Source organism: Poecile atricapillus, chromosome 1 (assembly GCF_030490865.1).
Source record: "Poecile atricapillus isolate bPoeAtr1 chromosome 1, bPoeAtr1.hap1, whole genome shotgun sequence".
In the NCBI taxonomy this organism is placed as follows: domain Eukaryota; kingdom Metazoa; phylum Chordata; class Aves; order Passeriformes; family Paridae; genus Poecile; species Poecile atricapillus.
Genome location: NC_081249.1, coordinates 172,836,860 through 172,908,531, shown reverse-complemented (window position 1 = coordinate 172,908,531; position 71,672 = coordinate 172,836,860). Strand labels below are relative to the sequence as shown.

General features: G+C 44.2%; 1 protein-coding gene across 6 annotated transcripts; it reads right to left on the bottom strand.

Annotated features, from left to right (window-relative positions):
- Positions 1-16,908: 16,908 nt before the first annotated feature.
- On the bottom strand, positions 16,909-61,430 carry INF2 (inverted formin 2). 6 transcript variants are annotated; one of them, XM_058853590.1, is made up of 23 exons: positions 61,373-61,430; positions 41,776-42,184; positions 39,783-39,898; positions 39,088-39,247; positions 38,314-38,347; positions 36,936-37,077; positions 36,694-36,835; positions 35,222-36,199; positions 33,927-34,072; positions 33,779-33,840; positions 33,095-33,197; positions 32,926-33,011; positions 32,331-32,431; positions 30,971-31,041; positions 30,750-30,857; positions 29,798-29,868; positions 29,050-29,170; positions 28,316-28,480; positions 27,521-27,623; positions 26,586-26,744; positions 24,859-25,572; positions 23,315-23,374; positions 16,909-20,406 (listed from the first exon to the last, which is right to left on the bottom strand). In XM_058853590.1, the coding sequence occupies exons 2-22, from the start codon at positions 42,167-42,169 to the stop codon at positions 23,316-23,318; spliced, it is 4,035 nt and encodes a 1,344-aa protein (XP_058709573.1). In that variant the 5' UTR covers positions 42,170-42,184; positions 61,373-61,430; the 3' UTR covers positions 16,909-20,406; position 23,315. The 6 variants fall into 6 exon arrangements, with proteins under 6 accessions (XP_058709573.1, XP_058709564.1, XP_058709583.1 ...); XM_058853581.1 differs by lacking the exon at positions 61,373-61,430 and adding an exon at positions 60,647-60,750; XM_058853600.1 differs by lacking the exon at positions 61,373-61,430 and adding an exon at positions 49,103-49,178.
- Positions 61,431-71,672: the final 10,242 nt, after the last annotated feature.

Here is a 71,672-nt window from a genome sequence, read left to right as displayed (position 1 = left end):
CTGTACATATTTATAGTTGCAGCCTACATTTCATTTTTAGGGCCTTCCTTTCTTTTACCCACAGAAAAATCTGTCTAGTCCTCAGCTGTTTCCATATCCCAGTATCACATCACAGAAATGGAGGAAAATCTGGGATACTTCTTCCATCAGGGCACAGTGGGATAATAACCCAGTAATAACCCCTTTCCCACAGGGCTTAATGTCCAGTTGTAACCTGAGTCACAGTGCCTTTAAGAAGAGAGTGTTTAGGAAGAAAGATGGGAAATGTGTCACACTCACATTACCTACTTGCACAGATTTTCCATGCTGTATTTTTAAATCATATGTTGACAAAAATAAGCGTTTCTCTATTTCCAACAGTTTCTTCAAATTGACACCTGCCTCAGCCTGCATGGCACCAATGTGGATTCTGAAAGGTCCATAAAAGGGATAGTACATTGAAGTCTTTTGTTTGCATTAACTTAAAAGGTTATTATAAACATTATCATCTCTGCAAATGAACAATTGTCCAGCCCAGACCCTGTTTTTGCAGGTAGTTCTTTTCTGTATAAATTCTTTTTCATGTGCACAAATCCTCATGTAAGAAAGACTCTGTGCTTTCGCCCTCACTACCTCCCTGGATGGACTGTGGAAGAAACTCACTGTCCTAGTATTCAAAAAACTCCAAACAATTTCCAGCCTATTTTTATTCATAGGCAACACAAACTCATCTCCCCTGTGCCAAAACTGTCCTTATTTAGCTGGTTCTTTCCTCCTTGCCTTTTCTCCCCAACCTATAGTCCAAAATTTTATCTCCTCTCTGTGTTACTTCAGCTTGTGTGGAGATCCAAACACAACCACTGCCAAACCAACCTCTTCTGTAGTTCTGAACTGCTCTCTGGGCCAGACAAAATTTACTGAATTGGCAAAACCTGGCTTGGTGCTTCATGGTGCATCCAGATGTGAGCAGCATTAGGAGAGTCCCTTGCAGGATTTGCACCATGCACAGCTCTCCGCAGGCTGATTAGCAAATCAATTTTGTAAGTTTGAGAGTTTTACTAAAGTAGAGGGCAATTGCTTTATACAAAGAGTGCGTTTATATCATCAGCCAGCAAGATCTAGTTTCAGTCAAGAAAAATATTTCTATTATGACACAATCCAAAAAGAAATTAATGGTTGAAAACAACATTCAGTTTAGCTTCTGCAAAGGTAACTCACAAAAGCCATAGCGTTTTTCTGTTTAATTATGGAATTAAAATACTTTCAAAATTATTGCTTTTTATTTATGTAGCTATTTAGCAGCTACATAATAAATTTCAATCCATATCTACACATATAAAAATTACTCCTTCTTTGAGTTACAAGGAAATCTAAATCACTACAAGGTTCCTATGAATCCTCTGAATTCATAACAAGATTAAAAATATTAATCCTGGTGTTACAAATGTGGATTCTGATTGGTGCAATTGAACACATCTCCTGTATTTCCTTTGAGCTAAAGAGAAAGAGCTGGCAATAGACTAATGAGGCTTTCAGGCACATGGCAGAAAGTCAAAAGTCTACCAAAACAGGTTTTTAATTTCTACCCACATATATTAGGAACACATGCTGATAATCAAGTCTGGGAGTCCTGAGGTCCCACAATTGCCAGTAAATCACCCCATCATTCCCTCCTTACATAAGCTCTGCACCTCCAGATGGGCTTTCACCTAAAAATCACAGAATGTGCTGAATCCACCAGGATCATCCAGTCCAACTCCTGGCCCTGCACAGAACCCCAGATTCACACTGTGTGCCCCAAAAATATTGTCCAAACACTTCTTGAACTGACTGAGAAACTTCAGGAAAGATATGTCTTTATTGCAATATGTGGAAGAAGAATCTGGTCCTTGAAAATGAGGGAAATTCACTATCTACACAGTTTTCTTCTGAAGTAGAACTGGATCCACAAAAGGAAAATCACACTGAGCCCCACCTAAAAGTCTTAACCAGGTGGAATTATAAATCTCAACACTGTTTGTTGTTGAAGGAAACCACTCTCTCTCCACAGCAAAGAAATCCTGTGACCTTATTACACTGCCATAAAATGACTCAGCTCCTTGTTGGCTTTAAAGAGGTTAGTAATTCATACATGAAAAAAACAAACAATAATGTCCTACCCTGCTGCCTTGGAAACAACATCAAGATCTCTGGGAAGCTGCAGGAGATCTCTGTGGTTTTTTTCAACCTCCTAAAATTGAAGAGAAAAAATGGTTATCTTATACAGGCTGTCAAAGAGTATGAAAATTTTTCAGCTGGACAACATCAGGACTGAAAAATTAACACTTCCGTTTTGTTCTTATAAGTGTAAGGATAAATTTAGTCTTGTTTATTCTTTTTCTCATGTTGGCATCCACAGGGAGTTAAAAGAAAGGAAAAGACTCATTTTAAGTGCTCAGGCTGACATCCCATGGGCTGCCACAGTGCACAGGCTGACCTGAGATTTTGTCTTCATACCACAAAAATAAATTTCATTTGACAGATGCATTTGGGATATGTGTCAACACAAGAGAGCAGTTGAAGAGGAGAAGGAAAACTGCCAGCAGACATGTCAAGGGAACTTGAGGAAGGAAACCTAGTGTTACCTCTCCAAATATTACTGTATATGGATGTGATCTCATCTGCATAGAGATCTGTGGAAAAGTTTCCATGGTATTTCCAGCACAGATGCTCATCTTCTGGGTACCTATAGTGGGGTATTACTGAGGTGAAAGCCCCTCAGCTTCTGGGGAATTAATATTTGTGAATAATGCATGCAGGATTAATTTCTCAGTTTTTTTGTACCTCCAAAATATGGTGAAGCAGAGTAATGTTGTTTTGGTTTGCTTTTGTTTCTGTTAGTTTGAGCAAGGCACTAATTTTAAAACCTCCAGCATCTCCAGTGTGACGTCCCTAGAAGATACAGAAAAAAGTTCCTTCTTTCAGTTTTCAAGTCTTGCATTGTTTTCTATTATCTTTAGAATACAACAAGTAAAGAAATCATTTTACTTACATAGTTCAGAAAGTTTCCAACTTTAAGAATCAATTGGCAGAAAACTGGGAGTCGGTGATTGGTAAGAATTGCTAAAGAATAAGGAGAGACATTTTCAATAAATTAAATTATCTGAAATAGGATTTTCTTTAGGTTTACAGTGATGGTAACAAAATTTTCATCCAAGATTATGTCAAGCCATTGTTATGGATTTGGAAAAATACCAGTACAGAAATAAATCAGCTGAATGGAAATGTAATGAGTAGCTTTCTATTGTGATCTCTTCATTACAAGTAGATGGAAAACTAGTTTTTCCATTAAGTTTGGAGTATAGATGCATCAACCCTGCAGCTGCCTTATGAAGGAGAACCACATACAAGAAAGTGTATAAACTTGTGAAAGTCTATAGCCCTCACTCCCAGCACATTTTATTCTAGTTAAGAAAAGCAAAGCTCTTTGTGTCTCCATATCATTGTTAGTGAGAGCGATAATCAAAAGATGCACATTTTAGCAGGGGAATCTGGGGCAAGAATAAAGTTTTTGGCAGAATTAGAACAGAAACATTGACCCTCATAATGGGATGGAGGGGGAACAGGGATGTCAGGGTGGGACTGCAGAGAGCTGCTGATTGCTCCCCAATAAAAGTAGCCATAGCATTGACATCAGACATCCAGGTATAGCTCTGTTTTGTGTATAAACATAAAAGTTTGCAGTTTAAGTGTTTAACAGGAGATCAATGACCCTCTAAAACCATTAAACTGAAGCTGGAAGAGCACCTTCAATTAAGAGTCAACTTTAAAACTAGGGCTAATTTTGGGTGGAGATTTCTCCTGCAATATTGGTGAACATCATCTGGGATGACCTTTTCTGGCAGCCAAATCAGATTCTGGTATAGCACAATGTCCTGCTTCACCACAGAGCTAAGCTGGACTGCATCAGTGCACACTACAGGAAAAACTGGAATTGATTCATTGTTACGGACAAAAATCTCTGCTGCACACAAAAATGTAACCTGTATTCATACAGGATCTGGCACTTACATCTCCATCTCAGGAGAGACCTTACTGCTGTCTACAAATCCCCGAAACTTTGTAGTCAGGGGGAGTCTGGCCTCTTCTCCCAGTGACCAGTGACAGGATGAGAGGACACAACCTCAGGCTGCACCAGGCAAGGTTCAGGTTGGACATAGGAGGAATTTGTTCACATACAGTTCCTGATCTGTAGGCAGGGATTGTTTGTTAAGTATTGGAATGAACTGTCCAGGGAGGTGGAGTCACCGTTCCTGGAGGTGTCCAAAAAACAACTTGGCACTCAGTGCTAAAGTCTAGTTGATAAGGTGTTGATGGGTCAAAGGTTGGACCAAGTGATCTTAGAGATCTTTTCCAACCTAAATGGTTCTGTGAACCCTGGAAGTGTTCAAAGGCCAGGTTGGGTAGGGATTTGAGCAACCTGGTCTAGTGCATGGTGTTCCTGCCCATGGCAGGGAGGTTGCAATGAGAACATCTTTAAGGTCCTTTCCAACCCAAACCATTCTGTGATTCTCTGATAAAGAAAATTTCCTTCTTTCTCTGCTACTTCAGAGCAGACCAGCACAAACAGCAATTCTTCAGAATGTATTCTAGGAGCAGGAATTTGCAGAATAATTTTGTTGTTTGCTACACATTCAGCCATTAAAAGGTTAATTTTGATTAGATTATAGCATAGGCTACTGCTGATGCTAATCAAGTAGAAGAAAGTGGCTGAGCCCAGGCACTGGTGCAGCACTGATGTACTTACTTTCACAGGCTGTCCTGATGGCTTGTGCTTTTGGCCACAGACACTCCAGCAGAATTTTTGTTTCCTCACAAATCAGCATACATTCAATCCGCAACTGGTAGCTAAAAAGAGACCAGTGGAAAAAACCACAATGAACACCATGAAAAACAAATCCCACAGGCCTGATTAATTGACTTGTGTTCAGCAAGAGCATCATCCATTTTAGGCAAAGCTCAGTACCAACATTCTTATGGTCTCTTTAATGCTCTGACATGAGAACTGGATTATATATAAATCAAACACAGATATTTCCAAAGATGTCCTAGGAACAATTATTATCTCCTCTTTCAGAAAGCAATGCTGGACTGACATCTGGCACTGACTACCTTGCATAATGAGGCCATATTTTTTTTTACGATTCCTGGGCAACACTAGCCAGGGTTTTAGTTCTTTTTGACTTCAGGAACAGAAACTTGAAATATTTTGGCAGTGATACCCTTTAATGACATTTATACTTCATCACGGATTAATATTCTGGAAGGAAAACATTTTCTAAAGGACTTTTAAATCTAGCTAGAAGTTTGAGAAAATGAAAAGCCACATTTTCACCACCACATTTTCAAAAAAGTGTCTCTGTTTGTGGCATGGCAACTGATCAGATTTATGGAGGGCTATTGCTATTAATTGTAACATATCACCATGGTTTTGAGACAGCAGAAAGAGTTCTCTGTGTGTGCCTCATTTGACTTGGTAAAAACTGGGGAGGTGGTGAAAGCACAGGCACTGCTGTGATTCACTCGTGGATTTGTGGGCTCTCCAGTGGGTGAACTGGAATCTGTAGCCCAGGGGTGGAGTGAATCAGCAGCCTGGTGACAGGATTCAGTCTGCAGCTTCACACCACATAGGAATAGCTGTTCAACAGTCAAGGGTTTTTTCATACCAAGGTTATTTTAACTGTAGTTTGACAAAGGTGTCTGAAAGTCTCTCTGGCCTTTGGGAAGGAAAAAAATTCTCATACAAGCTCTACAAATAGCAGTCAGATGATTTATCCTGAAGACTGGATGTCAGGAGCATCCCTCTAGCACAAGGAACAGAGGCCTTAATTTTCATGGACAAGTCTTGTAAGAACCACACTCATGGAAAGAGACAAGGAAGGTTTTGCTTACCTGGGAACTTCCAAAAGATGGAGATAAAACTGATCTGCGTTTGCCAGCTGTGATTTTTCTTCTTTGTAAGATTTCAGGCTATTTATCTAACAGGGAAAAATAGAGCAAAATAACCACACTAATTTAACAGGGAAAATAACCACACATACATTTCTGTATGTGCCATTTTCTTCTTACAGGCATGACACTGGCCTTTCTGAACTTGATGTATGCACAGGCAGTGAGACTAAAGCAGATGAACAACAAATTCTATGTATGAACTGGTTTTCAAGGGCAAACATGTAGGTTTTGTTTTAACTGAGAGGTCTTTTGCCTTTGTACAGCATCTCCTAGGATGAATTCCTGATCTGTAGGCAGGGATTCAGCAAGGTATAATGCACAGACACCGAGAAACCCCTTTAAAAGGATGGGTCCTTTCCCTTCCTCCTTTTTGAAACTTGCTCTGGAAGACTCTCTGTTCAGCTAAGTCCATAAATCCTAACATGCTTCATCCACCTAATTAAAATAACAGGATAGGGAGCAGCACTTTTTCTACACACGTGTTGAGTCTCCCAACACACTCTGGTTCAACCTCTGTGTGAAGAGGCCAAACTGTTGCTGGGATGGACTTCTCACCACTTTGCCTTGGAATTTCATTGACCTAGATGCAGCAGAAGGATGAGGGGTCCAGTCATAGCTTCTTGCTTTAGCAGTGCAAGTTTTGAGCTGAGCACACAACGCACTGAACTCCACCAGAACGACACATTAGTAGATACCTCCTGGTCTTCAGGCAGCAGTTTAAGTAGCTGTTTCAGTATCTCAGCATCCAGCTTGGATCTATCCCCTTTCTGAATCATGGCAGCAATCTCTTCATTGGAGCTGCAAGAAGGAGAGGAATGCTGTGGAGCATGGGGGGGAGTAACATGGCATAAAAGACCTAAATCTCTCTGCTGGCACTCCAGGAGCAGCTGAGGTAATTTATACTACACTTGCCTCCCATTACAGTTTGGATCTTAGTCCTCAAAAGCACTGTGGAGATATGAAAATGCAAAGGTTTTTCTTTTAGGCCTAAACCAATATTCCTTATAATTTAGGTGTTCTCTTTGGCCTTTGTTCACTTTTGCACAACAAACCCCAAAGCTCTGCTTTTACTGTGGGTGTCCTGTGCCACTGAGAAGGTATTTGCATTTGAATTCCTCCACCATTTGCAGCAAAGACAAGGATAAAACCAATGGCTCCCAGAAGGTTTTAACTCAAATCCTTGCCTGAAACTTTGGCAGGCAACATGTGTTTGAAATGATTCCAGATTGCTGTGGTTTGGACTCTGGAGAGCTGGGCTTCCTCAGCCAGCAGCGCTGACAGAGGCAGCACCCGGCTCCAGAGCAGCCTCATCCTGCACAAGTGCAGTGGGACTCAGCTCTCTGATCCCACAGTCACCAGCTGCTCTCAGGAGAGCTCTGCCACTGCCCAGGGAATCATGCAGGGAGAGGAAATAGCATCTGCATTAGGTTATGCACCATTCTTCCCCACTGAGAAGTTTGTCATAGAAAAAGAATAATAATAATTAAAAACATCCCTCTGACAGATTCTGATTTATTCTCAATGAAAAGGGACTTCTTGGCTGAGTTTCTTCTTGAAACCCTTTTAAGATGGGCCATGACACAAAGGGCAGAGAGGGAGCAGAACATCCATCATCATCCTGCCACAGTTTCAGGGAAACTAAGAGTAAAGATATCTTCCCAAAAACTAGTACAAATTCCTTTACTCCCCAACCCCTCCATGAGGGCTGTGACTTGGTAAATTTCCATTTGTTTAATTATTCAAACTGTTTCCTATTTATAGAAAAACTGCACATAAAAGCTATGTATGATTTTGGATCTGAACTCCTGGAGATGCCTCTTTAAAAGCAATGAAGTGACTTGAAACTTCCATTTAACAATCTTTGCTAACAGTTCCTGCCAGAATTTGATATTTATGACAATAATACCAAAGAAAAACATGTTTCTACATAATTGTACTGCTATTTATGAATATTGTCTCTTTAGGAATTAGTAGTCCATTCTAGATTTAATATCAGTTTGAAAAATTATATTAATTGTCTGGAAAAAGACTGTTACATCTCATTATTAAAAAAAAAGGTGGGGGGGGAAAGTTGACTTCTTGTTAAAGAAAGATAGTACTTCCAAAGTATTTTTGCTAAATTAATTTCATTTAATATATGAATAAATGCATAGACACATCAAATCAGTAATTCAGAAGTTATTCTCCAAATCTTACCACTTAAATTGCTTCAGAAATATACTCAGAAGGAGGTTTTTCTTTGCACCTATGAATGTGATCTGTGAAAAGGAAAAAAATCAGTCAGCTAGAAATACCTTTACCTTGGACTTAACAGATTTTCTAGAGCTTTTGTTTGTTTATTGAGAGACATTAATTCTTTTTTAGTAATAATATTATCAATAACCTTCATTGATCAAACCCCAAGTAATTGATAACAACACAGGCTATTAGATCTATTTTAGGAAGAGAAAGAGGCAAAGGCATAGAGAAGGAAATTTATTTGCTTAATTGAGTTTATAAGAATTTATATTAAAATTCCCACATCCTCCCCGTCTCAGATGAAGACCTCTCCCTCAGCAGAGTTACTTCAACTTGTTTAATTCTAAACCTCCTCTGTGTTTTTTGTTTTTTTTAAGGCAGCCTTGGGCAGTGGATCTCAAAATATTTCGAGTTTCCTTTTAATAAATTATTGACAACAATAAAAAAAATGAATAAGCTTTTCACTTCCAAGAACTTTGCCATTTTCTACAAAAAGTGGGCAGTTCAAGTACCTCTTTTATTTTCTTTATATTTGGCCCTGTTTTCTCTGTATGTGTCCTTGGTGGGACAGAGAAAAGAAGCTCCAAGGTTGCATAATCAGGTTCCACAAGCTCCTTGCTGCTGCTCGGCATCACAGCCCATATGGAGCGGCTTTCTGGAAGAGAATAAAAGCTCAAGATGGACCACAGAGGCTGAGGAGCACTTTCAAGGCAGTGTGATTTGTAAAAGGGAAAACATGTTCAAGGATGAATGAAATATGATGCTCATTAGCCCTGGACAAATGTGAATTATTTAAGAGTGACAGCTCCCACAGAGAGCATCCCAAAGGTTTGAAGCCTAATTAAACCTGTAAGACTACTGCCACATTCAATTCACTGAGCTGAAGGCAGCAGATGAACTTAATGGGCTGCTCCAAATTGTTTTTGCTATTGCAGACCAGCTACACATTGGGGGGGTTGTGGTACTGAAACAGGGGATGCTGCATCCAATTAGGTAAACAACTCTTTTTGCAAGAGATAAAGACTCCCAAGCCCACCATTATTACCAGAATCATCAGGACCTATCCAAATAACAAACAGAACTTCAGAACATGAACTTGTACAACATGGGAACCTTTAAGACAGGACCTCACCTCCTTTTGCTCTTTGGAGAGACTGAAACAGTGACACTGAATGCATTGGGAATGAATCTCAGTTTGTGTCCCTGTACAAGAAAGCAGCCTGTGGCTCAGTTTTTTTATATCTGTGTTTATATATTTTATCATAGCAGCAAGTTCTTGCCTCTGATATCCCCTTGTCTTGGAGATCAGCAAGGAAGAACAACTGAGATCTGTGTGGTGTGAACTGAATATCAAAAGCCGCACTGGAGATGTGCTTCCAGCCTCTTTGCTGGAAGTTGAACAAAACTTTCAGACCCCTTTGGCACATGTAACCACAGACTCTCAGGGTTATTTTTTGTGTGTGTATATGAAACACAACACAAATCATGTGCCTGTGGTCAGTATGAAATGAAATTTGGGCTACCCTGAGGGTACACATTCCCCAGCCCTACTGGCAAGAGTTCTCAGCCTCAGATCTTGGCTGATGCATCTTCTGGCTGAGCAGGAACATAAAAAGCAAAGCAAAATTTCATCTGAGACTTCACTCACTGGTGATGTGCCAGCAGTTCATTAAGAAGAACCACAGAACATGACCATTGAAAGGATCTTTCCACTCCACACACTCAGAGTGTTTTGCAAACCTTAATCAGTGCAGACTCACAACACCCTTTTAACAAGTAACAAATAGAGATTGAGAAGTTGAAGGTAACTTCAGCAGCCACAGAGCCTCAGCTCAGAGCTTCTCCCAAACTACTATTTCCTCCACTAATTGGCAAAGGGCTGCCTTTCCATATTTATTTTGTGATTATGATTTAGAGCAAGCAACAGGACCACATGTGTGACCTGACTTATGAGTGAAGGTTTATTTCCCCATCATCAGTGCTTTCCTTTGGCTGCAAAGTGCACAAACCCATCAGCCCAGTGTTACAAACACACACGTACGTCTCACCACATCAGAGGGGAGCTTCTGCCAGTGAAGCACCTTCATCCTCACCATCGGTGTCTTCTTAGTGCGGGGCTGCTCCCCACATCCACAGGTGGGATGACTGCACCCAGGATTGCTGCAGAGCTGAGGAGATGGGAGTGATGGGGCATTTATGCCAGGCATGGAAACAGGGGGAAGAGGTAGGGGTGGAGGTGCAGGCAGCTGTGGTAGCAGAGCTGGCATGACAGACTGTTTGTGGGAGGAAGAGGAAATGTCTTTCTGAGAAGGTGATGTGTTCCCTGGACAATGCTCTGACTTCCCAGAAAGGCCAGTTGTCAGAGAAAGGCTCAGGTCTGCACTGGGGTTCTCCTCTTCCAAGTCCATATTAACTTGAATGCATTTGTTCACTTTGGGAACAGATCTTCTAGGCACTGTTTTGTGGTGATTTGAGCAGTGCATGCTTGATAGCAGACTCTCCATGGCTTGTCCCGGTCCCATTTTCCTGCTCTACAAGACAATGAGGAGGTGCATGGATTAGCAAAGGTCCTCACAACTGCTCTCTACTCATAATTCCTACAGAGATGCAGAAATAACAGTGACCTTCATATTAAGGTAAGCAACTTATTCTTATTTCTAACTTTCCAAATGACAGTTCGTAGCAGTTTCACCTTGGCGAGTCAGGAGCAAGGCAGTCCTTCTGGCCAGGAGGCTCATTTTTACTTCTCTTGATCCTTCTACATTCTTGTTATAATACATAAAAAAAAGACAGAGCAAATGCTATCAGCATAGGAAACCCCTACCTGGTTGTTTTTTCCCCAGTGTTGATCAGACATTCAGTGGGATGGATGAAGGGGCAAAGAGATGCCTCTTACAGAACTTACCCCTTTATAGTGGGGACATCTCAAACAGCAGGGACACAGTCACTTAACCCTGAAAAACCACAATTTACCTTAGGTGAAGAGGATTTAAAGGGAAGCTCTCAAAACAAAAGCCTAATAAAGTAAACAAGCTACAGCTGAGGAGGAGGAGTCATGGTGAGCTGCTCAGGTATTTGTGACTATGCATGGAAATGACTGGTAAGCATTTAAATGAATAAGATTATCTTTCCTATTTTGCCCTTAAACCAAATTTTAATCTTGAGAAAATCTTTATATTTGTCTTGAGGCTATACAGTTTCTCTCAGAGATTTTTGCAAAAGACTGCAGAAGTCCCTATCTTGTGTGTATGATCAGTTTTAGACATGGAGAAAGTCCTACCAAAGTTAGTAGAGCATTTGCTGGCTCAAGACTTGGCTTTGTTTGCTTGACTGACCAAACCTTTCTTTTGCAAACAGTTGCATTTCTTGTGGATGAGCAGTGTTCTGGGACACTTCATCTCAGTAGCTGGAGCTGCTGTGTGATTTCTCTCTTTATAACCTCTAGAGCAATGAATGACCATCAAAAATGGCAGAAGCAGCACGTGCTCAAAGGCGAGCAGTGAGCAAACTATCAGTGCTCCAGAAATGACACAGTAGGTGCAGCGTTTTTAGGGACTATATGCAGGCAGAAACAAAGCCCCCTGTCATCCCATTCTTGAACAAAACACACATTAATAGCATCAGCAATTTTAACTAGTTGGGGACTTTCATTTCCAGTGCAGCATGAGAGATTTTTTTTGGTACATGCACCGTATTTATGTTTTCAAAGAGCTAGGTTAATACTTATGAATGACCATGTTCCTCCTGACACAGCAATTTTTGGCAGCTACTAACACAGAGAAAACTCATTAAGGGAGCCACATTAAAACCTGCAATTGATGCACCTCTAGTCCATAGTATACCTGTAAAGCATCTCCTATAGTTTGGAACAGTTTGTCTTTGAAACCTAGCAGTTCGTAGTGATGAGAGTCTCCAGCTCCTACAGCTGCAGTAAAATTGTGAAACAATGCATCTAAGGCAAAAGAAAGCAATAAAATTTTGATTTTGTTTTTTCAATCTTAATTTAGTAAGAATGGCTTACATTAAAAACACTAAATGTTAAATCAGCCAGTAAATAACATTTAATTTACATACTAAATAGTACCAGTTAAAATAACTAAGTTAAAGGCCTATAATAGAAAATTAATATTAACCACATTTTCATTTTACTTGAATTAATTTGTTGTTGGTTTCTATATTTTTTTTGCACAACTAAGCAGTTATCCCAAAGGTAAAGCAGGCTTACATTTAATTTAAGTAAATATCTTAATGCATCCCCTTTAGGACTTCACAATCTTTGTGGTAAACTTGTACATATGCCTGTAATTACCCTAACAGGAGAAGTGAAGGATTCAGGCCTGTGAAAAAGCTTAATGAGAAATGAGAAAGCCTAATGAGAAATAAGCCACTTTCTGCTAGAATTATTAGGAGTAAAATGAGCTGATTAAAAGAAAATCTTATTAGAAATGCCCATGTTAAAATTCTGCTGCTTGTTTATTTTAATTAAGCTATAGGGAGAATCAGTAAGACTATTAATTAGGAAGCTCTTTTTCTTTTAATCACAGTGCTCATCTAAATTGCTACAGGGTTTGTGTAAAGAAAAATCTTATTTTTAAAAATCCTACTAACAAGTAGTACTATACTAGAAACAGCTAATATGCTTTGAATGATAAATAGGCTTATAATAATGTATTTCCAAAGATTATACTTTAGAGACTATGTAGAGAATTCCATGCTTTTAAAAAGATTAAAGCTTTGGTATGACTTCAAGGCAGCTGTAACTTACATTGCTGATAATGTTCACATGAGCTTGTGGGTATATCTTAAAAAAAAATTGTGTGAAATGTCTCCTTAGAAAGTGCAGCCTCCCCTCCTCTGTGAATACACACATAAATATACACACATCTCAGTGCAGCCAGACAAGCACTTGCACTGGCACCTCTTGGGCAGGGAACAGAGATTGACTCAATACATCAGCCCAATTTGATGATCCTGCTGAATCAGTAAACTTGCAATTAACTGAGAAGCTGTTTTCAGTGCTCTACAGCTGTTTTCAGTGCTCTGCTTTTGTTTGATGGGGAAAGCTGATGATGCTTGAGGACCACCACATTAGAGACTTCCACTTTTTTATCTGACTACTGACATGCTAAAAATAGGCACACTTCTCATTAGCCTTGAAAGAGAAGCGGTATTTTGACAGCATAGGATTGAGAATTTTAAATCAGATTATAAAAGTATCTAACCTGTGTGATTTGGATCATGTAGACACTCCCAATTTTTCACTGCTTGGCTTTCTAATGGACTGATATGGAGCTACCTTGTTTTGTAAAACCTGATTTTCTTTGTAATGGGAATTTCATTTATTGGTGGCTATTATACTATAAACAGGGAATTAATGTTTCAGAAGACCTGATATTTCCCCTTGTGTGCTATAAATACCTAAAAGGTTTCTCTTGAGGGGGAAGTTGTTTAAAAGCTGTACCCCACACACATTCAAGGTAACCACCCAAAGTGTAAACATTCAATATCTGCAGTGTAAGATAGTTTTGAGGATATGAAGATGTACATCTTACCAAATGGCTGGAGTTGAGCAGCAGGATGTATAACCCAAATGGGGAGCGGGTCAGTCACTTGTTTATGCAGACAGCTGCCCCCTAACTACAACAAAGCTGTTGCTCATTAACTCCCAATGGGCTCCACTTGTTTTGCCTTGCATTGAGGCACTGACTTGCATTAAGATGCTCCTGGTGTAATATTCCTCACTGCTACCTTTTAAATTGTGTAATTTATTCTTGATGATTATGATTCTTACAAGGATAAAAGTAAGAAGTAGGGGAAAATAGAAATATTAATCCTTTCTTGCACAAGCAATCTTCTCACTATAAGATTCACTCTTTTCCTTTCAGATACATTCCTAGGGGTTTTCAAGGTTTTTCTGCATGCTGGGGTAAGAGGGGCCTTTGGGGAACAATAATTCCTTGGAACTTCCCCTCTTCATTTTGTTTTGACTCTTAGTCATACTTAGAAAAAAGTAAAGAGAAAAATGTTTTTTTTTTTTCTTATTGCTAACAATATTTCTGTTGTGGTATTTTTCATCAATGTTTGTTGAAGTGTTTCAAAGGAAGCCATTACCCCCATTTTAGAGATGGAGAAACTGAGGCACAGCTTCTGTGCTTGCCCACAGCCTCTTAGGAAGGCAGTGGCAGAAAATGAATAATCTCAGTAGCCCAAGTTGCTGGCTCACAGAGAACACTTCAGTTCTCTGTCTGTCAAAATCCTCTTTAGTCTTTGCAGTCCAACTCATTAAGTTCCAGCTACTGCTGTGCCCCATTTCCTCATATAAAAAAGCTGGAAGCTGTTGGAAACCGGAAGCAATTGGAAAAAAGCTGGAAACAAAGTGAAAGCATTCACTTTTCACCCTGTAACTGCCCCTGCTGCTGGCAGGAATGTGGCTGTGAAGTGTCTGCTTCATGCCTGTGGACACTGTCCTAGGGATGGAGTTAATGAAAAGTCCTCTAAGGGAACTGGCTCCACTTTTTGGCAGCCGGTGGTAAGGCAGGAACCTTGGGATCTGCTGCAGAAGGAGCCTGGGCCAGCAGCAGCAGCAGCAGCTGTGTGTGACAGATGTTAGGAGCTCCTGCTGCTATGACCACTCTGCTGGTCTCTGGGCCCTGCAGCAGTGATGAGGGAGCTCAAGAAACCATGGAAAGGTGTATGGAGAGTATGGGGACCGACTGTGAAAAGCAGGAGGCTGGGAGAAGATGTGATGTAGGTTCAGCAGAGGAATTTGTAGAGAATAGGGATGAACAACTCCAAATTGAAAGAAATGCCGATAGTTACTTCAATTTGGCCTTGGGTAGTTGAAGGGATTAAACACAGGACATATTAGCTTTGATCTATGAATATTTGCTAGATTTGAGATAAGTCATGGTTTGAAGAGATTGCTGTGTTGGCTCTTACCTGATCTACATGCAGTTGTGCTATGGTTTGCCCCCAGACCTCTGCAGGCAGCTGTGTGTGTCACAAAACATGCCCTGTGGAGATCAGGGTCTCTTTGTCCTCTAGACCTCTAGAAAGGCAGAGCAGTTGAAAATAGTTGGAGGGATAAAACCTCCTTCTTGTGCTGTTCTCCCTGGGGTCACTCTAATTAAGGAGATAAATTAGAAAAACAAACCATTTGTCTGTGATTCAGAATGGGTCTATAGACTGCTGGTATGGTAAATGCAGTTTCTCTCCCTGGGGCATATTCTCTGTGTATAACACTGGTTCAACAAAGAGGAATAACATACAAACCTGAAAGGGTTTCTGGACTTTCATTACTCCTATCTTTTCTGCTTCTTGCTGAACAGAGAATCATAAAAAAATGGTTGAAAAGGACCCTGGAAATGGTTTTGTCCAAGCTCCCTTTCAGAGGATCATCATCACTACTCTGGTTTTGCCTTATTGAGCTGTGAAAATCTGAACAAATGGAGGTACAAAACATGGCAAAGTGTGTAGAAAAACCTGTTGGTCTCAAAGGATGAGTCCTGGAAACTGTGTGCTACTGAGGGTAGGATTACAAAATCAAGTTGTGGCTTTCAAAGGATTAGAGGACCAGATTTCACAGACCTGTTGCCCTTTTTGCCTGTGCTGCCTCTGCTTCTCCTCTTTCTTCATCTATTCTGACTGACAGATTTGGTCATTAATTGTCACTAATTCATGACTAAATTTACAGCAGATTATGCTGTATGAAGCCACATAAGTACCAGACAAACACATCAGGTTCTGCATGCCCTGAGCAGGGCAAACCAACCATAACTGTAATAATGTAGGTGTCATCAGCAAAGACTGCTGATCTTAGAAAAAACCTCCTTTGACAGGCTGGGAGTGTATCTAAACTGACTTGATAGGAGCTGACTGCCACAGAATGATTTTTGTCTTCTGACTTTGAGTAATGCAAGCTGAGCCTGCTTAAATCTCCATTAGGGAAGCACAGAGCTCCCGCTAATTCCCACCGACACCTGGCTCTGTGTGAATTGTTGCACACAGCTCTTGCAGGAGTTGTTTTTGCTGCAGGAAAGAGAGCATTAGAGAGCTCCTAATGTGAATTAAGTGCTAGCACAGCACAGATGAAGCAGCGAGTTACCTATAGAGCTGACTGAATATGTTGATTAACTTGCAGTGATCAAATTCTCCCCTGGTATTTAAGGTGTAGTACCTGCTCTGAACTAAGGAAATGGAAATATTTTTCTTTACTATAGACCTCATTTCCATTGCAAATCCTGAAAATTATGTGGTTATTTGGCAAGATTGACACCATGCAGTAATTGAAAACATCTAGAGAGGTCCTGTCACTATCACTGCCCCATTTTTAACCCTCTGTAGTCACCCTTCTAGTAATGGGAAAGCTGTTTGTCATATCCTGCCTGGTTTTGATTGTGAGGTGACCAAACAAAATGTGGTTTCTGATGGAGCTGGCTCATGACTGCATTTGCTTTCAGACACATTATGTGGACATAACATCAGGACTAATATGTTCACCCATGTTTCATGGCCATGACTATTACCACACAGACAGAATGAGCCTGGGTTCCTACAAGTGCTGATGTTTAGCATTGGTAAGCTTGCATGTTGTACTTGGTTTATCACTGTGTACCAGGAATATGAAGCCGTAGATCCAGGCTTTATGTTTAGACAAATGGAAACTGGTTAATTTTGCTGAAACAGGCTTATGCATTTTCCTTTTATTTCCATTTATCTTGCCTCTTTCTAACTGGAACAGAAGGTATTTCTCAGCCCCCTTGGCTGTATGGAATGTAGGAGAGGAGAGAATCAAATGGCACACTCAGCCCAAGAGATACTGGCATAGCTTTGAGATTTCAGCCACACTCCAAGTACAGTGCAAAGCTGTGGTGGTGCTCGTGGACTGGATATAGCTCCATTTATATTTCTGTTCTTTTCATAGCATCATTAACTTTGGAGAAGGGCCTCCAAGATCATCAGATCCAACCTTCGACCAAACACTGCTGTGCCAACTAAACCACAGCACGAAGTGTCATATCAAGTAGTTTCTTCAACGTTTATAGGGATGGTGAGATGTCATGTAGAGAGAAAATTAGGAAGGCAAAAGTTCAGCTAGAACTCAATCCAGTCACTGCTGTGTAAGATGATAGAAAGTGTTTTTAGAAATACACCACCAACAAAAGAGGCACAAGGAACATCTCCATCCTTTATGGGATGTGGAGGGGAACATTATCACTACAGATAAGGAAAAGGCTGCCTTCTTTGCCTCAGTCTTTAACAGTAAGACTGGTCATCCTCAGGGCAACCAGCCCCCTGAGCTGGCAGTCAGGGGCAGAGAGCAGAAAAGACCCCCCACAATCCAGGAGGAAATGGTCAATGACCTTCTGTGCCACCTAGGCACTCACAAACCCATGGGGCCTGATGGGATCCTCCCAAAGGTATTGAGGGAACTGGCAGAAGAGCAAAACCATTGATAATTATTACTAAGTATAAATTGCTTACATACATGACAATTATGCTTAGATGCTTTATATACTATATGAAAAATTTGGACTGTGATGGATGAATTCTCATGAATCATAGGTCTTCCCCATCCCCACCAGAGAAAGGAAACTCACCAAGTATTTATTTTATTCTAAACTTTGAAATAGTTTCAGTATTGAAATAAAAAAATACCAACCAAAACTCCCCAAAAACTAAGCCTGAAAATCCATCTCACTAAACATAACTGATTTTTGATGTGAAATATTTTGAAAATATTTCTGCTGATTTCTCCCATACTTTCATTTTATCATATAGCCAATGCTTAATTACAGAATATGCATTTATTTGGCAGCAAGAAGCTTGTGGTGGTCACAGCCTGGGTAACACACCAGACCCCATGTGCAGTTGCTGTTATATATCACAAGAATTCTGAGGTCTTTACTCATGGTTGATTTAAATGACCACAGCTCTGTTGAATTGGCTGTGGTATTCTTTTTACCAACAATTAATTTGGTCTTGCAACCACTGAAAAATCTTTAGGATCATGAGCTTTATTTCAAGCTCATAAATGGAACAAAACTGCACATCCCAGTTGAATATCAGTCTTTGACCTGCTCTGATTTTTTTCTTCTGTTCTTCATAAATAATCACTTTAATGGAAGCAGAGCTGCTCTGGAGCAACAAATTATAAATGTTGTGCTTGAGTCTGCTGATTGGGATGTGACTGAATAGATAATTTACAGATGACTATTGAACAAAGAGCCTCTGGTGGCTCAAAATAACCCATTTCTTTGTAAACTTTTGAAAGCAGGGGAAAAACAATGCCAAACCCCCTCTCTTTAAAGGCCAAGGTAAGCACACAGAGTAATAAAAACTCTGGCTGTGGAAATGAAGGAAACTGAAAGACTCAGATGGAGAAATGGACACTTCAGATGCTGTAGCATCTGAAGTGAGCAGCCAGTGGGGCATCAGCAGGAAAGGTTCCCTAGGTAACACCCAGAAAACCTGTTTGTTCCCCAGTCCTGCATCTCCAAATGATGTTGTTCCTATTGATCTAACAGTGGGGTGGTGAAGAGGAGGATGGCTGTGCACTGCTAGCCTGGGCTGCAGGCTCTTCCACAAACACAGAGCTGGGAAAATGTGTTTAATACTCAGGATTTTGCAGCTTGGAGTCTATCTGACAGCAGTGAAGCTAGACTGAAGAGCAAAAGGATGGTGCTTAGGTGATGTGCTCTGAGACTGGAGAAGAGGGGAAAAAAGGGGAAACCTGTAGATGTGATAGAGACAGTCCTGCAAATCAAACCTGGGTGACATGGTTCTGCAGGGAATGCTGGGGGTATCCCTGCTTCTGCCAGCAGGAGTGGGTTTCTGTTGCAACAGGGCTATGCTACTCTGCAGTGTCTCCTGCACTGAACCTGCCCTTGTGTCTGCTCTCATCTCTGCTTCTGTTGACCAGTTCTCAATATGCTCATAGTGATGCCTTGGTTAAAGCAAACCAGTGATTTAATTCTTGGTTTCACTTCTAAGTTTTCAGTGTTACAAGGACATTACAAGTCCTATTAAGCAAAGCAAAATAAGCTTTAGCCTGCACACTAGGTTAGCCACGGTGAGTTACCATATAAATGAACAGTTCTGAAATGTACCCAGCTCTTCCACTGGATTTATGTTTCAGTACATATCACATCATAGATTCAACAAACATAGATCATTTTAAATGGACAGCTATGTACAAAATTATTATACAGTGTTATTACAAAACTTGAGAAATAAAGCTCTGAATTTTGAAAACACAATACTGCACAGTCCCAGTTTTAAAGCCAAAGTAACATGATTCCACACATTTTGCAGCTTGGACATAGACTCTTGAGTACAAGCAGATGACAACAGAAGTCAAACCCAGAGATTTACTACAGGATAAGCTGAAAATGTGTCCAATAGAGCACTCTGGAAAACCTCTTTCTTTTGCTTTAGTAAGATAAACTAGGGCCCTGGTTGTCCAAAAATTGATGGATGCATCGGCCTGTGTGACAAGACTACTTGAGACTACTGATGTGCTTCAATTGCACATAAGCATCATGTAGGAACCAAACACTATTTATATGGCCATATGCTTACTAAAATACATACTTTAATTGTTTTTGTTTTTTTCCCTGTGACCAATTTCCCTTGCTTTAAGTGCTTGAGAGTAAAAATACATTTGTCTAATCTGGGTCTTGGACCTGGTCCAATATAAGTCATCAGTGGGCAACGAGAAGAGGGACTTAACACACCTCCACCCGTGATGGTACAGCCACTGTTTAATTTATACCCTTAATTTAGTTGAGGCACTGCTGTTTTTAACACTTCTTTGAGGACTAAACACTGCAGTCTGTTCTTGGGCCACACTCAGCTGTCATTTCAAGAGGAGTTTGGCCTAAGAGCAGCGTGAAAGACTTGGCTTCCAGGACAGTACATGACAGGTCTGACCCTTTCACTGCCACTATGCACAGAACTGTCCCCTGCCCCCACAGGTGGCCAGTGCAAGGCACAGGCTGAGGGGTCCAAAGTCTCTGGGGAGGCTCTTTAGGCTCTGGGGAGGAGAGTGAAAGGCTGCATGAGGAGAGGCTGTGGGTCTTCATGGGGAAGAAGTTGTCCATGGTGGCATTTCACTGATACAGAACCTGGAGTCTCAAAAGCTGGCAGTGCTCCAGGGACATGAGAGGTTCTCTCACACCTTCTGTCTTGCCATCACACCTGCAAGAAGAGGGGGAAATGCAAATTATTTGCAACTATGAACAAAAATGGTGTGGTTTTGCATGTGTGTGTATCTAACAGCTAAGGTGGTACTAGGGAATTCAGTTTCATCTGTTCCTCAGATAACCTAAAACCAGATAGTTTGATGTACTTAATAAAAACCTCATGTTTCCAGAACCAATCCTGATGTTCCAGAGTTTGGGCAACTTTGCTTTAAGTTTAGTCCAATAATATATATCTTTCCAGGTATGAAGCATCTGTCCCTCAAGAATTAAAGGAAAACCTGGACTCTCAGTCCCTTCTGTGTCTTTGCAGGGGAAGGCTGATGTGCCACTGTGCCATGTGTATGTCATAGCTGCCCTGCTGCCCTTTACCTCCCTCCTCACCAGGCTGTGGTCTCTGAGCAGCTCTGTTCTCCTGGTCTGGTTTTTCTTTTACTTTTTAGGGAATAAATCAAATAGATTGGTGAGCAGGGAAATTGCTAAAGCCCAGTTGCTGAAGCCCAGCTGCTTATGGATTTGTGCTTGCAAGACTTTTCCCTAAACCATTCCAAGTGACATACAGATGGGAGGAAAAGGGGAGCTGCACAAACAGATGTGAACATTTGTCTGTAGCAATTCTCTAGGGTCTAAGGCAGGCAAACTCAAAGAGCAACACTCTGGAGTTCAGGTGTCTGTACAGTCTCTCCTCTCTTTTACTGTCACCTTTATAAAATGATTCTTTAAGCTCTTTCTGGACTTGGTTGGAAATGAGTTGAGATGTTACCAGGGTGCACACAAACAGTGTGACCACCAGTGCCTTGATTCAAGAGGAAGAACAGCTAAACCATTTGTTTTGAGAACATGAAGATAATGTGGAATAGCACTCTTTAGGTGTAAAAGCTGACATTTAAAGACATTAACATTATTACAGAAATTGCTGCATAACAAGATATGGTCAAGGTGAGGCAAGAACTCAGTAGCTGATTAAAGTCTTTTATTGCTCTGAAATATTATCACAGTCACAGGCTGTTCCTGCCCTCTGCTGCTGTTAGGGAAGCTCTAAAAACTCGTAAGGAGTTTGAGTCTTGATCCCTGCAGCTGGATCTTCACAAGAAAGAAAAAGATTTCTGTGGCTTCACTGAGATCCTTAACTTCCACATCAGCAAATCCACCAGAGAAAGAAATGTCCTGTGCCAAAAGAGAACTAGTGGGGACCTGAACAGATCATGTATGCTTGGGACAAAACATAAAATAAAACAAAAAAAAAAAAAATCAGGTGGAAGATCCTAGGAAAAAATATTGATTGGTAACACTCTAGGCTTGCTGGATCTGTCTTACCAAGAAGTTCTGTCTTATCTGTCTCATCATGACAGGAGCTGCATTTGGGAGAGGAAGCTCTCTGGCAGGAGACTAAGACAAGCAAATGGGTTTTTGCTTCTGCTGCCCTTGCTGTGTGACATACAGAAGAAGAGGAAAAAGAGAAGTGCAGGTTTCAAGGTGTAGCTCATCTCTGCTCTCCTGGCATCAAAGCACAGGTAGACTCTGCTGGAGCAATGCCAGGCACCTGCATTGCAAGGCTGCAGTGAAACACCTGCCTGGCTTGGTCACTTCATAAAGGTATTGTATGCCCATGCATTCCTCTCTGTTGTGCTTCTATCTCTTCTTAGGACAAAGCAAAACTGTGTTTTATATTTTTTTCAAATATGACTTTTTTTTTAAGCCTGTATGCTTAAAAAAAAAGTCTGAGTTAAGCTTATCTTGTGGTTCCAGCTGCCCTTCCAATGCAGCATGTGCACTGGTCCTGGTGTACTTCTCACCTATGCTTCATTGCTACTATTTTCTGTTCCTGCAGGAAATCTTCCTTAGGACCTTTTAAACCAGCAGAGCTACTTCTACTTCATGTAATCTTATGGTACTGCAAGAAAAGGGCCAAAAGGAGGGCAGGAGTACTCAGGACTGTAACTACCCAATGTACATCACATTTCCTCTTGCTCCAGTGATGCTCCAGGTGCAGGAACAAAAGCAATCCTAAGGGGAAATCCTGCACAGATTCCTTGTGTCTCTGTGCAGGAGCAGGGCTCCCAGCTGGGCTCCCAGCCCCAGGGAACTGGGGATGCTGGAGAATAAATACATTCCTTTCAGGAAACAAGACAAAGAGCAATTTGCTAATATTGATTTAGTTCATAAGAGATGCTCATTGGCGTGGAAGGACAATGCGTAACTATGCAATTTCAGTACAGTGGGTGTTTCAGTTGTTTATTTTTCTTGCTTTTCATTCCACTTGCTGTAAAAATAGGGGAAGTTTTACAAATGAAAGTCTCATCCTGGAACTCCTTTTGAGGGGCAACTGTGTGTTGCCAGCATCAGTGAAAGATGCAGGGCACTTGTGTGAGAGTCTGGAGTTGAATTTAGCTTTGAGTGGTATCTTGCCCAAACTAGTATTTGTCCCTGGGTTCAGTGTTTTATTCCCTTTTCCAGACATCCATATTTAAACAGTGCTATAGAAAGTGGTTACCCACAAAGAAACCAAATGTTCTTTGCTGGAGGTAGGTACTGAAATTGCATTTTTACAGTTTTTGAGAAAATAATGTGATCAAAGCAAGGACTTTGTTCATCACATGAAGTTTGATTGTTTGGTTAGAATAATGGCTTTTAATTATCTGCAGGGAGAAGCAGTTTGGCTGCTGCTGACACAGAGGACAAACGTGTGGGCTGTGACCCTGTGTTGAATGGAGATCAGCACTGACTCCACTCAATGCAAGATCAACACCCTGGAGAGTAAAAATCAGAGTAACAAATTTATTTCACATGTGTTTGTGATTAGACACAAAGACAAAGATTAGGTGAAATGCTGAATACTGATTAGGTCTGTGAAGTCCCAGTGCTGTGGTTAGTTCACAAAAAGACACCTTTGTGTGTTTACATACCTCATTGTGCCACACAATCTTTTTTTGTTTTATTATCTCCAGTATCAGTCTCAACCTCTGCTTTGAACAAAAGAGAGACACTAAATATATCTGATCATGGCAAGGCCAAGGTAACAACAGGGAACTTTTTGTGATGAGAATACTGTCTAGTAGCAGAAAGGTTCCTAAGAACATAGAATCTTTGAATGGTTTGGCTTGGAAGGGACTTTAAGATAATCTAGTTTCAATCCCCTTGATACCATCCCTGGATGCCCAGGGAACCCTGTGGCTTTTGCAGGCTGGGGTCAGTTCTTAAGCCAGAAGTCCTAATTTCAGGTGTCAGGAAAGAATTGCCAGGACTGTGAGCATGGGATGCTCCCATTGCTGAAACTTCTGCTCCTCCTCAGAAGCAAGTTTGGGAACCATTGTTACAGGAAATCACTTCTCAGTCCTGGCTTGCTTTTAACTAGAGTAAAGTGGTATATTTAGAAATGTAAATAATTACAACCCTGGGGCATGCTGCATTAAAAGGCTAAGTTCCTCTGTGGTAGCTGCTCAACCTATGTTGTCTTTCTCAGAAATGGGTATTCAAACCCTCCTTTCTTTTTTCTTCCACCCTCCTTGAAAGAAAAAACATCAAGCATTGGTAAAAAGATACTTTCCCATTTGCCTTCCCATTTGTTTGACTTAGGATCTTCCAGGAAACAGGCTTTGGAAAGTACATTGTAAATTCTAAAGGCTGACAGACCCATCTCTGTTTCCTAAGAGGTATCTCCAATTTGGGATTAAGGAACCCACCCGAGGGTGGTAAGGATCTAAAGGACTTGGACATTCTTCCCAGGTTTGGGACTGGCTGAGGACTTTCGGTATTAAGAGAAGGCCTGTGTGGCTCCAGCAGCAGAGCTCCCTCCCAGCCCCAGCAGGGCAGCCCAGCTGGAGGATCCTTGGTGGAAGCATCAGTGAGATGCTCTTTTTCAGTGCCTGACCTTTCCCCCTCCCTCTGCAGCGATGGTTTGAGGGCCTAATGATCAGAAGCCACCTAAAGTACCCCTGGGGCAGGTTGTCAGGAAAAGTGCTTTTACAATGAGGGGAAAAACCAAACAACCCCAAGGCAGCATTGATGTTGCTGGTTTTATGTGTTTGTAAGTAGTTCAGAGGGGGTGATTGCTGATTAAGTACCCAGTATTAACTGCTCTTAATCACTGCTCTGGAGCCTAATGGAACTCTTGTTTGCACATAACCATGCCTTGTAGCTGTCTTTAGCACACTTGACAGATGTGCTTATTGCCATTTTTACTGTGTATGTGTAATGGGCTTTTTAATTATTGATTCATCATTACTTCTTTACAAACTACTTATACATGTCACCAGAATGAACTATGCCTGTGTTTTTCTTTTTAAAGCTCTTTCGGGTTTTAAAAAATATAATAGCTGCACAAAACGGTGTGACTCTAGGGGCAGGGGGCCTTGGTCCCTGAAGTGGAAAGAAAAAGGTGTATACAAATGTATCAGGAAGGTTCCCACATTTCAGTCAGTCCCCAAGGGCTATTTATAAAATAGGCTACCTGAGTAGCTTTTGCTGTGCCTCTTCTTCTTCTTCCGTTTCCCTGATGGCCTCTGCTTTTCCCTGTCGGTGTGAGCTTGCTCTGGGGGAAGTGTTGCTGAACAAGAGGAGTCGGTGGCCGGCTCCTCTGAGAAGGACTTGTCTTGAGAGGTGTCCAACAGCGAGTCTGTACCTGGGTCTTCATTTTCCTTCGTCATTTCTTTTGACTCCACCTGCTGGGCCTCGTTGCAGGGAGCAGACTGAGCACTCTCTGAGCCACCAGTTGGGCATTCCTTGTCCTGGCCTCCTGACGTGGACCCGTTAGTCCAGCTGAGCTGGTCTCTCACAGCAGAGGCTGAACTGCTGCTTACAAAGCTTATCCTTGTGCCTATGTCAGCCACAGAGAAGGCAAAGGAGCCGCTCTTTGTGCTGGGCTGGAGGCTTTCCACGTTGTTTGCCTGCTCCATCCCAGGCCCCAGCATGGTCTGACTGGCTCCATCAGCTTCCACCATGCTCACTAAGGGGCTTTTGGTCTGGGACTCCTGCAGCAAACTTCCTCCAGCACTGCTTTTAGGTAATACTTGGCCTGAAGCTGAACCATTTGTAATACCTCCACCTGTCTCCATTGGGGCAGTGGCTGAGGGAGGAGGGCTTTCTGAGGGATGATCATCCTTGTTTTGCTCGGTCGTGTCATCAATCTGCTTCCCTGCTGCTTGTGGATCCCTCATGCTCTTTCCTTTAAACAGAAAACACACAGTCAGCCACAGCTGCATTTTCACCAGGAACCAACCAAGATGCACCTACCCTGCAGAGATTGCAGGTTAGTAGCTGCCTGTGGAGGGAGCACTGACCCTAAAGCTGCTATGCAGAGGCAGCACCAATTTATCTTCCCTGTACCTCCCCCCCTTATACCCATGTGGACACCCCAGCTGGACTCCCAGGCTCCAGTTCAGCAAAGCCCCTGATTTGTTTTCAGCAGGTGTTAATGTGTCTTTGCTGCAAAATGGCTGATTTCCATGGAAGGCCTAGGACTTGCAAGGAAGCCTGAAAGTCTATGTCAGGAAGAGAGAACCTGCCTGTAAGGTCCTGGCCCAGGCTGGACTGCTTGCTTGGCTGTGTGAGGACTTTAAGGCTGCCCATTAGCCAGACTTAACCTGCCCTTGAAGAACAGGTCTAGGAGAGCCACAGATAGACCAATGTCCTTGGACTTACCAAACTGTACTGACACTGGGGTCAAGAGACCAAAGAAAAGCTAAACTCTTGGGCTGTCTCCTCATAAGCACCTAAAGGACTTGGGTACTTCTGCAAATAGGGTTTCTTATCTTTTCTAAAGGGCTTCTTCAGTCTCCAAAGTGTAGACTGAGACAGGATCCAGCAGTCTCTGAGGCAGAAACACGCTGTGCTACTGAGACTTGAGAGCTTGGAGGGGACTTGTGTGGAGACAACAGCAGTGCCCCAACAGGATGGTGCCATGGCTGACACATGGGTCAAGCTCTCAGAGGGTTTATCAGCACAGATGCAGCGCCATGCTGCTCAAAATTCCTGCTAATTTTGTGACAGACCTGGCTAGCAACATCTCAAGACTCTCTGTTCCTCTTCTCCTTGGCACTGCCTGCAAAGACCTCTTAAATAAAATGCCCCAAATGCAAACACAAAGGCTTCTTGCTGGTGCATGCTTGGCTCAGGCTCAGAGGCAGATGGGAATGAATAGCTGCAGGTACAGTGGTACAGTCAGGTCTGTGTCCTTACCAGAATGGCTTTCCTCTGGGCTCTCTGCAGACAAGGGTTTAGGAGCTGCATCTGACTCGTGTCTGTTCTTTGTCTTTCTCAGCGTGAACCCTTTCCTTATGTCGGCGAGCAGGGCGTCGATGACACACACCTCCTCCTGCTTCATCAGCCCCTTCTTGACTGCAGGGAGAGAGACATGGCTGTTAAATCTGCCAGGGCAGGAGAAGACTGCAGTGATGCCACTGCTGGAGGTGGCTACTGCTGTCCCAGTAAAAGCAACCACTGGGCAGGAGCAAGGCACCTACCACAGGCCTGGGAGCAGCCCAGCAGCGAGCATATCCTGGCAATAAGCACATCTGTCAAGTGTGCTTATTTGTTCCCAAGTCTTGGTGCTACAGCCTGGCAGCAGTGGCACCAGCTCTGCATGGTTGTGCCATGACCTTGAAATATTCCCTGTTTGTTATTCCCTTTTTTTTCTTGGAGGAAAAATAATTTCAATTTTTCTTACCTCTCAGATTCTTCCAATTATATTTTTCAATCTTTCATCCAGAAGAAGGCATATTTAAGTAACATGAAAGATTTTTGGGACAACTGTGGTAAAGAGAGACTATTCAAGTGTATACAGGGACCTTGGATGGTGGATGAGTCGAATGTTTCTTTTTAGATTTGGAATTAAAAAGTTATGTTTAGAAACTGAAAAAGTTAACTGAAATATTTAATTTGTGGCGGTTTTGTTCTTTGCTGTTCAGTCAGCAAACCTAAAATTAACTTCTCTGCCCAGCTGCAACTGTGGAAAGTCAATTCTTAGCTATGGCTATAAGATACCTAAAAGCCTTTAGTCAGTCAGCACCTGGAAACCTACAAAATAAATTACCACTACTGCTCCATTAAAGCAGGACCACCAAAGAGCTCCTATGGCTCCAACTCTATTTTTTAAAGCCATTTCAGATACTCACTGACTTTTCCATTTTCTCCCTTCTGTCTCTTCCCCTCTTCCTCTTCTAGCTGTTTTTTCCTCTTCTCTGCTTTGGCAGCTTGCTCCTTTCTGTCCTTGTTTTCCTGCAGTGAGGTAACAGTGGTATGAGAAGGTTGGGTAAATGTCTGCTAGAGAAGCTGACGAAGAGAAAGGAGATCTATAGATGAAGGAAGAAAAAATTCTGGCCCCATCCTGTGCAATAAATAAAATGGGCACTGGGAATAAGGGCTGGCTTACCAAAATGGTGAGAGGGGACTGCTGACTTGGCCAGGACTCTGCCACATCCCAGTGGGAGGTGGCAGAGGTGATGTGCCTCACACAGCCACCTGCACTGTGCTCACCTGCCCGACCTCCAGCTGAGGTAAAAGTGAGAGACAGTGAAGCCACAGGTTTTTCCAAACAGGTGGCTTTTTTACTACATATCCCCCTTCTGAGCCTGTTTGCTTAGGTTGGAGCAGAGGGTTAAGTTTTGTAAGCCCCTTTCTCTAAAACTTGCACACTTGGCCCAAAAACATCTTTGTGACTCTGTAGCTAAAGCTTCACCAAAATCACAAATCCCTGGTGCTTGAGCCAGGCCCAGCAGCACCAGAACTGCATGAAGATGCAGTGGAGGAGGGATCACACACTGCTTCCCTGGGGGGAATGCCAAGTGCCAAAAGGAGGAGGCTGTAACCAGGTTCCCCCCCTGGATTTGGGTGCCCATCACACCCTGTCCATTAGAGTGGAGTCAGCAACCACACTGGGGATGCTGAGCATCCTGTGTGCAGATGCCAACCTTCAGGGCTCGGATGAAGAGATCTCTGAAGGTCTTCATGATGCTAAATATGTCCTCTAAGGACAACTTGCTTGGGTCTTCACAGAGGTAATTTGCAAGTTCTTCTCTCTTCTTTTCAATGGTTTCAAATTCTTCTTCCAGCTTTCTGGAGGCATCGATGCTGTCCTGAAATGCACAAATGCACACAGTAAAATACCATCCAGAGGACAATGAGTGAAGTGCACTCACAGAGAAAGGATTAGAGCTTAGAGCAGGACTCTGGGTCCTGGCTTTTAACTGCAGCAGAGCTTTTGGGAAACAGGTGGGAAGAAATTAAGATTTGCACATGATCTTTACTCTCGGGAACTGTGCTGTGCCAGTTTATAGGGGTGGCCTGAGCAAAACACTGAAAGCTCCATGCAAAGCTTAATCCCAAGCAAAGGGGGTCACTCTGGTGATCCACACAGAACGTGACTATCTTCTCTTCAAGTAAGAAGTCACACAAAAGCATGGATAGAGCAGTTGGGGCACACACCCTAAGAAATGAAATTTGGCTTCACCAAATGTATCTAGGTTTGGGGCGCAGCTGGCAAATGCACATTTGGGTTGTGCGGCATTGCAGCCTATTTCCAAATCTGAGAGCACATCCTGTGGCAATATTTCCTCCCCTCTCATGAGGCTCCTCAGCTGCAGATGTACCATGCACCACATCTCTGAGTGTAATGGGGGAGATGTAAGGCAGCTCCATTACTGACCTGGATGGGTTTCTCATATTGTTGTTTCACATCCTCATTTGATGATAAGACTTTCCGCTGAAGCTCCAGCAGCTTCTTTAAATTGGTCCCAGACTCCGTGCGTATAATATCAAGATTAATTCTGAAATCACACAGAGCCCTGCCATTAGTTGACACTCCAGCATCTTGAGCTGACCAAGGAGTGGACAAGTCGAACTGGTGGCACCCCTCTGCTTCCCACCACTTTGCTGAACTGAACCCTGTGCTCTGAACTCTCTATACAGTCCAAGCTCACGGAAAATAGCTTCCCTCCACAATACTTATGGAAAGGCTGCCAGGCCCACCTACAGTTTTGTGTATTGGGTAGATCAATGTCAAAAAAAGTCCACCCATTCAAAAGGCTGTTCTCCATTGCCATGCTCAGCATTAGCTCAATTTCCCTGCCTGGAGGTACTTCAGAAATTCTTCTGGGTAGCTGGCCTTGACCAGCTCCTGCCACTACAGAGGCAGTGCACATTTCAGAAGGGTCTGGGAGGCAGTTTTAACTGACTGCTCTGCAAATTTCAGTCCTAAGTGTTGCCAGCTGTAGTAGAATTATATATTAAAGGGCTTTCAGCATTCATCAACCAAATCTTTCAGTTAAAACTATGTAAGATGCCATCTTGTTAATCTCTATAACAGCTGTGTGTGTCCTAATTTCTGGTACATTGTTGATGTGCATGGGATTTATTTTTGTTCTTAATTCAAAGGAAGTGACACACAATTTTACCCTGCTGCTTTTGAAACATATTCAAGATCCTTTGGCAGCTCCAGTAGGTCCTTGTGGCTGTTTTCTACTTCCTGAAGAGGAAGAGAGAAAGAAGTGTTATTTGGTATGTGGCAGGAGCTGAGGGGAAGCTGGACAGAAGCGTCCAGGAAGGATGACTGTGCTGTGTTCTGATACTCTCCCCCTGCCTGTAGTTTGCACGTTCAGAGAGGAAAGGCGTTTCCCCTGTCTATAAAAACATAGAAGAGTGCTGAACCCTGAGAAACACTCATAGTTCAAAGCAAAGCAGAGCTCTTCTTGAGCATGGAGGGAGGCAGAACTGTGGTTGGATGCAGTCTGACACTTCCTATGGTCCCAGAAGGATACTAAAAGGCCTTGAATCTCATTTGCATTCTTTACTTTCACAGCTGTCCTTGCTGAAGCTACTGCCAGATAAAGCGGGGCTTAAACATGCACAACTGAGAAACCAAGGGACATTGATGAATGAAGGTGGCAGAGCAGAGCATGGAGAAAAAAGATAAAAACAGCATTGCAGGGAATAGGAAAGCCATGGGGGCTTGGACAGAAGCATGAAAAGCCTGAGCATAATCTGGAGGAAAAGGGAAAGTCCATGGAAAGGCAGAAAGGCTGAATGATGAGCCAGGACAGCTTTGTGCTCTGTGGTTTGAAGCTGCTGATGTGCAGATTGCACAAATATGAAAGGAAGTTGCAGACACTGTGGAAAAGATACTGGAGGGAAGCAGAGCAAATCTTAAAATAAGGAGTAGTGCCCACAAGCAGACTCCACCAGAGTCACCAAAGTGATTCAAATGCTCCTAACTTGTGACACTCTGGGGCTTGCCAGGGAGGATGTGAGTATGAGCATGTGGCATTAGCCAACAGTAGAGTAGGAGAAATGTTTCATCTGTGATAAAACCCTCCCTCTTCCCTACTGTGCAGGACTTAGCAGTGGTACCTCCAGAATATGGTGGAGCAGTGTAATGCGGGTTTGGTTTGCTTTGGTTTCTGTTAGTTTGAGTAAAGTGCTGATTTTAAACCCATCGGCATCGCCTGTGTGACTTCCCTACAAGAGAGAAAGAAAGCAGATTTAATTCCTGTGTCCATCCAAATTACAACCCTAAAGGAGATCATTCACAGACTGTAATGGGGGAAGGAGAAGACAAAAAAAGTCCTTACGTAGTTCAGGAAGTTTCCAACTTTGAGAATCAGTTGACAGAAAACTGGCAGGCGATGACTGGTCAGAAGATCTGAAAAACATAAGGGACTTTGAAGCAAAAGCCTCTGTTACACCAGAACATTTCCTAAACTGCATTGAAATTGGAATTCTGAATTCCACTAAATCAAATTTCCTATTTTGGCTTTGCACTCCAATGCCCAACCAGCAGAGAAACTGATTCTGCGTAGATTCAGTTCCATGGGTTGTAAAAGTCTTTGTTGACTCTTGTTTCTTTCTTTATATCTGTTCTCTCATTTCCTAATGGAAAATAACCTGGAGTTGGACCCTCCCCACTAACAGCAATCAAGGCCCTGCCTTCCTTGCAAGTTTCTTGCAGTGTGGGCAAGGGTAACTGGGTTGAAAATTTAACCTTGCCAACTTTATTTAGCTGTGCTGTGACTGCCCTATGATCACCTGCCAGCTGCTAAAACCAGACATGTTCACCCTGTTCCTCCTGGTCTCTCACGGTAGAGGTGATTATCGACCAGGCATGAAGAGTACAGTCCCTGTCCTTGCTCTTACACAGGGTGCTGCAGTGCTGTGCTTTCTGAAGCACTCAGATTTGAGGCAGGAACAGCTCCAAAAGAACAACTGAGCTTCAGGGGAAACTTCAATTTATCCCAGCAGACAGCTGTAATCCCAGCTGGAGAAACCCCCAGCATGAGTTGGGAGAGATAGCTCTGTAGGACAGGTGACTCTTGACAGTGCCAAGAAGAGCATATTACTCTCAGAGGAGTAGGACTAAAGGTTTCTGCCACAGAAAGCCAGAATCTATTACATAAACTTTCTGTGTACTCACCATATTGGAGCATCAGCAATTTATAACCCAAAATAACAACCTTTTTCTTCTGGTTCCATTTCTAGGCAGGGAAATGCTAAAGCATTGCTACTTTCGGGGGAAGTTTGCGGTAGGCTTTTCTGGCAACAAAGAAAACTGCTGTATGAAGTTCTTAATTTGGGAAATAATGTTGGATGGATTAATCAGCTGCAGCAGGGCCAGCTCTGCTGTCTAAATTCAGCTCCTCTGAAAGGGCTGATGAACTTCCAGCACTTCACCATTCAAAGTGTTTCAGAGGAATACATCTGCTGCAGAAAAAAAGGGATGAGGGTGACAGAAAATGATCTTTGGTCCTGTTAAGGGCTTTGACCATCAGTGGAGATACCTAAAGTTGCATCCAATTTGCAGCAAACCAGTGAATGGACCACACAGGAGTTCTTTGGGGTTTGGGTGGTAATATTGCAGAGCTCCAGGGGAGTTTTGTGGGGGTTAAAATTTCCTGTCTTCAATCAGATGCAGAAATAAGCTCAGGTCATCTATACCTTCACAGGCTCTGCGGATGGCTTCAGCTTTGGGCTGAATCATGTCGAGCACGACAGTGGTCTCTTCACAGATCAGCATACACTCGATGCGCAGCTGGTAGCTAAGGGTGGAGATGGATTCACAGCATAAAGGCACTGGGAACTCAGCCCCCTTCCCACATCACCAGCAAGCCCATGCCACCCCACAACACTGCTGTCAACCACAACCACACCAAACCACTGGCCTGTGGAGGGAGATGAGGGGCCACTACTTGCCCTGAGGATCAGCAGGGATGTAGATTCTGCTGATGCACTGTGATCAGCAAAGAGAAGAGTTTCCCCTTCTTGGCACTTCATTTGGCACTGCCTTTAACTAAGTTATGGAGCCTCCTTGGGCAGATCTAAGCCTGAGTCTGGGCCAGCTTCTTCTGCTCCAGAGGGAGAAGAGGTGGCTGGATCATGAAGAGCCCTTCAGCCAAGGGATAACTCCAAGGGGGAAGGGAGAATCCACTAGTTATATCCATCAGTGTTGGTCTGTGAGTCTTCTATAAAGAAACTTAAACTTCCCAAGGGTAAATCAAGAAACAGATTGGGCTGAAGTTCATAACAACCTTACCTGGGAATCTGAAGGAGAAGAAGATAGAACTGATCTGCATTTGCTAGTTTTGATTTCTCTTCTTTGAAAGCCTTCAGGTTTTCTATCTAATGAGAAATAAAGAATCAAGACTGCAGGGCTGCATTATGTGTTCAGCTCTGTGAACCAAGGGTACTGTTTTCCTCCTGACCTCATGCTTTTCAGGCAGCAGCTTCAGCAACTGCTTCAGAACCTCAACATCAAACTTGGTCCGGTCCCCATTCTGGATCATGGCAGTCACCTCTTCATTGGAGCTGCAGGGAGGAGGAGCAGAGCCAGCCATCAACCAAAGACCACTTTTCAACCATCACACACTACCAAGAGATTTATCTGTGCAAGCACTCTGTGCTTTCCCTAGTGAAGAGTCACAATAATCCAAAAGGAAAGGTATCTCCCCACAATTAACCTGCCCTGATCAAATGACTCAAGCCCAGAGATGAATCCTGCAACTGAGATCCTGTCTCTGAGCATTTTTTTATCTTAAAAGAAAATTGAACTCTTCATTTGTCCATTGGCCCTGATTTGAGGAGGAATTTGACCTCTAGGTGTGTCTCACAGTCTATGTCACCCTAAGAGTCTGTGCCACAGCTTCATCTGTAAAATGGAGATGTAACTCTTTTGTCAACATATGGGGAAGTTGTACGTAAAAACATAATTAAACCCCTGAAGTCAGTATTTTAAAGACAGTGTAGGACAAAATGGGAAATTTTCAGATGATTTAGTAGCATGGACCACCAAAGCACATTGGCTAGAACAGATTTCGTGAGGACATTCCAGATACTGCAAAACCTGCTCAAAGTTTTGTCAACTGTCACGAAAACTGGCCATATCTTACCATTTAAATTGCTTCAAAAATATGTTCAAATTGAGACTTTTCTTGGAGTCCAAAAATGTGATCTTCATTAAAGAAAAAGAAGATATCTCATATTAGATGAGCTGTCTGCAGGGATCGTTACTCGAAAAAATGAGGGGGGCCTCCTCACCTCCTTCGGCTCTGCCTTCACTGGTGCTGCTGTCTTCTCCTTGGGGGTTGGCTGTGGGAAGCAGAACAGCTGCTCGATGCTGCTGTAGTTGGGCTCTATCGTTTCCTCGCTGCTGCTGCTCACAGAAGCCCACATTGAGTGGCTCTCTGAAAGAAAGACAAAGTGTCCAGACTGGCTGCAGGGACAGCTGAAAGCTCCTGGCACCGGGGGCAAGGTGAGCTGCTAGCAGGGACACTTCAGAAGGTGAATGAAGAAGAGACATATTAGTCTGGATAAATGGTCATTATTGATGAGGGGCAAGCGCCACATGTGGGATCCAAAGGGCCTGAAGGGCAATTAAACCTGGTGAGGGGAGGCAGCATTGGGCACACAGAGGCTGTACAGCCCCATCCCTCCCTGTAAAACTGTGTTTTCCTCCATGGTGGGCAATTGGATCTGCATGACAAGGACCTCAGACATTTTGTTTCTATTCCCCTGGTTGATATTATTTTTGCTTCCTTTCATCCTAATGGAGGGACTGGGTACTTCTCCATTCTTCTTCTGTTCTTCTGACTGTGTCCTTCTCCATTTTTCATTTTATACTCAAGTCTCCTTGTACAATGCTGGCTACAGGACTGCTTGAATTAATTTCTACTGCAATTTCTTAAATCTTAAAAAAAATCATCACCCTAACATGCCTGTAGAAACCTCTACTGAAATAATCCTAACATTTTACTGCTCTTGTGATTGAAGACATGCTTTATTTAGATTTCACCTCTGCCTACTTCCATGCAGTGGATGCCTTACTTGTCTAGGACAAAGCTGACCCAGCTTGTCCCATCTTCTTCTCACATTTCATGCTCCACTTTGAATCCACTAGCAGAGGGAAATGTAACCCAAAAATCAACAGATATGTGATGTGATCCTCACATGCACTCTTACTCATGACTTTAATATACCTAGATACAAGCACAGATGAGCTGGGTAATAAAAGTTTGGGGAACTCAGAGCCTGATCTAAGGCATATCATACTGAATTTGGAAAATATTCCCATCCCTTTGTCTTAAGTTCAAAGTATTTTAGTTATAAACAAGCTGTTCCAAAGTACTAATTCAGCTGGAATAGTTCCTATTACATTAGTAGTTTCATGTTACTTTTATATCAGGTATGTAGGTCAAAAGTAAAGGAAAACAGGGAAGTTCTGTATCTAAACAGAGTCAACCACATCTGGCAATTTTTAAGATAGCATTTCTTCTCCTGGGAAGCTGTGTAAAGCACCCCTAAAGCAGCAGTGACCATATGCCAGCAGCACCCACCTCTCACCACGTTGGAGGGCAGCTTCTGCCAGTTCAGCTTCTTCATCCTCAGCGTTGGTGTCTTCACTGTCTTGTGGGGAGGCCTGCCCATGCCCAGGGGGCAGCTGTACTGGGAGGCCACCACAGCCTCTATGTGATCTCCTGTCATGCCAGGAAGGAGGGGTGGAGGAGGAGGGATGCCACCCATGCCAGGCAGTGGAGGTGGAGGAGGAGGGATGCCACCCATGCCAGGCAGTGGAGGTGGAGGAGGAGGGATGCCACCCATGCCAGGCAGTGGAGGTGGAGGAGGAGGGATGCCACCCATGCCAGGCAGTGGAGGTGGAGGAGGAGGGATGCCACCCATGCCAGGCAGTGGAGGTGGAGGAGGAGGGATGCTCACCATGCCAGGCAATGGGGGTGGAGGAGGAGGGGAAATACCCCCCATGCCTGGCAATGGGGGTGGAGGAGGAGGGGAAATACCCCCCATGCCTGGCAATGGGGGTGGAGGAGGAGGGATGCCACCCATGCCTGGCAATGGGGGTGGAGGGGGAGGAGGAGGGGGAATACCCCCCATGCCAGGCAATGGGGGTGGAGGAGGAGGGATGGCAGGGAGGGGAGGGGCTGGAGGTGTATTTGTCATGGGGGATGTGGGGTTCATGGCTGCTGTGCCAGAGGGTAGAGCAGGTGGGGCTGGAGGAGCCGGGTTGGGAGCAGTGTTGGAGGGAGGGTTAGATTTCTCTGGCAGAGCACAGCAGGCTGTGAACTGGCAGGATGAGATCTTCTTTTCATTGGCCAGTGGCCCTGAGGATATCCCTGGTGCTCTGGTGGGGTTTGATGATCCCACTGGACACCGAGCTGCACGAGCACATGGTTCTGGTTCACCCTGGACGCCTCCAGCTGCGCTCCCAGACAGGCGGTTCTCAGCTCGCTTTTGCTTGTTTGGATGTTTTTTGATAGATAGCAGCCTCTCAATGACTTCTTCAACTGTGTTCCCTTGGACTAGAGAAATGAGTCAGGGTCAGGGAGGGGAACGAGGCCCACAGGCTGGTTCACACTATTCAACCTTCACTAAGCAGCAGATCTGGAGCCAGGGAAAGCACATTTCCTGGTGTCACTTTACACAACTACACCTTTGGCTTCTAAGCAATTTTCTTCCCATGTGCCCAGCCCACAAACACTTTTGAGCACTCCTGCCAGCAAGACAGGCCAGCGTCAGTGGCAGGATGCCAGTGAGGACAGATTCCCACTGAATCCCATGAGCCAAAGCTCGGGGATTAACCATTAAAAAAAGACGTGGAATTCCAAGACCACTGCTAAATGTGGCCACCCACATGGATGAATCTTCACTTGACCTTATACAGAAGGTATAGCTTTGTCCCAGCTTCTGTTCAGCTGTCACCAAGTCCCACAGATTATTTCCTGCACGCTGGGGAAAAACTTTAATGGGACAAGGGAAAACAAGAAGAGTGTGCAAGGCTGGATGTCATTCTTACTGTCATTGGCGAGTAAAAGGGCTCTGTTCACTACGGCATCCAGGGACTCCCACAGCAGGAGGCTGGAGTGATGAGAGGGCTCCAAGTGCAGCAGGCTCTGAAGGATGGACAGCAGCTGGACAGAGACTGGGGAGCGGCTCACCTGGAAGAGAGCAGCTTCTGTCACAGCAAGGCTGGCTCCCAGCAAAGTGGATTAACTTTGCCATTGTGTGACCTTGCACCACATGTGAAGGGCAACTTACTTTATTGAAGAGAGATGAAAAAACCTCATGATGATCATTCATGTTTATCCCATCGCATATCCTTAATAATTCCTCATCATCCTCTATTTTGAACTCCTCAAATGTGTCACACTGGATAAGCAGATCCTCCTCCTCGATGTCTCTGCAATATTACAGCATTCATTGGAGAGCCTTTCTCTAATTTTTTATTATTATAGTTATATAATTATATATATAATTATATATTATATTATATATTATATTATATATATTAATGTCTATTATTATAATTATATATTATTATATATATTGTTACATATAATTTTTATTATATTCTAATTAGATGTTTGTTTTTGTTAAATGGCTTTTATCTCTTTGCCTCTCAGACTCAGCCAGTTGGTGTTGAAAGGACCCAACTCTTATTTATAAACCCTTATTTATATTGGATGAGATGCCATCAGTGCATCCTTTCTTGAACTGAATGTACCTCTTCCTACAATCAACACATACAAAGGAATGGGACTTCTCATGGCATAACCTGGCCCAATACAGGCTCGCTATGGAATTCTCCTTGGAGCTGTAAGAACAGAGTGGCATTCTGACCTTTCTGAAACCAGGCTGCCACCTTTATTTTCTTAAAGTCAAGACTAATTGAGAATATTCCAGTGATGTTTCTATTTGAAAAACCTCCTTCTCTGTTACTCAAAACTGGATTTATAAAAACACAGACACTCTAAAGCTGACTTTTTCAGCACTCTCAACACCATTCAGTGTTAGAATTTTACACTTGCTGCTCTATTAAAACAACTTCTCCTCCCTAATTTTTATTATTATAAAATTATTAATTATAACAAAAATAATTATTAATATAATACTTACATAATATTATTATAAAAATTATATTTTAGTGTTGGATGGAGCAATTCCAGTTACATGGATAATTATAACTCACATAAACTGCATTCTAGAATTTATCACAGATGTTTCTGATAGAACATAATTATTAAATTACATTCAGATATGCATTAGGAAATTGTTTTAGCTGGATGCTTCTGGGACCAACAGCAGCAGTGAAGTGATTTTGAATACAGTGAGCTGCTCAGTGAGCCCACAGCATTGCTTCAGATTCAGTCTGAAACAGCCTCAGTGAGGACATTGCTATTCCATCTGTGCCCAGAGCCTCTGTGCATGCCTCTGTCCCCATGACACTGTGGTTGGCAAAAGCATCTTCACACTGGCCAAATGCCTCTAGTTCTCATGGAATGGGTGCATACAAGCATGGTCCACTCCACCCAGGCACACTGCACTTCACACAACAGAAGGTTGGATAAGTATGAAGTTTCCACAGCTACTTCACTGTAAATCTCATTTTAAAAAAAATTTAAGTAGAGATTCTTACCTTAGCTTGTCTAAAACATCCAACAGCTGAAGCCCTGGCAGGTGAAAAAAACAGATAGAGTTGCATTATGATCCACTTGGTACTTATTTGTTATGATCCTTATACATGTTATGCTCATAAACACTTTTTGCAGAGAGAAAAAGTGAAAATATCTTCAGATGGATCTATCAAAGCAGGTAGAATCATTTTGCAAGTGATGAGACACCACTGGACAATCCCCCTGGGGTTACTGAGGGACACAGGCACTTTTGGGGCATGAGTGACCTCAGTCCAAATTAGGTATCTAAAATCAGTCTGATATGGTCAAATCCTTGATCTGGATGGAGAGAAATGCACCACCCAGTATGTGAGGTGAATACCAACAATGGTACCTAGGAGCCTGGGATTCTAGCAGTTGGAAAGAACTTCTGAACCATGGGACAGCCTCTGTGGCTCAACTGAGTAGACACAGAGTGAAGAAGTTTTATCAACTCTTACAAGTAGCTGCAGTATATGGAAATGTGGCCACATAAGATGTTTGGTTATAGAAATGTTCTGAAGAAGCTCAAGTGATATGGTACTGCTGGGATACCAGGAAGATCAAAGTTTTGGCAAAGCAGCAAAGTTAAAAAAATCTGTCAACAGAAAGGCTGTTGAGAATAAAGGACAAAGGAAAAAAGAAAATTTATATTTGCAGTTTTGCTCCCCAGCCTCTTCAGGCACCTTATGGATACATCTGAAAAAAACCCATTTCGTAACTGACTCTCCAGGGAAGGGTGTAACAAACATTCTTACCTATGAACTCGTTTCTGATTTGTGTCCTTGTCCTTAGCTCCTCTTTCCCCAGGATGATGGCATTGATGGCACTCAGCAGTGTCACCATGTATGGCACGTTGTCTGTGTTGGAGAGCTCGTTCATTATGATGCTGAATCGATACTGCTGGTTCTTCACACTCTGTTGGTAACACAACTGATAGTATGACAAGAATTGTCTATATAGACATAAATGCCCATGACTGTGGTGCAGGCCCCCAGATGGAATTAGCATCTCAAGTCCTCAGTTTATCCCACTGTGCACAGGACAGGAAGACACCGGTAAAAACAGTGTCCTCCATTATGGAGCAGGGGCTGGTTGGCAGAGAAAGTAATTGGAAACACCCCTTGGATCCCTTTGTGCTTTCTGGTAACTGGTGCATGTACCTGAGCTCGTGGGCAGTGAAACCTGTGGATTTATTCTGCTGATCTGGTGGTGCATTTGTTGCCAGAAAGCACCTTGTGGTTGGCAGTCATCTGTCCACACAAGTCATAGAACAGCACCACAGACCTACACTGACCACAGAAAACTTCCTACAGCTTTTACTTTATAAACCTCTACTTCTCTTACCAAAACAATGCAAAATAAACCTTATTCCCACCCTTTTCTGTGGTACATGGATCTGTCTGCATGGATCAAAGCTGAGCCCTTTCTCCTGCTCCAACCAAACACTTGCCTTGTAATGGTCCAAGGCATCCAGAGCCAAAGAGTGGCCATCTGATGAGTAAATGCACAGTGCAGCCAGGAGCTCAAATATTTGCTTTTTGACCATGACATTAGTTGTGTCGAGTGCTGTAGGAAAAACAGAAAAAAAAAAAAGCACAAATTTATAATGACATTAATGGTCTGAATCTCAGTGTCTTCTGCTACATGGATTATGAGCAGTAGTAGAAAAAAGACTGAAATAGGGAACCCATTACAATGGAAGATGGGAAGAGAAATATCTTAATGTACAGATATCCCATCCCAATAGCATTATGTGATGATAACTTCTAGTTGGAAGAGTAAATGCTACAGGTATCCCATTGGCATTTTGGGGCATCTTGTAGTTAGTAATCTTTTTCATGTCCCATGTGACATGCTGCAACAGCAGCCAAGATTTTTCACAATTCACAACATTTATTGCCCTTTTTCACATGTGGGTATTTTCTAGAACAGCAGATGAACAATTTTCTTAGATTAATGGCTCTTATTTTTAGTGCAGAAAAGCTCAATATGCATATGAGTTAGAGCAATTGTTCCAATGGGTTCCCATGTGTTCCCTTTTTGCACTACTCCTTCTCTGTGAGCCCTGGGAGCTGGGAGGGGGTGCATTAGGCTGTCTTATTTTTCCTGTATTACAGCACAAAGAAACTCCAACACTGAAAAGTCCAGGATACCCCCCTGTTTTCACAGGACAAAAATGCCAGGTCCATATTTTATATAGGCTAAGAAAATGCAGGATGAAGAGGAAGGAAAAGGGAGGAAAAGGGAGGAAAAGGGAGGAAAAGGCAGGAAGGGAGGGAGGGAGGGAAGGAAGGAGGGAAGGAGGGAGGGAGGGAAGGAAGGAGGGAAGGAGGGAGGGAGGGAGGGAGGGAGGGAGGGAAGGAAGGAAGGAAGGAAGGAAGGAAGGAAGGAAGGAAGGAAGGAAGGAAGGAAGGAAGGAAGGAAGGAAGGAAGGAAGGAAGGAAGGAAGGAAGGAAGGAAGGAAGGAAGGAAGGAAGGAAGGAAGGAAGGAAGGAAGGAAGGAAGGAAGGAAGGAAGGAAGGAAGGAAGGAAGGAAGGAAGGAAGGAAGGAAGGAAGGAAGGAAGGAAGGAAGGAAGGAAGGAAGGAAGGAAGGAAGGAAGGAAGGAAGGAAGGAAGGAAGGAAGGAAGGAAGGAAGGAAGGAAGGAAGGAAGGAAGGAAGGAAGGAAGGAAGGAAGGAAGGAAGGAAGGAAGGAAGGAAGGAAGGAAGGAAGGAAGGAAGGAAGGAAGGAAGGAAGGAAGGAAGGAAGGAAGGAAGGAAGGAAGGAAGGAAGGAGACTTCAGAACTGAAGAGGGAAGCAAATCAGCTTTCAGACTAAATGAATTCTAAAAAGCTATTAATAAGGGTTTCTAGGTACATCTCTGATCTCTGTGGAGCAGCACAGAAGTTATCCTTCCAGCACCATGAAGTGCTGTACAGTAAGTTCTATGAGATGCCCTGATGAATTTCAAAGCTGAAATTCACAAGTCAAGTGAATGGCAGGAGGATGTAAGTGGTGTTACCCACCATCCTCCAGAAGGAGCAGAGTGAGCAGCACAGAGAGCAGGCTCTCTTGAGTCCAAAGATGCCACTTTTCCTCCTCTTCACCAGCTACAAGGCTCCAAGCCCTTTCAGTTCCTCTCCTCTGCCCTTGAGGCTCTCAAGGACTGAATAGCAAATGTTTGCTGACAACCAAAGGGTCGAAGATTTCTCATGCCTGTATACAGATAAGGCTGGTTTTATCCCCAGCTTCTCAGTAAACTGTGACAATATTTGGAAATATATGGAAATAGCACTTGGTGGCAAAGGCAACATGATTTCATAGCAATTTTATTTTAAAGAGGAAAACAACCTCATTAATCACTTGTGACCAACCATTTCCAATTAGCCTGATGCAGGGCAGGAGGAGAAGCAACAGGAAAGTTGCCACATGTGCTGGATGAAGCAGGAGGATGCCTTCTCACCTTGGAAGAGTTTTCTGACGTAGCCCTCGTTGCTCACAATGTATTCTATGCCTTTGTGGGAGTTCATGACCGCTCGCACACAGCTAATGCAGGTGAGCTGAAGCAAGGCATCGGATATCCTGGCCACTCCTCGCCCAGACAGCCTGTCCAGGGCCTCCAGGAGGAGGTCCAGGCCGGACAGCTCCAGGAACTGGACCATCCAGGCATCGTCGCTGTTCTCCAGCCTCTTCTTCAGCCCGGAGTAGTTCACCACTGAGGGCATTTGCAGGAGACGGATGCACAGCTCTGGCTCTGCATTTTCCAGGTTGGCCTCTGACTGGTCAGTCTCCTGGGGTCCGAGTTTCTCCTTCAGGGCAGCCCACTTCTTGTGGGCACCTTCCTTTTTGATTGACATCGTGAATGGTTTGTTCTGAAAGAAAAAGAAAAGACAAAGTGAGAAGTTTTTCTGGACTGACCAAAAACTATCCAGTAGCCCTGTTTTTTCTGCAGTAATTGGGAGCCCAACTACAGTAGATCCCAGCTCTCCAGCACATAGGGCACACACTGCAACCAGTCCTCTGTTGAAGAAACTCAATATATCCCCACCTTAACCACACACATTACATTCAGCCTCTGAAGACTCTGTGGAGAGATTTTTAGCACATCCAAGCCAGAAAATACAGCTTTAAAAGTAGCCAATTTACACCAGTCAATTGCCATTACCTATTTTCATGCAGTGAAAGGATAAGGTTGGAAGCAGCATTATCAGCTCTGAACTCCTAATGCCCATTAAACCACTTCAAAATCTCACTGTGCTGGAGAGGCTGTGCAGTTTCTAAGCGTTTGTAATGGGATGGAGAAATCATTTTGAGCATATCCTGCTCATAAGAGCATCCGATTGCCCTGTTCCTTTTTCGCTTTTGTTTCTTTTGACTGATGTTGAGGTTAATTTTATAGCACTCACTTAATCCCTTCCTGTCTGCTGTAATAGCAAATACGTTTGTACACATGGTGTTTATGCCTGATAATGTGAGGGCCTGACAGGCTGTGAGTGCAGGTACAGCAGCAGGAGGCTGGCTATGAAAACAGCAGAGCACTGTTTTTGGAGATGAGGAGCAATGGCCCGTCTCCCTGGAGGACACGGCCTGTCCAGCCAGGCCATCAGCAGCAAGGAAGGCCAGGAACTGATTCAGCACGGAGAAACTGCAAAGCCAAGTGTAACTCTTGGTGCCAGATTTTATGGTTTTAGGCAGGATTATTATTTTTCAGACTCGCAGGGATCAAGTCACACAATGCAGGTCCTTTTTAAAGCCGCATGCAATCGTTCTGGCTACTGAGATTAGCTCGGTTGGTCAGAGCATGGTGCTAATAATGCCACGGTTGTGGATTTGATCCCCATATGGGCTGTTCACATAGAAGTTGGATTTGATGATCCTTGTGGGTCCCTTCCAACTCAGAATATTCTGTGAATCTGTGATTCTGTTTTAAAGCTGAATTGCTCCCACCGATGACAGTTTGCCCCACAAGAATTGGTGCTGCCTTCCTGTCCTGCCACACCACCACTACCTCTGTTCCCCTGGACTACTGAGCCTGCAAAGAGCTCAAAATAACCTGAGGTCAGTTGGCCCCAAAACTCAGCACTTAGGGGACTGAAGGAATTAAGGGAGATTCTTGTTTTCCCTTCCCAGCTCGAGCAAGGCTTTCGAGCCCAGTGGTGACTAGAGAAAAATCTTGAAAAAACTAAATTAAGTAAACTCTGGAAGGTTTCTTTTTCCTAGAAAGCCAAGAAAAAAGATGAACCCTTTACACTGGTTAGAAAAAAAATCTCATTTTAAAGCTCTCCTTGTGATTTTTCCTGGGGACTGTACCATTGAGAAAGGTCCTGGCTCCTTCCCCTCAGCAGAGCTGCACAGCTTCTGTTTTACCCAAAGAGTAATTTTGGCAATCTCCCCTTGGCAAATATACAGCCAAAAGATTTGCTCACTGATTAGTGATAGGCATGATATTATAGGCCTAAACATGCCTCTTGGAAAGACACAAAGTGTGATGGGGTAGGACACTGGAAAAATTTCCCTGGGAAAATGTGATGGTGGGACTTTCTGGCAGCTCACAGCATCAAAGTCTGCATCAAGAGGCCAGAGGGGTGGAAGACTTAGCAGGATATGGTGACAGAAAATCCATTTAGAGAGCTCTGGAGAAACCCTCTTGCAGAGTTTTCTTTTGCTTCAGTGGGAGAGAAGCTGGCCAAGCACCCAGTTGCTCCCTGTTCTGTTAGCTGAAAAAATGATGGTCATGATCCAAAAACATGAAGTGGCAAAAATACCATCTGAGAACACACTGTACAGCTGAAAAGTGATAAAAAGGACCATAAAAAAAAAACAACCCAACCAATCCCCAAACAAACCTCCCTGCCAAAGCACAGGCTTGAGTTTCCAAGATTTGTCATCACTCCCTGCCGCCCAGAGCCCTTACTCACTCTTGGTAAAATTCTTTTTGGGATTAGTCAACCCTAATCCCTCCCCTGTGTTCAAGACCAGGAATTTGGGTTAGGCTTGATGCAAAGGAGAAGAGAAATCCTTCCTCACTGGAGGAAAAGAAGCAAAAGCTTCCTGCCCCAGGTTCACAGCCCCAGGGATGGGGCAGCATCCTACACCTCTCATCAGTCATGGTGACTTCAAATCTACAGTCATGGGGCTGGAGAGGTCCACCTGCAGTCAAATTCCCCTCCACACTGTGCATGGAGCCCAGCCTTCCCTTCCCAGTGCTGGGGTCAAGCTGGACCTTCAGTGTAGGGCAGTACTGAGGACCATCTCACCTGGGTGTTGGTCAGCCCGTGGGGCCACAGAAGCTTTGCCACCTGCAAGCTCCCCTTCTCTTGTGTGACCTCTTTTTATACTCAGAAGATCACTTTTTATATTTGAACATGACTAAACATTTCTTATCCAGCCAGATAACAAAGCAGCCTGACTTTTTGCTCCCAGATGTATGAATGCCTCATTATATTGTATTTGTATTACATTGTACCAGCTACAGCAAGTCAGAGAAATTACAACAGCATTATTGACCTCAGGCTTAGCTGATTCCTGAAAATTAAGCTCCACCAGTGCAACAGGAGACAGGAAATACCAAGAGAGCATCCTGTTTACCAGCAGATTTGTTCTGAATTATCCTTCCCACCCACCTGCTCTGCACAGATGTGAAGAGATGAGAAACAGAACCGGGTAGCACCTCTCCAAATAGTCCTGGTTTGTGTTTTTATGCACTAAAATGAACAAATTGGATTGATTAAATATTCTTCCCTGCAGAGAGTGCACTCTTTTTGTAGGAAAGGATAAAGGTAGCTAATGTATCTAATTGTAAAAAGGGAATAAAATAAACAGGAGCTGTACTATATAAATGGAAAGGAAATGAATATGGAAGAGATGGCAATACGACTCTGCAGATGGTGTGATAAATCTGTTTACAAACACAGATATGAGTGATATATTGTGAATGCAACATCTTTCCATATTTTTCATGAAGCAAAGTGCTGCAAAGATGTTCAGATACATCCTTAAAGGGCTGCTGGCTTTGCCTTTTATCTCTGACCACAGGAGCTTGTTAGCAGGTAAATGATCTCAGCAGAGTGAGACAGACAAGGATTGAAATGGAACACATCTATCTGGCTGGCTCACAGAGGCTATTTAGACTACGTTGGCTGAGGGAAGGAAAGTGCCCTAACAAAACCAGGACAGCTGAATACACCTCACCTCTTGCCAGCAGAAGGCCATTGGGAGCTTTGCTTTTTGTTTCCCAGTGCAGAGAGAGGGCTGTGGTGGTGGAGGCAGTGTCCCCAGACCGTGTGTCTGGCTGTGCCTGCAGCACCCACGCTCTGCCTCCCCAGATGCCTGCTCACCACTGGGGCTTGGTGCTGCTCCCTTGGGCACAACCTGACAGAGTGTCAGTGCTTGCTGCTGTGGGGACACTCACAGCCACAGCAAAGAATCGTAGAATAGTTTAGGTTACATTAAACACCTTTAAGATCATCAAGTTGGACCATTAACCCAGCACCACCAAGCCCATCACTAAACCATGTCCCCAAGTGCCACATCCACATGTCTTAAATGCAATCTTCTCCTCATCTTCTCACCCTCAGAGGTTGGTTAGCCCTGATGGGGAATCAACAAAATGTCAAGGGGTTAGAATGGACCCTAAAGATCATCTAGTCCTATTCCCCCTACCATGGGCAGGGACATCTCCCACCAGACCAGGTTGCTCAAAGCCCCATCCAGTCTGGCCTTGATGCCAGGGTCATGACATCCACAACCTCCCTGGGCAACCTGTGACAGTGTCTAGCTACCCTCATAGTAAAACATTTCCACCTCTTTCAATCTGTACCCATTACTCCTTATCCTGTCATTATAGTTCCTGATGAAGAGTCTCTCTCTGGCTTCCCCATAGGCCCCCTTCAGATACTGGAAGGTTGCTAGGAGGTCTAAAGCTGCATCAATGTAAAAGTACTCTTAATTTTAAGAGATTCCTTAGGGAAACATAAAGGTATCCTGAGGACTTGTGTCCTTGCATGTGACAACAGCAACATCACAATTTGTGGTGCCAACTCCTTGGATCACTGGGTTTGCAAAGTTATAATGTTCCCTGCATCCATCCAACCTGGTCTGTAAAATTTCCTCCTCCCTTCTTTCTAAATCAGGTGCTTCCCAGATTCAGTTTTCTGTGCCTCTCTGTCCTTCAAGTCTACTCCTAGGGAGATGACATCTGTGGGAGATAAATCAGGGCACATCAATACTTCCTCCATCCTGTGAAGCTGTGGAGAACAGAGCTGCACAGCACAGCTTTCAGTCTAAATTATTACATGCCTCCAGGATGACACGGATCAGAGCAAGGACTGGGGAGGACATGTAAAAGGAGATTTCTTAGGGCAGCTAAGTATTATTGAGTGAAAACAAAAGGGAGAAAAACTGCAGGTCAAAACTATTCTGATTTTTTGGGGAGCAGACCCACTGCCTGTGCAGAGGAACAGGACTTTGGGGCTGCTGTGTTGAGGGGGAACAGCAGCTCCTTGCTGCCCTTTGAAGAATTCTGGGAGTATCCCAATCCCACATGCTGCCCTCACAGCCCTCTGCTCCCCTCCACAAGGCTGCCAGGGTGAGAAAAGCTCCTTTATGCTGCTCAGTCCCTCCTCCCTTCCCTGCCTGTTCCTGGCACTCAGGAGCCTGTTCTGCCTGGCTGACTGCTAATGACAGGTTTCACTTCTGGGTAGTTCCAGTTTTCCCTCTGCTGCTGGGAATGTGCCAAGCCTTTGTATTTTGCAACATGTCAGACTACTCAGACCCTTAAAAGAAACAACATCCTGGCATTGTGCTTTCCAAAACCACTTCTGGAAGTGTGATGTGTTTCCTCCACCTCTCCAGGAGTTTTGCTTTCATTTGTGCTGTTGTTTTCCTACGCAGTGTTGGAAGAGCTCACCTACATGAAGGCCAACAAACCATCCTCCCACGCACCAAGACGAGCTGGGGGAAACCACAGATCTCTGTTTTAGAGATCCTAACCCCTTGGGGTGGGCCCACCAGTGTCTGTAGGAACCAGCAGCATTCTCAGTCTCACAGGGCAGCTGAGGATAAGGGCACAGTGGGAAATTCAGGCAAGAAAACCAAAGGCATGGTTTGTACAACAGACCTTGCCACAGCATGCAAACCAAGTGCTGCTCCATCCTCCTGCTGCCATGGCCAGTAGCCTCAGCAGTCTTTAGATCAACATATTCTGTAGATCACCTGTATCAGAGGCCAGAATGTGTGATTCATTATCAAAAAATGAAAAGGTTTTGGAATGAGTCCCGACTTTTGCTCTTCAGTACTGAAGAAGTTCATGAGGTCTCTGGCACACTGTGCCTTGCTTTGGCACAGCCCACAGGAGCTCTCACAACACCCAGGTCAGCTGTGGCCTCGGCAGTACTGCAAACCATTATGGAGAATATTTTGTCTTTAGGAAATGAAGGAGCAAGGACACACGCTGCTGCAGCTGGTGGGCAGGAACTGTGCCATCCACCCTCTGACTGGGCCTGGCACAGGGCTGGCAATGGCTTCTGCTGGGAGCAAATTCCCAGAAAAGGACTTCAGTGCATAGACAAAGAGTGGCCATATTGGTATAAATTTATGTGTATTTTGCCAGTACAGCTTATTCTTTCACAGATAAAGGAAAAACATATTGTTCTGATTCAGTCCCATTCACCACAATCAGGATGCTGTGTGCCAGCACGGCTTTTCTCTCCTGCGCAAATACAAGCTACAGCATTGTGTGATGTCTCACAAAATGGGTAAATGTGTCCACTCAATATGTATTGGTAGCAGTACAGTTATACCAGGTTTAACCCCACCAGTAAAAAAAAAAAAAGAAAAAAAATCACCGGTGTCTTCTTCCTCAGTGAATAAATTAAACAAATTTCTCATTGTCTGCTACAGGAACACAAACAAATCACGCTCAAGTGAGATGCTCAAGGATGTTTATGTCAAGATCTTTAGTGGCCTCCAAATCCTTATTTATATGAGAGGTGCCACATGCTTAGCTTCAAATGGGTTTGAAACCACTCCTTGTTAACTCAATAATCATTTCCTCTAATGCGGTGAGCCAGGTTTAGGTGCAGCTGTCAGATTTTGTTCCTCTAATGGCCACTGCCCCTGGGGGTAAAGTGGCTTATCTGTGCCACGTCAGACGAACCAGTATCAGCAGCTTTCTATGGTGGGTGGGAACCCTGGGCACCCTCACATGCTCCACAGGCCTTGGCAGGCACAGCAGACTCCGTGCTGGAGGGATGTGAGGTGGTAGCCAGCCCCAGCCCCATGCAGAGGGTGCCAGCCCCAGCTGTGCTGCACCAAATGGAGCCCCCAGTGCTTCACCCCAGCCCTTCCCCACTGCTGCTGTCAGCAGGCCCATGGGAGCCAGAGGGGCATCCTGACTCCAGCCAGAAAAACTCGGGTCCAGATCCCATGAAAACTCCAGCTGGGAGTAAGGAGGGTCTGCAGACTCCCCTACTCCAGTGCCCACACACTCAGGCAGAGGCAGCAGCTCCATCTGCCAGCAATTCCAGCACCATTCAGCATTTTGGGACTCAATTTATTATTATAATTTGGGGTCATGTGAGGAGCAGAAACTGTTACCCAGCAACATGGACAGTGCAATGGTAACTTTTCTAAGACTCCTGGATTCTGCTCTGTGGGAAGCTGTCACACAAGCAGATATGAGCGCCAAAACCCTTTTATTGCCTTCTTTTTTTTTTTTTTGTTGATGTTTTTAAAAACCTCCACAGGATTCCAAGAGGACAGAGAAAACTGTCAGAGGAAAGAACTCCTACCTCAGAGCTGAAGCCAAATTATTCCTTTGTCTCTCCCACATGGAAGGATACTTCTCAACCAGCCGTGTGAGCCCTCCCTTTCCCCAGCCAGCTCCTTTTCTCCGTCTCTGTGCCAAGCAAGCTCCAGTCAACACATTGTAAATCCCCAAATGAGTGTCTCTACAACTCGCAGCTCTAAGGAAGTCCAGCAGGATGTCAGTGTCTGATAGTATGCAAATACCACTCTTCGGAAAGGGGTGAGGAAGTGACTTTTCTGTAGCCTCCAGGGAAGACATTTGCATGTCATCTGTCACCGGTCTCATTCACCCTGTGCTGGTGGCTGGGAGGGTGTCACTTCCCCCTGGGCTGGGAAGGTGGGAGCTTTGCCCCCACTCCATGGCTGTCTGCCAATATGAGAAAGCACTCCTGGCACAGGGTCACTCAAAGCAGGGAAATGACCAAAGCAAGGCAATGATCTGGCATAGGAAAGGAAAAACAATGAGAAGGAAAAAAGAGGATGCAGGGTGGTCAGGGTGGTGGGCTGGAGAGCATGGGTGTGGGTGGGGAAAGCCCCTTGCATCTTGCATAAACTGCGCTGGGTTTTCCAGCTTTGTGGCACCAGAGCTTTAAGCAGTGCAAGATCTCAGGGGTCTTTGCAATGCTGGAAGAACCAGGACAGCTTAAAATATTGAGGATTTGTAACCCAAGGCTGCCCATTGTGGGAGAGGAGCCACATAGCAGAGGCTGGGAGCTCAGGCAGTGTCCTCTGGGCAGGGGCTGGATGACAAGAATTCTGCTCTTATCAGGCACCACTAAGATCCTGCTGAGCTTCAGTTCAGCCCAGCTTTTATGGGCTGAGCAGGCTGTGAAGACATTAAAAGCTCTTTTAAACAGAGCACATCTCTGTGCCTTTCTGGATGACATTTCATGTGAAAACTAGTTTGGGAGCCACAGCTGCAAAATGCATCCACTCAGCCTCTCGGGAGGTGTTAACTGAAACCCAGTCATTATTAAATTGTGAATATTTCAACATGGCCCATTTCAGGATAGGCCTCCTGCCTGGCTCAGGGGTAGCAGTTAGGCTTCAAATGTTTATTTCTTACTCTGTGAGGTTCTACCCTGAACTGAACCTCCCAGATCAAAAGTTGGAACCCACATCAAGAGTCTTCCTGCCTTAGGTGGGAAACTCAACCCTTGTGTACATGAGCACAAGTATTAGAAATACACTGATCTGTCTGCCCTTTGGTCCAAATTCAGCTGGCCTTTAAGAGACCAAATTGCCCACATGCTTTCTGATTAAAACAGTTTCACCATAACAATGTAATGTCCAGGGAAACGACTGCATAATTCCCCTTCCTGCCATAGGAAACACTCTGGGGGAGTGTCCCTACAATCCAAGACTATTGTTAATTCAGGATGGGTTTTACAGCAAATGAATGTCCCTTTACATTGCATGCACTCCTGAAGTGTAATCCCCAAGCCCTCAAAAGATTAGTTGCTAATCTGGTTCTTGGGAGCAGGACCAGGCTCACAGCAGGTTTTAGGGGAAAAAATAAAATTTAAGAGGAAAAAAAAGTCCTGCAAAGAAAGGATTGTAATGGTGCAAATTCCTGTCTTTGAAAACCATGGAAGCAACGTAAAGGTCAGGTCTCATCAGGTTTCATCTGAAGCCTGGATATGAGAAATTCCAGAAATGTTTCTCCTTCTAGAAAGGTTCCATCATTTTGGACATGAAAAAAACCCCAGCCAACAAAACCCCAGAAAAAAAAACAAAACACCAAAAAACAAAAGGAAAAAAGCAGAAGCGGAGAAATTGGGCTGAAAAGCAGGAAAACCAGCTCTCAGGCTGCACTGTTCCTCTGCAGGCCACATGGACATGAACTTTCAAGTTCCTCAGAGAGAGGGCTAAATGGCTTTCCCCAGCAAATCAGTCCAATTTTACACCAGTTTTCTAGCAGATGATTTGGTGGTACTCTGAACAGTAACTACACCCAAATCAAATAGATTACATCAAGAACTAAGAGTTTAGTTCCATGTTAGGTAAAGTATAGCTGAGACCCTCTACTTTTTGAGTATTGCTCTGCTGCCTCCAAATCACAGTGCAATGGATTCACTGCTCACATGGCCAGTCCACTAAATTCAGGAATTTAATTAAACAGACATAAATACAACCCATTTGCCTTTAGGAATTAGATTATTCCTAATTACAGCAATCAGTGTCTTCTTGCTGCTCTAAATTTCTGTGACAAATTTATTCTCATGCCAGGGTCTTTTCAAGGAAGTCATGTCAAGGGTTTTAGAAACGGGACACCCAGCTCATTTCAGGCTGACAGGGAGACCTGTGCCAGCCAGAGGTCTGCTGCAATGGCTTTTTCTAGGTGATCCTGCCTAAAATGCCTCGTATCACTCCCTACTAAATCACTAAACATCAGTATAGACAGTATTCAAGAATCCGAGGTGTGATATTCACCTCTCCATCTCGCTGATGGGTTTTGTTGGGTACTCTGGCACCTGTGAGGCCAGTGATAACAACTACATGTCTACAGGGGAAAAATTAGGGAAATAAACTTGGATAATTCAATTTCTCTGTTCATCTGAGAACTGAACTCTGAGTTAATTAAGCAGAAGGACCAGTGTCAAACAAAGTGCTGAAATGGCACTGAAGGGAAATTAGGCATGGGTAAAGACATACAAATTTAGGGGGAGGACGAAGGAAAATTTAGTGGGAGAGTCAAATTCTCCCCCTGCCCACAAGGCATCTGGCCTTTGCAACATGACCTTATGCATCAGGGGCAGCAGGAAATACCAGAAGAGCTACTAGGATGTAAATGGGGTGAACTAAGATGACCTTCCCAGGTACTGGAAGAGCAGAGTGATGTTGCTAAAGGACATGAAATGATTCACATGAATGCCTTTCAGTGTTAGAACAGGAAAGAAGAACTTTTATTCTCTGACTCCAGTATTTATATATTCTTGACAATGACCAGGAATTGGATAATTAAGTGACCACCTTCCCAAGCACGCTGGTCATGTGAAAAGTCCATCGAAAGATGTTTCTTAGAAGGAATGTGATAAACAACTTATGTTTATAGAACTTTCACGGGAAAGTAACTAAAACTATGAAAACATTATCAGAAGGTTTTAGTTCTCAGGGTGACACAGTGATAGCAGCCAGTTTGCTCCCTCATGGGGAGCAGAGACATCTGAGTATCCTCAGGAAACCACAGGAGCAAGACAGGAACTGCAGACCTGACCTGGCTCTTACTGAATTTCTCTGCTCTCCTTGAAGACTGACATCCCTGCAGCTCTCTTGTCTCAGACCAGCTCTGATTGCTTTGTGGCTGAATGCTTTCACTTTAGAGGATGTTAAAAGGAGAAAAAGAAAAGCATTCTGAAGTAGTCTTTATCTGATGAATACTTCAGATAACAAAAATAAAGGACACTGCTACTGCCAGAACTTTGTATCTAATGGGGTTGATCTGCTTAAAACACGCATAACCTTTGCTCTGCGGTTCTTTTGGTAGGAAGCTTCTGCAAGAAAGAAACACCCTGTTTTGGGGAGGGTGCTTTCACCTGAGGAGATTAAACCATGAACTGTGAGGAACTTGGAGCTTAATTTGGAAAGGTGTTGACAAAAATCTCTGCCAAAACCCCAAACTGCACCAGCAGCTCTGCCCAGAGCACAGACCCACGTACAGGTTAGAAAGGGTGTATGTGCTCCTAGGCATAGGTAAGAAGCCTAATATTTACTGTTTATTTATCCTGCATAATATATTGCACCCGTGCTAAGGCTGCAGGGGAACTGCTTAGGTATTGCCAGGATGAAGGGTGCCACGGCAGCTGAACTCTGCTCCCTGGTACACATGCTGCTGCTGCAGCAGCATGAAGATGTAATTACAGCAAAAAGACCTTCTGAGCCCTGCCCCAGAGGGAGAGAGGCAGGCAGGTCCTGTCCAGGGTTTAGCTGTATCCTTCCAGCACAAGCACAAACCCTCCTCACCTGCACAAGGGTGCAGATCTTCAAGCAGGCAGTAGCTCTTCCCTAGAAACCAGTTTGAGGCTGGAGATCCACAGGGGACAGGCCTGAGGGCATCACTAAGCCAAAGAGCTACCCAGACCCATATTTACAGACATCCCTTCTGAACAAAGCTACCAAGACACCAGCATGGTACAGAAGGGGGAAGTATTTTTCCAGCTGCTCTCCAAACAGGTTGCAAATGCGATTCTCTTCTATCAAGATCAGCTTTTCCATTCAGCTGCTGCTGAATCACAGGGGTTGGTATCTCATCTGGTGAACAGCCCAAACGCAAACATCCTGAGTGTTTTTGTTCAGATAAGGCTGACCATAGCCAGGATTCCTAATGGCATGGGTGAAGCACGGATTGCACACATTAAGGAGAGCAGCCCCAGATGCTGCCAGGTACTTTCCTGTGCGCTTGTGTGAATATGAACATTACCAAGGGTAATCAGAGAACCTGCTCAGCTGCTAATTCAAGAAATTAAGCATTTGAGCTGTTTAAAATAAATGCTTGGAGAAGGCTGGCTTAGCATGATTTCAACATTAATCCACTCCAAAGATGCCTTCAGAGTATTTTCTCTACTGCTGGGTAAAAAAGAGCCCATTTTATAATGCAGTAATCCTAAAACATTAACAGGCTTAACCTTTCATTTTGCTACAGTACTCATTCCAGTTGTTTTGAGAGGACCTAAAATTGCCCTCCTAGATATTAACTTCCCAGTTCTAACTCAGTCTTTGTATTAATGTGAAGAGATTTTAATATGGCCCAGCCAATGGGGGATCATGGGAAAGGTTTCATGCTTGGTCAAAATGCCCTTACTGTACATGCAGATTATCTTAAGACTATCATTTTGACCTTTTTCAGTTTTTCCTTATCACTTTAGATACTGTTTAGTTGTTTGCAAAGCAATCAGTTTTTCAATCACATCCTCAGGTTTGCATAGTCCAGAGAGTTGCAGTGCTTTATGCCAGCTGAACATGTGGCTGTCATTAATCTTCAAGAGGAAAATCACTATATTTGTCTGATAAGTCAATATACAATGAATATTAGGATATAATTTTATAGGTGATTCATCTCTATACATATGGCTTGCTTTCTTACAAGTGTTATCAGAACAGCGGTTTGGCAATTACAGGCTTGTAAATCAATTTAGCTTTGTGTTAGTCCTTTCCCTTCCTTTGTAGATAAATAGAGGCCTTATTTAAGGCTTGGTAATGTTTGTGGAGGTTCAGTCCATTTCCAGTAATGGAAACAACAAAACCCAGAATTTATCCCCAGGCTTATAAAAGAAGCCTCAGGACTGGGTAAATATAAAATAACTCATAAATATTGGACAGCTTGTTCTGAAATGGGGAACTACAGCCCATCAGTGCATAAACAAGTGAGCACAGCCAGGCAGGCTGGAAAGCAGCCTTCCAAGGGAGAAATGGAACAACTCAGCCAGGTTTCAGATGAGAGCTACTCAGGGAGCCCGCTGCCACATAGCTATGACACAAACCAGGAAGGAAACAAGTTATAAAATGTATCAGGGAATAAAAACATTTGTTCCCCAGTTCACCTTCATGGCAAGCTCACATTTGCACCAGCTGTCATATAAGCCAAGAAGACACATTCACAACTACCTTCTAAATTGCAGAGCCCACTGCTGACATGACAGGTAAATACTGTAACCCCCAGTTTCTTACTCCATGTGAACTCTTTTGCTCTGCCTCAGAGCAGATTTGCTTCACTGCATTGTGCACGCAGTTGAAAGTTAAGCCGACCAATTCTAAAGGATTTCTCCTTTTTTCTTTTTTTCCTTTTCTAAATAGCAGAAGTAATTAATCTGCTTCAGAGAATGAATCAGCCTTTTCTGAGCTAGAAACACACAGAGGAGATTGTGGCTGTTTCTGGGGCAGGAGGGAGGCTTACTCACACGGCTGATGCGGCGGAGGCAGCTGCCCAGCGGGTACAGCTGTGGGCTGCAAGGGGGCCAAACCCCAGAGATTCACCCCAGAGCTTCACCCCAGAACCCCCCAGTGCCAGCCTGTGCCCCCAAGGGACCCTCTGGGACAGAGGGAATGGGCTCAGCACTGCAGTGCTGATGGAAGAGATGAGCCAGTGCCCATGGTCCAGGGAGGGCTGTGTGGCTTTGCCTCTCCTCCTGCAGCCCCCTGGGTGGCACATCCAGCCCGTGAGGGGCTGAACCCTCTCCCAGGGGGAAAGCCTGTGGCAGCAGGGACCATCCTCTTGTTTAGGTGAAGTACCTTGATCTGGGCCAGACGCTGGAATGAGTTGATTTGCCACAGTTTGACTTCTCAGTAGCCTGTGGGAGGAAAAGCACTGCTCACAAAAAGCTGCTGCTGTGTTCTGTGGGGACTTCTGTTTCCAACTGGGGCCTCTGTCAGAAAATAAAGCTAATGCTTAGCTCACTGCTTCCAGCCAATGCTCAGGAATGACTTAACAGAAAAGCAGGACAGGCAAAGAGCAGACAGCTCCCAGAAAGGGGGAACCAGAAGAACAGAAGCAGCGTGGAGATAGCTGCCTCATTAAAAATAATGCAATTTAACCCACGGAGTGGAATGTAACACAGTTATGCCCTAGCTACACAGACAAAAGCAGAGCTGATCACCCAAATTATAAATAAATAAATAAATCAAGATGATGCCAACCTCATTCATTGATCTGGAGAGAGGAAAGGGGCTCTGCTGCTTCCCTCCCTTCAGCCCCTCTGCTGGCCAGGGTGTGCCTGGGACAGGCTGTGCCTCCTGCAAGCCAAGGGCTCGCCTTGCAGTCCCTGGGACAGGAGTGGGGCTGGAATGTCCTTCCCTCTGGGGAACACAGGGAAGGGGTGGGACAGGTGGCCATGGCTCCTAGTGCAGAGCAGACAGGAGCAGAGATCATTTGACCTCTGCAATTGCAAAATCACCAACATTTTCCATTTTAAAGTACAACTAATTATAGAGGGTTTATGGTTGCAGGATGCCTCCTTTCCCACACTTTCCTGGAGTGATCTCCAAATTTCTCTGATGTCCTTGCTTGTTAAAATGTGACTCAGCTTTCCCATCTGGAAAAGTGGAGACCCGCATAGTTCCAAGGTGGCCAGCTGCCACTGGTGATGTTCTATGTTAGCATTAGCCATCAGCTTGTGAGCAGCAGAGGCAATAGAAGGCTGTGCAAGTTGGGTTTGGGGTGAAATCAGTGTCAGAGAGCTTGTAGGTACTCTGTGAGCAGCAATGCAAACCATCAGCTGAAGCTTCCCTTGTGTACCTTGTGGGGAAGTCCTCTCAGCCCCAAGGAGCAACAGGCTCTAATGGAGCAGCAACACAACAAGCAAATCCCTCCTCTGCACTCAGACATTCCACAAAATTAATACTGCTCACACCTCAGCTGAATAATGGTCCTGGTAAAAGTAACAAGTGGGAAGTCAATGCCAAGTAGCACTACAACCATGCCAAGTTCAACATCAGGCCTGACCAATTACAGCATCTGGCAGCTCTTCATTTGTCTGTACCTGTGATGTGGAAGTAGTGCTGGAGCAATGTCCCTTCTGAAGGGAGCCATTTCTTCTGGGGTCATTAAACATTTTGGAATCAGCTGAGTGACTCCAAAGCTGCAATGAGGACTTCATTCAGTGTCTCTCAGGCCTTTCTGTCTTTGTCTGGTGTCCTTTATCAGCTCAGCCAGTTTTTCAGAGACCTTGAAATACACCATCAAATGCTACAGAGCTTTTTGCAAACACTATTGCTTGCCTAAGATTCTCATTGATCTGTGGCTCCAGCATTCCCAGCACTTTGAAAAGCCAGCTCAGGTATTAAAATAGTAGAAAGAGCTGAATCCGTGAACAATATGTGTTCATTACATCAAACAGAAAACCCACCGTGCTGTTAGATGCTCTCCTGGTGCTTTCTGCAGATGTGTAAGGCTGGCTGACAAAGCAGCAACAAATGTTCATCTGCCACATCACACAATCACTTACTTTTCATTTTGGGCACTCCTGTAGATGCCAGGCTATGACTCAGGGGCTCATGCTTGTACCCCACACCCTATTTTCTTCCGTATTCACTTTGATAAAATCAGCTCATCTACCACTGACATTATCTGGTAGCAATCATAAAGCTTGGCTGTTGCTCATTATTTTTCCCTAGGAAAAGGGAGCCAGATGATACTTGTCCTTGAGAAGGAATCTGAGAGGCACTAAAAAGTCACCCATATGATTTTTTTAAGCATTCCCAATTTGTGCTTCCCTCCAGTCCTTAAAGCATGCCTGCAGAGCCACTGGAATGGTGTGACAACCCCACACCAGACCCGTGAGCACGAAGCTGTCCTCCGTTAGAAGGAGACAGTCAAGGCTCAGAATTTGATGTGACTTGTTTCCTTCCCCGAATTTGTTCTTAGCATTTTGGTTGACAGCACAGGATGGGAGAAATCTCAGTAAAATTAAAATACAAATGGTTTGCCTGCTCTGTTGCAGCACTTGGTGCTCTCAGTGCTTTTCTGGCCATTGGGAGATGAAGGCAGCCTCTGCAAGACCACGCTCATGAACTCTGTATGATAAACTGCTGCACAGGCAATGCTGAGAAACACTGGAATAAACTTGAGCCTGGTGGATAATGCCAAATCATAATGTATTAGGTCAGAAGCAGGTAGTAATGCACTGAACACGAGGGGTATCACACTGCAGGGCTGCATCTACCTTCTGCAAAATATTTAGGCATTTTTTACCTAGTTATATAAGAAGCAGTGTACAACGTTAATGAATGGAGCAGGGATAACTCCTTATGTTTATCTGCACCTACCAATTGCAGCATTTTGGACTGAGCAGAGCAGGATTTGTTCAGTGTCACTGTGTGACCCCATGACCTGACTTTGTTGATTCGGTGGTATTTTCTCTGAATCATTATTGATAGACCTTACTGCAAATATTAAGAGCAAGGATATTCAAGTGGGAGCTTAACCTGAGTTCAGATATGAGCACTGAGTTGTCTGAAGCTCCTTCAGCAGTCTCAGATCAATGAATGTTGCTCACTGCCCAATCTGCAGCACTGTGTTGCTACCCACTGCCAAATGACACCCATCTTCTACTCATGGCAGGTTGCAGTACAATGGTGGGATTAAACATCCCTCATCAGCAGAATAATCACTGCAGGAAAACCCCACATCTAATAATTGATGCCGTGGAAAAAAATTGGGTGGAAAGAAGGACAAAATGGAACTTAGCCTGCTTTGGTAAGAAACATTTTCTGCTCAGCTACTCTGGGAAAACTGTCCAGCACACCTGGCACACAAGACAGGGGTAAAGTTCAGCTTACAACACATTTGAAGCCACTTGCTTTGTAGTCCAGTGAAATCAGAAGTTTGCAAATGAAAGATAAAAAATTGTAATAAACAGGGTACAGACCTAGAAGGATCAGACAGACAAAGAAATGGAAGGGGTCAGTCTGAGTCTAGCAGGGTCACTACTGCAAGTGAGGGAGACTCCATCCTACTTCTCCTTTCATGACAGAACAATTGGAAGAAAGCTGAGGGAATGCTGAATCAGTACAGAACATGAGGATATGCAATAAAAATGGGATTAATAAAACGGCTGGAATATAATGAGAGCTGCTTCCCACCCCCTATCACGGGGCAGGAGGAACCTGAAGATGAGGTTAATTGCAGCACCTACCTGGTGAGGGATTTATTTCTAGGTGAGGTGTCAGAGCATGAGAGGCACAGGACAGACTTCTGAGCCTTGCAGCTCTGCTCATCCACAGGGAAGTCAGAGATTAAGAAGCCCAGCTCACAACTGCCAGGGATCAGCAGGAGCTGGAGCCTGCTTCATGAAAGCAGACAGCAAGTTGTAGCTTGTTTGGTATTGCACAGTAAAGAGAAAAGCATGCAACTCCCATTTCTACACTGATAAGAGAAAGTACCAAACAGAGAGAACTAGGCAATCATAATACAAATACAAAGTAAGAGAAAGCCATATATTGGAGAAATAATTATAATATCAGTTCAATAAAGATGTGAAATTTCCCCTTCCCAGAAGGCTGGCAGCAAATGAATTACAGTACTGTGCAATAAGGCATAGTATCATTCTGTGTTTAGATTTGCTGACCTGCCAGGTCTCTTCCTGTCCTACATTTAGATTATCTTTTATACAATGGGTCTTGTACACTGCTTGCATTTTTTCAGCAATATTTTTGGATGACAGCCTAGAATAGGATTATTAACATATAACAGGACAAAAAAAAAATTAAAAAAAAATCTCATATCCTCACAGATTCCTGTGATCCCCTCCCCCCTGCCCTCTAGTTTTGGCAGCCTCTGCTTAGTGGAAAAATAAGCTTAAGTCGATGGAAGAGAAATGAGATTAGTGGCCAGACAGCCCAAATTCTGAGCAAGTTCAGTAGGACAACAGCAACCTTACTTACAGTAACTCTGCTGACTCCAACTTTTCTTTTCAACTAACTTAAGCCAGAAGTTTCCTTGCAGTCTAGCAGGGAGCCTGAGATGTTTTGCACTATGTTTACCCAGAGAAATTCTTCAGTCTTATATATCCAAAAAAGAATATACAGCTCACAGTGTTGATCTGGTACAGGGAGGGACGACCACAAGCACCGTTTAGGGGTATTTCTTCTAAAATCAGTGTGTCTGAGCACTCCTTCCCCACCCACGAGCTCTGGAATTCAGCTCTGTATACTCATGTTGCAAGAAGCCATTTAATCACTGCAGAGTTATTGAGCAAAAGGGAGGATGAGGCTGGAAAGAACTATGTGGGAAAACCGGGCAGGACTTGGGAGACCTAGTCTGAAAACCACTGGATAACAGAATCTGTCAAAATAAAAGCCTGAAAGTGGCCCGGCCCAGACGCAGGCACACCATCCATCCACTCCACGCTGGGAGAAGCTCTGCCAGCCCCAGGCACAGCGGGACCACATCCCGCCTGCACATCACACCTGCAACCTGCACCACGTTGCAGCCACACGTGCAGGACCACGTCACACCTCTACCCCGTGCGGCTGCACCTGCGATCCGAACCAGCACCGCCAACCCAAACCACACGCAGCCCTTACACCGTGTGTTTGCGGCTGCGGTCCGGACCAGCTCCCACCTGCCTGCTCCACTGTGGCACCTGCAATCCGGACTTCATCGCACCAAGACACCGCGCTGTTGCATCTGCAACCCGGACCGGCTCCCACCTCTCCCGTGTGCAGCAAAGCGGCAGCGGGGGCTCCGTCCCAGCGATGCTGCCACACCTGCAGCCCAAAACGGGTCCCACCTACACCTCCCTGCTGCTGTCGCGTCTCCATCCCGCTGCGCTCACACATCCCTCCTGCAGCTTCCAGCCGCCCGCCGAGCTCCGGCCCGCCGAGCTCCTTGCTCCGCGGACACCCGCCCGTCCCACCGGGGCACGGCCGGGTGCGGGGATGCCCAGGCGGGTGCGGGGATGCCCAGGCGGGCGCGGGGATGCTCAACCGGGCGCGGGGATGCCCAGCCGGGCAGCAGCCCCGGGAGGGGGTTTAGCCCAACTTCTCCCGACCGAGAGGACCCCGCGATCGCCCCCGGCGGAGCTCGCTCTTACCGCGGCAGCTTTCCTGCGGCGGGGACGGCAGCGACCCTCCCTGCCGGGGACCCTCCGCAGCCGCCGGGCTCTGCCCGCCCGCGGGAGCCGCGCCCGGTTCCGGGGCGGGGCGCGGGTCCGGACCGGCCCCGCCGGGGAAGTTCTTCTCCTCCCGGGCGGGGGCTCCGTCGCACCGCCCCAAAGCGGCGTTCTGCCGGGTGCCTTCCCTTGGCAGCCCCGCTGCCGTGTCCTGCAAGATCATCCATCCCCGGGGAAAGAGCTCTCCGCAGAGCCGGTGCTGTGTCCCCCTCGCTGCAGAAGGGTCCTGCCCACCCCGGAGGGCTCCCCAGTGTGCCCCTTCCTCCTGTGTCCCGTGGGCACCCTGGAGGCGCAGCCGTCTGACAGCCTGAGCTGCCCCGGGGTGAGCGGGTGCAGCCCCTGCACCCTCTCAGTCCAGCCCTGGGGTTTGGACCCGCGGCCCGGGGCTGGGAGCCGAGGGGAGAATCACGAAAGCTGGGGACAGGCTGCCCAGGCGGTCAGAGACCCAAGGGATCCTGCACACCCATCTAGGGACCCGGCAGCCTGGTCTCTGCAATGTAAGGGCTTCACTTTTTAAACATAGAATCATGGCATCGATCAGGCTGGAAAATACCTTTAAGATCATCGAGTCCAAGCCTTAATCCATCTTTGGCAAGCCCACCACTAAACCACATCCCCAAGTGCCACATCGACATGTCTTTTAAATACCTCCAGGGATGGTGACTCATCTGCTTCCCGGTGTAGCCTGTTCCAATGCTTGAATCTTGTACTTTGCACTGGGCTAGTAAAGCTAATATTTGAGTATTTTGTACAGATTTTGAGGGTATCACCATGTAAACATCTAGTCAGATACAGCCTAAAACTAAAGTCAGTACAAGTTTAATGTTTCATGGTCTTCAGATCAATGGGCACAGTGGGCCACCCAACTCAGCAGAAGGGAAGGATGCCTTTTCCATTAGTAAAACACATCAGCTCTAGAGATGAGCAACGAAACAGTGGTGTTAAGCTAAAGATTAAGAGCCAAGTGGAGAGAATTTGGTGGAAAAGTGCTTCCCTTGGTGGGTCATAAGTGTGTTCCCCTATAGGCATTAAGGCCACTGAGTCAGTTCTGATTTCAGGCAGAGCCACTCAGCTTTGCCATCCACAGAAAACCTGGCAGGGGAAATCATGAAGCGGGGAAATAACTGATAAAGTGTTTTGCAAAGGGCTGCTGCAAGCCACTGAGAGCCGAGCTGAGACCACTGAGTGTGACTACAGGCGACTGGAGGATAGTTACAGCGTAAGAACTCAGAGCTGAGACTTCTGAGACTTCAAATTAGAAAATGAGACCTGAGCTTTCGCTGTTTGCTCGTAAAACACTCCTCTGTTTTTAGTGGAAGAGAAGACAAATGGAAAAAGACTGGCTCTCTCAGAGATGGCAGTTAACCAGAATGGCTCATCGTTTCTTCTTCTGCCCAAAACAAATGTTTCTAATTGGTATCTTATGCAATACTCAGGTGGTACATGGCTTTATAAATCTTCACAGTGGGGAAAAATGAAAAATATCCCCTGCAATCTTTCTCTGAAGTGTTTCTGAAAGAGCTATTGGTTTTTTAGGAAATAATAATTTTATTTGGCTGCTGCTGCTGTTCTTGCTTTAGCCTTTTTTCCATTCTCTGCAAGTTTTTGCTGCTTTGGTGTATGAAGAAGAGCAGGGAACCCAAATCTTTCCTGCTTGAGAGCATTTTTCTTCCTCTTTGTCTTTGTCTGCTCCCTTTGTATTCTGGAGCAGCCCTGGCAGGGTTTGCCATATGGAAGTCAGACAGGTAGGACACCTTGGTGTGACCCATGTGGCTTCCCCTCCTGCTGCCTCATTCATACACTCATTTCAGGCATTTTCAGCATCAGGTTTGTGGCCTCTGTCCCACGTGGTGACTGTGAGTGCTGGGGCAGTTGGGCAGTAGATCCCTTAATGCACTTATCATCTCTGTCCATAGGAGCAGGGGTAGCAGGGAGTGTGGCCATGGGGGAGCTGGGTCACACACAGGAGACCTGCAGCTCACAGTGACCTTGTACTCAGGGAGATGAGAGACAGGGAGAAGAGCAAGGGAGCTCTTCTTCCTCCGTGTTTCATTTTTACTCTACTTTTTACTTTATTCATTCTTACTCTAGTGCTTGATACTTGTCAGTCCTGCTTGGACGTACAAGGACAGCACACATGGCTGTAAAAATTGCTTATGGAGGACAAACTATTACTGCTGGGCCATAAAGGCTCTCATCATCATGTAGGAATGAGGGGCAAAGCTCAGAAAAGACAAGGCAAAGAGAAAAAATGAAACTCTGTGTAAATGCCCCTCAAAATTTTCACCAAAATCCCTTTTGACCGAAGCAGATATGACTGCGGGGGTGAAGAATGAACACACAAGTGCTCCTTTGTTGGGATAAAGCCACGTTGTGCATGTATGTCCAGAGCTGGGTGCACACGTGGTGTGGCTGAGGGGGTGCAGCAGCTGGTTTGCTTCCCCAGACCTATATCTGCAGTGTGCTTTGCACTTTGGAATCTTGTACCCACAAAAATCAGGCTGAACTCTCCCTGGATTCTCCATCTGCCTGCCTGGAGGGGCTGTGATCATTGAATTTGTTGTTGTATGGTCTGAATTGCCATTTCTGTTTGGTGTAATCACTGCCAATCTTGTCAGAAATGTGTACCCAGAACTCCACCACATGGCCCAAATTCTTCTTTGGTTACACCAGGAGCCACTATTTGCTCTTCTAACCTCCAGTTGTCCAGTTTTTTTCCTTTGGTTCGGGCAAAAGGGCTGATAGAAAATGAATTTTTATTCAACAGTATCCCCGTGCTTGGCTGCTCAGTCCCATAGTGAAAGGGCTGGAAAGAAATACCACAGCAGCTGGAAAATTTAAGCTCCTGGGACTTGTTGCTCCTGCTGGATTGAGGTCCTAAAAAGCAACTTTTTCAGTGGACCAAGCTACTTCCAAATCATTCTTAGCTTGTGCTGCTTTGTGTTCTAACTACCTACACTAATATTGAATAGGATAGAAGAGAATAGAAAAATTTAATTTGTTAAGGACCACCAATGACCATGTAGTCTAAATGCCAAAAATATGAATCAAAGTTTTTTTTTCTTCTGATCCCTTTTTTTTTTTTTCTTCCTGTCCACAGACCTATGTCAGGTTCCTGATATTTTACCTGCAGCTGTGCCCTGCCCTTCAGGAGGGCTGAAACATCTGTCTGGTATTTTTGACATGAAGGCAGGGCTACAGTAGAGCTCAGGAATGTAGAGACGTGAGTGTTTGTGCAGGCATTCCTTTTCCTTCTAAGCAGCAGTTTTAGACAGAGATCTGCCATGCCGAGATGTAATTTCTGCACAGCTGCAGGAATTGTTGTCCCAAGGTCTGATGACGAGAGTTGGTTTTGTGTTTGTCCCTGTTCAGATTAAAGCAGGACACATTTCCAGCGGTGGTGAAGGTTAAGAGCATGTACTGCACAGAAGGATTCCTGATCTTTTGTTTCTTCACTTAAGCTCTTTGCAGTGCTTACAGCGAAGGTCAGAGCACAGAAGAAAAGTGCTTTTTGGTTTAGAGTCGCAAAGCAGTTGCCAAAGAGTTGAATTTTCCGGAGGGAGAGTCCCCAAGAGAGTTGAGAACCTTAAAGAAAAAGATATTATCTGTAATATCAAGCACAAAATAATCTTTGTGTTTTAGCATTCCCTGAACCGCAGGAGATTGAGTAAGAAGGCTGAGAAGCAATGTGGTATTTGTAAGTCAATAATGGTGATACATACACGAGGATTTAGACACACATTTGCAGTTGTAATGGGAGGAAGATAAACCTCCCCTCTCATACACGAAGCCTAGAGACACTGAATGGGTGAAATGCCTCAGATTGTGTAATTTAGATAAAGACTCACAGATGTCCCACTATATAACGCAGCTAAGCACAATCAATTTTTCTAAGATGTTTTCAGTCACTCTGCCTCATGTTTTGTTTTGTTAGAGTCTACACTTGGAGAGCGAGAGTCCTTTGTTTCACCAGGGCTCATCTGCTTTTCTTGCCTCCTCCCCACTTGACAGTGCTTTTTTCTTCGTGTGCCATCATGTTTATTTCCCCAGCCACTGCATCTCGAACATGACTTCATAGAGATTAAGGGATTTCAGAACGAGCATCCACAGCAGAGACTGAAGTCTTCTTCCCCTCATAGCAATTTAGGATTAATGGCTGTATTTCCCATGTAATGAATTTTTAAAGCACTGTGGTTTTGGCACTGATTATTCAGGCACACTCAAAGCACAGACTAACGGGTTGTAATTTTGTACTGATTTAGTGCTCTGGTTTTCTTATAAATCTCTTCCTCCTTGTTCTTCCTGGTATTCTTGCAGGTACACAGCAAAGCCACACTTGCTGTCGCTTGCTGTGGATGAGGGAACTGGTTACAAACTCAGGAGACAGTATTTATCCAGGTATCCCATTCAGTTGTGGGATACACATCTGTCAGCCAGACTGGGTGGACAGGAGATGTGTGGTTCCCTGCTCCTATCCCTTATGCAGTTGATATAAAGATTTCTAAGTCTTCCAGAGCTTGGAGATGTTTCCAGTTCTGTCAGGAATGCCTTCTGCTTTTATGCCCAAATTGCTGGAGTTCAGGTTCCCATTGCTAAAACTCACCTAGGAGCATCCTTTGAAATCCTGTGTGTAATTCTCGATAGTTCCCAGAATGGTGAATTTAAAGTGGGACAGATGCTGAGAAGGAGAATGCTAGTGGGGTTTTACAGCATGAAATTAAAAGACTTTTGGCTGATAAAGCATAACAAAATGAGGGTTGAGAGGGCATGTGATTATCTCTGAATATCTCAGGAAAGGTGTCAGTGCCATGCAGGAGCAAAATAGCAAAATACCCCCTGGTTATTCAAGTGTGTTAACTTTGCTGGCACAAGAACAAATGGGTATTAATGAGAAAAAAAACATTTACACTGGGGAAGAGAAAAAAGGGTTTTAATGGTCAGAAAAGTGTTATCTCTGTCAGGAGATGAAAGGCCAAAATTCTAGGCTGAGTTAAAAGGGAGTTTAATTTCTTTATGAAAAGTGATTGAAGAGGGATTTGTCTGCAATAGCAGATGCCAATTTCAGTGACCACAAAGGGGTTTGATCCTAAATTCTCCTTTCCTTTTACTTAAACCTCTGTTTATAGCTTGAAGGAATGAAGAAAGGCTGTGATATATAGTTTTCCCTCCCATTTTTGGTAGTTATCAAGGACAGCTGCTCTCATAACAGGGGGTACTTTCAGATAGGTCACCCCTTCTTTGGCTCCCTCCTTGTTCCTCAAACACTCACGTCAGGCTCAGCCTACATCTCTTGCCTTGGCTGTGGTTCACTGCTGGCTTCCCTTCTCCTTTTGCATCCTGAATGCCTGGAGTGTTTTGTACACTTTGAGGCAGGAGTTTCTCTGTAGGTTTGCCTGTCTCTTGTAATGGAAACTCCCTCCATCAGCTTTTGGATGACCAATCCACTGCCACAGAAAGAAGGACCAACCAGCTGTAGATGTGTGTAACTGGTTATAATTAAATTACTTCATTAATGGCACAGCTCCTACGTCTTTACCTTTCCCAGAATACTGGATGTGTAGATATGGGAAAAATAATGCTACATTTCTGGGAAAGGATTTTTGCAATCAGTTGGGCCCTGTGATTTGATCCAGCAGAAAAGAATCCAGCTGAGATTTAGAGCTTCAGAAAAAAACCACAGCCAACTAGGAGAAGGCAAGCTGGAGGCAAATAACAAGAGATGATTCCTTACACTAGGTGACATAAGTTGTGAAACTCCCTGCTGCAGGATGTTACCAACAGTAAAAATCAGTGGAGACCAATTCATGGAAGAAAAATAGACTGAGGGCTATGGAGATAATATTTATGGCTCTGGAAGTTCCAAAGGTGAAAAATGGAGACAGAGGAGGTGTTATGGGTGGATATGACTATATGCTATAATTAATTGAAGCATAATTATTTATAATTAGCTTGGTATTATTAATTGTTAGACAGGTCTAGTAACTATGAAGCATCTGGTTTGGCCACTTACAGAGAAGAAATGTGGGTCTAGTTGGGTAGAAGCATTGGTATGTCCCGGTACAGCTTGTCTTATATTTTGGGCTTTCTTCCAGCCTGCTCCTCATAGGTGGAGATAGCCCTCCTCCACCTGCTGAGCCTGGTTCACTGCCCACTCTTTGAATTAATGCCTGTGAAAGTTTTAGCTAAGTGACTTAGAAATAGACTGATTAAAAATATATGATAGCTGCAAAAAGCTGTCATATCTTTCCCAGAAAGTCTTTGTTCTAGTTTTGAGCAAGGCAGGGGGTTTTGTTTCCAGAGACAGCTTGGTGTTAAACTAGCAGTGACTCAGCCTGAGATGGTGGATGGATGGAATTACCATGGCAGGACAGGGCATGGTTCCTTCTCCTCTGAGATCACTATTTTCACTGCCCTTGCCTCCAGAGAAGCAGCATGTTCTGCATGTAAAGTATCAACATGGCACCAAGTTTCATGCGCAGTTTTGATAAATAAAATCTGTGTTCTAAGCAAAGGCACCCAAACAAAGCCCCTTTGTGAGAGCAAAACTTAGGCCCAGTGTATGTCCTTGGGAGAAATGCAGAATTCGTTTTGGGGCGGGAAACTGATATGAACAGCAGGCCATTTTCCTCCACAAAGGCTCTCTTTCAAGGCTGGTGCATGCAGCAGAACAAAGGCTGACCCCAAAATCTCTACTCAACAATAGCTTGGGATATTTGATTTGATTGCACATGCATACATCATGCCTGGCCGTAAATAAATAGGGCCATGGTTTGATCCACTGTGAGGATAAAGTCAGCCTGTTCCTCTTACCACTCTGGTTTCAAGGAAATGCCAATTTTGTATCTCTGCCTTCTCTTGGCTGAGGGATGTCCATCTTGCCACCAAGGCCAAAGGGTCTCAGTTTAAAGCACAGTAACAAAGACACAAAAGGTTTTGCCACCATTGTATTGGTGCCAAACTGATTCATCATTTCTTTCTCTAATTCCTGTAAATTCTGGGTGTTTTAAGGACCTTTTCTTGGCTGAATTCATGACCAACAAACAAGGAGAACAAGAAGAACTTGGATCTTCAGGTAACTTGAGGCCCATGATATGATAAATTGTATTATGTTTTGACTATCTCTCTACTTCTGTTCCATGTATTTAAAAGGAAGAAGATACAACTTTCAAAGCCTATCCTGGGATGCCAAAGGTACTCCTACAATAGAAGAATGTCTCCTGCTCAAGCACATAAAGCAGTGGTAGTATGCGCAATAGTGAAAGTTTTTATAAATGGTCCACAAAGTTTTGTGGGAATGAAACATATTTGCTCAGCACATTTTGTGGTTATACTCATAATGCAAGGAAAATTTGGGTTGTTGCTCTGGAAACATAGCAAACCACTGGCCTAAGACACAGGGTGTTTGCAATGTAAACATTTGGGCCCTTGTTTATATCACTGTCTGTAACTGGAAAACAAAGCAACCACAGTGAGAGCCTTGCCTAATCATCAGTTGTTTTACAGGATGAAACTATTTTTACTTGGATGTTTTTTATCCCATTGGGTTCATTGATTAGCATTAGGCAAAAGTTTGTGCAGAAACAGTTGTCACAGCCTGGCATGAATGGTCTCCTATGGCATAACATCACATGGCATTAACAACACTCAAACATTTTTTAATAACGTCAAAGTCTTTGCTTAAGTGTTAATATTTAGGTCAGGAACACAGATCTGTTTCAGCAGAAGAGCTGATGAAATGTATGACTCAGTACATTTGCCTCTAAATACAAAAGCACTTGATTATCATCAGCAATTACCCTGACAATTTGTGACGTTCCTATAAATTGACCCTTTTTTTAGCATTTAATATTTGCATTCCTCAAATATTTTAAGCACATAGTGATGAAAGGACAGATTTTCTGGAGATCTTAAAGTCAGAAAAGTAAAGGAAAATTATATGAGGAAACTTCAGATTGTCCTTGGAAAATTGGTAGAAAAGGAAACCAGAGGACTAAACAAGTAATCAAAGGGATAAATATGAAGCCACTTCCACGGATTAATGACTGGTTAAGGCATATGTAACAAAAAAAGAAATTTCACAGCTGAGGAGGAAAGGACTTACAGCTGTTTCAGCCTGGAGGAGACTGAGGGGAGACCTCAAGAAGAATTTGGACAGTGCTCTCAGGCATATGGTGTGATTTTTGGGGTGTCTGTGCAGGGCCAGGAGTTGGACTCCATGATCCTTGTGGGTCCCTTCCAGCTCAGCATATTCTAGGTTTCTAGCAGACTGCTATAGAGATTTATCTTGTGTTGCTTTTCTTACATATTCATATGTGATCTACAAGAGGAGTGAAAAAAGAAGTGACAGCAGTTCTAGATGATACAGAGTTGACTGAGAATAATAAAAATTAAAACTGACAGTAAAGATTAACAGAAAGATCTCACAAAGGTTATTGGATGAATGGGAGAATAGCAGATGTAATTCATTTACTTAAGGAAAACAAAATCCTAACCATGCACAGCAGTAAGGTCTAAAATTAGCTATTGCCACTCAGGAAGAAGAACTTCAGCTCATCATGTATAACCCCATGAAAATGTCAATTCAATGCTCAGCAATTAGAAAATGGCAAACCAGATGTTAGGTATTGTTCAAACAGGAAAAGTGAACAAAAAAGGAGAAACATAACAAGCTACTCTAGAAACGTTTTGCACTCACAGCTGGGAGGCTGCACACCCAGAGCGGTTCTTAACTCCTTTGCTGGAAAAAAACCTCCAAAATAAAGTAATAAAAATGTGGAGAAAGCAACAGGAATAGTAATAGGAACAGGACCTCTTCTCATAAGAAGACTTTTTACTGAGTAGGAAGAGGAGTGATTGGAAGGGTCTGTGGTTGAAGCTGCAATATCATAAGTGCAATAGAAAAGGTGCAATAATGAACACAATTATCCACCATTTTCCTTGTCAAATGAGAGCTCAGGGTCCTAAGATTTAACTCCGTTTTCTTCAATAACAGTTTTTAAACAAAATTCCTATTCTTCACATGGTCAGGCTTTAAACTGTAGAGTTCACCCTACATGCTCAAGAATAAAGTTCTTCAAAAAGAGGTTAGAGAAATTCAAGGGAGAAAAGTCCATTGAGGCTATTCATCACAAAGGTCTAGGGTCAGCAAGTCCAAAAGGTGCACATGGATTAAAAAAGTGTTTGGATTGAATGTGATGTCTTTATTGCCCAAGTGTTCACTGCTGTCAAAGACAGGCTATGGTCCCATACCATGGGACACAGATGTGTGTGGTCCCACAAGGGTTCTTGCCTTCTCCCCCTAGAGCTGTAAAGAGCTCAGCAAATTTGGTGCCAAACTTCTCTTCACTGACCTTCAGATTGGTACTAGACTTTGAAACTCTGATTTTTCCGAGGTTACAGAGGAAGATGGCAACAGAGTCTGCAAGAGCACTCTAATCTTCCGTGTTCCCATGGGATCATGTGCCATGGGACAAGGCAACCTGACTGTGAATGTGCAGTTCTTCTGCTCTCTGCAATTACAGCACCATTTAATCATTTGCTAACATTTTCAAAACATTTATCCCCTGCCACTGACAGGTTTTGAGCTAACTGTGGTACAGAGAAGCTGCCTTTTTGGAAACATCTGAAGGCAGTCACAAAGCTGATGTGACAAAGTTTCCATAGCTTGCTCTTGCTGCACAAAGGTTTGCTTCCTTATGACTCAGCCACTAATGTGCCTTGGTTACTCATCAGAAAACTGCTTGAAGAGAAGACTAATTTTGAGCTGAATTTGATTAATATCTGAACAGTGGAGCTGGGGCAGAGACTCAGAGCTGGGGTTAGCATAGCATGGAGTAAGGAGGACTGCCAGCTTTCCGTACTTCACTGGTGGAAGCTTCTGCTGTCGTAATAAACCCTTCCTCTTTCAAGCCACACGAGAGCTGCAGTGAGCCCCAGGGGTTCAGGTGAGCCTCAGGAAGCAGTGTATGTAGGCTTGTAGCCTGCTCAAGGGACCTGCTTGTGTTCTTGTGTGCATGTGGGCTGATGTGATTCCTCCTGCAGCAGGTGAGCTGCGTGGGGGATATGCCACCTCTCCACCCTGTGCCCCTGGGGCCAGGCAGCTGAGCCAGCATGAGAAATGCTGAAATTTAGCATTGCCATGGGCCAGCAGAAAGTGCTTCTTTCAGTTGCAGGAGGAAAACAAAAAGGGAGTGGTGATTCTCGGTAAATCTGAGTCATAAGACTTGAGAGGGTTATATTAGGGTAGGTCAGGATATACCCCTTACTTGACGGAGACCTTCAGATCACAGTCTAGTTCTTGTTTCCCTGCAGTAACCAGCCTGTGCTGCCTCCTGCTTGTTTCATTTGCACTAGATTGCCTTGCCCTTGGCCTGACTGTTTTGATAAAGAGGGAAAATCATGTTCCTGCCCTTGGTGTTGTGCAATGAATTGCTTCAGGCTGGACAAATATGTTGTCTCCCCCAAGGCCAGGCTCGGAATGAAGGGTGGATCATTGCAGGGGGCTTTTGTCAGCAGCTGCAAAGCCAAAGCAGCACAGGCGCTTGTGTGCACTGAGAAACTCATCTGTGTCTGGTCCTCTCTACCTCTTTGTTGTAAAATTTTAACTGCTCCCTGTCCCCTACGTGTCTGTCAGAGAAAGACCAGAGGGGAACCGAAGGTGGCAAACACAGGAGGGAGAAGCTTGGCTGCAGAGGTTGGTCCTTGCCTCACAGGCAGCAGAAGTTGGCATGGGAAGGAAAGCTGGAAGGGCATTTCCAGCATCATTCTTCTACACTTGGGTCTCACACAGGTTTCAGAGGAATCACTGAGGGATTGCAGGTGGCTTCACAGCACTGGAGCCTGCTTTCTCCATCAGGGCTTCTTGTGGCTGAAGCAAGCAAGTAAAGACGGCTCATTTCAGGCTGCCAGAGTTGAAGGATGAGTAGTCCATGTCGTGTCTCCCAGTTGC

Coding starts and splice junctions, on each gene's coding strand:
- INF2 (XM_058853590.1), bottom strand. CDS start 42,169: ATGTCAATCAAAAAGGAAGGTGCCCACAAGAAGTGGGCTGCCCTGAAG. Junction 38,348..39,087: donor AATCAGAAACGAGTTCATAG/GTAAGAATGTTT, acceptor TTCACCTGCCAG/GGCTTCAGCTGTTGGATGTT. Junction 30,858..30,970: donor TTGGAAACTTCCTGAACTAC/GTAAGGACTTTT, acceptor TCTCTCTTGTAG/GGAAGTCACACAGGCGATGC.